This window comes from Phocoena phocoena, chromosome 15 (assembly GCF_963924675.1).
Source record: "Phocoena phocoena chromosome 15, mPhoPho1.1, whole genome shotgun sequence".
Classification (NCBI taxonomy): Eukaryota; Metazoa; Chordata; class Mammalia; order Artiodactyla; family Phocoenidae; genus Phocoena; species Phocoena phocoena.
The window spans coordinates 43,177,798-43,249,547 of NC_089233.1; the positions used below are offsets into that span (position 1 = coordinate 43,177,798).

The window sequence follows — 71,750 nt, forward strand, 5'->3', positions numbered from 1 at the left end:
GATCACCGAGTTGCATTTGGTAGGGGCTGGGCAGAGACAGGGCCTCCAGGCAGGGGAGCCACAGGGAGGAACTATTTTGCCACGTGAACAAATTAATAAGTGCAAAACAAACAAACAAACCCTAAAGTGCATCTGACCAGCTTTCACAAGGACTCCCTGCTGCCCCGTCAATTTCCCTGCTGAAGCCAACCCACAGACTTCCTGTGTCGGAAAGACCCAGTGTGAGCCATAGCCCCGCCCAGCCACCGTCCAGACGCTTCCTGGGCACCAATTACCATCAAGAGATAGACTGGGCCCAGTTTCTTCTTCTGGGCCCGTGGGCGGGTCCCGTCCTGCCCTGACCTGCTTTTGTCTCTTCTGTGAAATGGGAGTAAAGGAACTTACACCCTTGCCTGTTAAGAGGACCGAGTAGGGATGGTGACGGAAGTGCTTTGGACCACATGGCTCAGGTGGAAGGAATGACAAGTCTTCTCCATGAGGCCACAGAGCTCAGAGCTGAGTGGACGTCGGAAGTGCTGGGTATGGCCTTCCTCTGCCCAGACCCAAGGTCACATGGAGCTGTTCTGACGAGCCCATAACAACACTTGTGATGGAGTCATCTACCAAGCCGACCCCTCCACCCCTCCCACAGATCAAGTCCAGGTGGAACTTGTTCCTGGTGGAACTTCCAAGTTCAAGGCAGATTGACAGACATACAAATGCTCTGAAGATGGAGGGGACACTCCATCAAGAGCTGCATGAAACGGCAGCCATCACTTTGTGTGTGGATTTGGAGTCTGTGCTGCTCCCAGATGCTCTCTCCCCACACATGTTTTTTCAATAAACCATTCATAGGAAACCGGACCCTCTTTGAAATGAGAGACTGCATTTGGGTCACTGCTGACAAGCTGTAATTCTGAGAAACTGTACAGTTTCTGAATCCAGCTCTGCCCTCTGATATTTCCCAGCACCTCGGCATTTAGAGTTTCCAGGCGGATGGAACGTGTCCACCCGGGTTTGTTTCAAGCTGGCTCCAAGAGGGGTTAGAGGTGGGAGCTGATGCTGTCAGCCCCCGTCCATACCCTCGGCTTCACCATCGGGGTCACAGGGACAGCATCCTGCTGGAAGGACCCATGCCTCCCCCCGAGGGCCTCCTCTCTGCTGGGGGAGACAGTGCCCCTGAGAGCTGCCCCTGGGCAACGATGGATGGGACTTGGAAGCTGGTCTCGGACATCCCAGTCCTAGCGGACACCCTGGCCACTTCAGCCCCGGGAGGGGGACAGGCCACTCTGTGCATGGTCTCCATCGCCTCCTGGAGCTCCCTGCAGGTCTGGGCCCCGTTGCCCGTGTGGAGATCTGCTCCCAGCACCCTGTGTCAGCTCTTGCCTTCTCCAGCTTACTTCTCTACTCTTCTGAGGATGCACCTGGGTTCACCTTCCAGGCAATCATATAAATGACAGAAAGGAAGGAAATCCACACTTGACCTCCCTCAGAGTCCACGGCTGGGACAGGCCCTGCATCAGCTTCAGGAAGAGACAGGGTTTGGATGGTCCTCTGCCTTTGGTTCCTGTGAAAGGAATGTAAACAGTGGAGTAGAGCCTCGTATCAATTACAAATGAGGAGGAACTTACTCATGACTTCCTATTTTAATTTTTTAAATGTTTACTCTAGTGGATTGTTAGGAATTTTTTTACTTTTTTAAACTCAGCTGTTTCCTACTTCTGCTTTATAAAGTCAGAACTGAGAGGATCTCAGTGTCTCGCAGGGAACGGCACCTACAGGAGCCTCATGGGGGCCGGTAGCTCGGAGTCTCTGCTCTGCTCCTTGGAGAGCAGGCCTCCCAGCTGGGAGTCCTGAGGCTGGGAGCCAGATGGCCAGCTGAGAGCTGGCCTTGCCAAAGCCAAGCCGCAAAGTGATGCCCCAGACCTCATGCTCCATCTAGGCCAGAAGTGACAGAGAAGCACCACAGTCCTTAATTACAATTCAATTCCCAGGGACCCTGAGGAAGCCAAGTATGTGACAGCATTGTTGACTGGACTGTTGGCACTGTCACTAATACACAGGGTTCACAGGGGATAAGGAACCCTCACCCTCACGCCGTATCGCCAGAAGTGTTAACCGTTATGGGTATTCAGGGAACAGTTTGATAACATCTACTAAAATCTAAAATGCACAAACCCTTTGATCCAGATATTTCACTTTGAGACTTCTATAGAAATCTTTATATTTAATCTCTAAATCTCAGATATTTACTCTGGAACTACTTAAAAGATTTACAAGGGGGTGGTAACCGTGACTCTGTAAATAATACAAAAAATTGAAAGAAAAGTCAACAAGGGAATCATTAAATAGACTATAAAATATGGACTATTCTCTAGGATACTATGCAGCTATTTAAAAGAACGATATAAGCCCATATTCACCACACGGAAAGAACCAAGTTTCATTACATGGAAAAAAGAAGTGTCGAATGATACATTTGCCGGCCCTTCAAGCCAAATCAACCGACGGATCAGCACAGGAGGCCCTGCGGTGTTGGGTGGGATGCGACGTATGTGTGTGTAAGGACACTTCGCTTGGACAGCCGACCCATGCAGAGTCACATCCCTGGGTGACTGAGTGCTGGCCTGGGTGTCCTTGGGTGGTGGACACCACCAGTGCAAATCTGGCTGCAGGTGGGAGAGCTGTCTTCCTCCTGCCGTGTGATTAGCAGAGAAGTGTGTCTGTAGAGCATCAAAATGGAGACAGAGAGAAGGAGACCAAAGGTGCAGAGGCCCAGCTGTGTGGGCTCCCACGACTGTCTCGTTCAGTGTGCGGGGACACTCCCACCCTCAGGAGCCATGGCTGGATCTCCCCCGGAACCGCGGGACAAGCTCCTTTCTGTGTGGGGAGATGATTAATTCAACTCCAGTCGTTTCTCTTACCAGCCACCACGTGAGCGCTTTTGAATATGTGTCAACTTTGTGGACTGGGAGCTATTTCTGTTCATAAGCCGCCTGCAGATTTCTAGACTCGCTGGTTATTTGGCAGACTATGCCCTCCTCTTGACCCTGACCTTCGTCTCATGTTTTCTATCCGTAGTGTATAACGTAGTGCCAGCTGCTCAGCTGGAATTCAGTAAATGCTTTTGGTGCATAAACCATAGACTCACCTTCAAATGAAGCTGCGATAGACAAAAACAGCCAGTGGGTTTGCTATATTAAAACACCACCCTATTGAACAGAACCATCCTTCAACGATTTTTACCACCAAATAGGAATTTCATGTGCAGTTACACTGCACTGTTTATAAGGCCTTTTCACATCCTTTGATCACTTGTTTGGTAGGGACAGGCCCGAGAGGGAGGGGATTTTTCCAAACCCACTGAGTAGGGATGGATTCAGGATTCAAATCCAGTCCCCCTGGTCCCCATGGTTTCTGTGTCCGAAAAGAAATAAAAGGCAGCTTGTGCTCTGTTGCAGTTCAGCCCAATGTCCCCAACAGCCACACCTGCCACACCCCTTCTGACTCAGGATACCCCTGAGTGCTGAAGTTGGTTCAGTTCACCAAAGCCCAGAAAATTCAGTTGCCCAAATCCTTGGGGACTCATTCAAAACTGAAGAGGAAGAGGGAGGCTCCCTCCACTTAGAGCGAGAGACAACCTATTTCTCAGGGTCATAAGATTCTGTTTCAAGATCTTGCCAGAAACTTGGTTTACATAAACATAGACTCTTGTGCTTAAAGCCAAGCTTTCCTGTTAAACTTACTAAACATGTCACATCACAATAACAGACATATTTTAGCTCTGACCTGGGATGCATTGAGAAATTATTTCAATAGTTCCTCTTAACATTTGGATTCTCCCAGCTGACCAATAAGCCCAAGTACCCTCGTATCTTTCCTTTCTACCCACCCGTATTTATGACATTCCTTTTCTGGCCACTGATGGTACACGTGTAGCCAAACAAGTGCCATCCCCAGCTTAGACGCAGTCATGATATTCCTGGTATTTACGTCCTTTGACAAAAGATTGCAAGTGTCTTTAGCAAATGGTTGCCGTGACAATACTGAAATAGGAAAAATAATTTTTCTTGCACACCCAGGATGTTTACAGTACAGGTTTCACATGAGTCATAATTTCTAAAACTTTTATTAAGATTTAGAGTCAACTGTTAGCCATTTGGCCCTTGACTCCCATCCATTTCCCCGGTTTTCTTTGCTTGCTGTCTTCTGTTCTTTCCAGAAGAGCTGAGCTCCAGTTTTTTGAAATGCCTTCAACATTTGGTTCCTGTATACAAGACTCAGAGGGCATTCCACTTGGACTTTTCCCAGTTGGTAACAGAAATAAACCCTGTCATCTCGGGCAGTGCCATCTCATCCATGAGCCCATTCCTTCCCTTCTGGGTTGTCCCTGGTTCCACTGCCTTCAGCCCAGCTTCTGTTTGCATTTCTGTTGTTATTCAGCACTTGAACTTTCAAAATCCTTGGACATTTGCCTCTCTGTCTGGTCACATATGACTAAGAGGAGAAGTGAAAAAGCATAAGTGAACATAGATAAAGATCAATAAGAAGTAAGTGAGTAGAAGTAGGACACCTACCAGGTACCGGTGTGGGACCATGGACACCAAAGGAGACGGGAGAAACCCCCAGTGACCAGCTTGTGGGATCTTGGTTCCCAGGCCGGAGGTTGGGCCTGAGCTCCTGTGGTGGGAGCTCCAAGTCCAAACCACTGGACTAACAGAGAACTTCAGACCCCAGGGAATATCAATCGGAGTGAGGTACCAAGACCCAGCTCTATCTAACTGCCTGCAAACTCCAGTGCTGGACGTCTCAGGCCAAACAACCGGTAAGACAGGAATACAACACCACCCATCACACACACAAAACAAAGAAACGACAAAAAAATATGCTACAGACGAAGGAGCAAGGTAAAAACCTAAAAGAACAAATAAACGAAGAAGAAATAGGCAACCTACCTGAAAAAGAATTCAGAGTCATGATAGTAAAGATGATCCAAAATCTCAGAAACAGAATGGAGAAAATACAAGAATCATTTAACAAGGGTATAGAACTACTAAAGAGCAAATGAACAGTGATGAACCACAAAATTACTAAAATTAAAAATACTCTAGAAGGAGTCAATAACAGAATAACTGAGGCAGAAGAACAGATAAGTGACCTGGAAGATAAAATGGTGGAAATAACTGCCAGGGAGCAGAATAAAGAAAAAAGAATAAAAAGAATTGAGGACGGTCTTAGAGACCTCTGGGACAACATTAAATGCACCAACATTCAAATTATACAGGTCCCAGAAGAAGAAGAGAAAAAGAAAGGGTCTGAGAAATTATTTGAAGAGATTATAGTCGAAAACTTCCCTAACATAGGAAAGAAAATAGTCAATCAAGTCCAGGAAGCACAGAGAGTCCCATACAGGATAAACTCAAAGAGAAACATGCCAAGACACATATTAATCAAACTATCAAAAATTAAATACAAAGAAAAATATTAAAAGTAGCAAGGGAAAAACATCAAATAACATACAAGGGAATCCCCCTAAGGTTAACAGCTGATCTTTCAGCAGAAACTCTGCAAGCCAGAAGGGAGTGGCAGGACATATTTAAAGTGATGGAAGGGAAAAACCTACAACCAAGATTACTCTATCCAGCAAGGATCCCATTCAGATTCGATGGAGAAATTAAAACCTTTACAGATAAGCAAAAATTAAGAGAAATCAGCACCACCAAACCAGCTTAACAACAAATGCTAAAGGAACTTCTCTAGGCAGGAAACACAAGAGAAGGAAAAGGCCTAAAATAATAAACCCAAAACAATTAAGAAGAGGGTAATAGGAACATACGTATTGATAACTAACTTAAATGTAAATGGATTAAATGCTCCAGTCAAAAGACAGAGACTAGCTGAATGGATACAAAAACAAGACCCATATATATTCTGTCTACAAGACACCCACTTCAGACCTAGGGACACATAAGGACTTAAAGTGAAGGGATGGAAAAAGATATTCCATGCAAATGGAAATCAAAAGAAAGCTGGAGTAGCAATTCTCATATCAGACAAAATAGACTTTAAAATAAAGACTATTACAAGAGACAAAGAAGGACACTACATAATGATCAAGGGATAAATCCAGGAAGAAGATATAACAACTGAAAATATTTATGCACCCAACATAGGAGCACCTCAACAAATAAGGCAAATGCTAACAGCCACAAAAGTGGAAATTGACAGTAACACAATCATAGTAGGGGACTTAAACACCCCACTTTCACCAATGGACAGATCATCCAAAATGAAAATAAATAAGGAAACACAAGCTTTAAATGATACATTAAACAAGATGGACTTAATTGATATTTATAGGACATTCTATCCAAAAACAACAGAATACACTTTCTTCTCAAGTGTTCATGGAATATTCTCCAGGATAGACCATATCTTGGGCCACAAATCAAGCCGTGGTAAATTTAAGAAAATTGAAATCATATCAAGTATCTTTTCTGAGCACAGTGCTATGAGACTAGATATCAATTACAAGAAAAATTCTGTAAAAAATACAAACATATGGAGGCTACACAATACACTACTAAATAACCAAGAGATCATGAGGAAATCAAAAAATACCTAGAAACAAATGGCAATGAAAACATGATGACCCAAAATCTATGGGGTGTAGCAAAAGCAGTTCTAAGAGGGAAGTTATAGCAATACAACCCTACCTCGAGAAACAAGAAACATCTCAAATAAATAACCTAACCTTACACCTAAAGCAACTAGAGAAAGAAGAAAAAAAAACCCCAAAGTTAGCAGAAGGAAAGAAATCATAAAGATCAGATCAGAAATAAATGAAAAAGAAATGAAGGAAACGATAGCAAAGATCAATAAAACTAAAAGTTGGTTCTTTGAGAAGATAAACAAAATTGATAAACCATTAGCCAGACTCTTCAAGAAAAGAAGAGAGAAGACTCAAATGAACAGAATTAGAAATGAAAAAGGAGAAGTAATAACTGACAGTGTAGACATACAAAGGATCATGAGAGACTACCACAAGTAACTATATGCAAATAAAATGGACAACCGGGAAGAAATGGACAAATTCTTAGAAAAGCACAACCTTCCATGGCTGAACCAGGAAGAAATAGAAAATATGAACAGGCCAATCACAGGCACTGAAATTGAAACTGTGATTAAAAATCTTCCAATGAACAAAAGCCCAGGACCAGATGACTTCACAGGCGAATTCTATCAAACATTCAGAGAGGAGTTAACACTTATCCTTCTCAAACTCTTCCAAAATATAACAGAGAGAGGAACACTCCCAAACTCATTCTACGAGGCCACCATCACCCTGATACCAAAACCAGACAAAGGTGTTAAAAAGAAAGAAAACTACAGGCCATTATCACTGATGAACATAGATACAAATATCCTCAACAAAATACTAGCAAACAGAATCCAACAGCACATTAAAAGGATCATACACCATGATCAAGTGGTGTTTATCCCAGGAATGCAAGGATTCTTCAATATATGCAAACAATCAATGTGATAAACCATATTAACAAACTGAAGGAGGAAAACCATATGATCATCCCCGTAGATGCAGAAAGGCTTTTGACAAAATTCAACACCCATTTATTATAAAAACTCTCCAGCAAGTAGGCATAGAGGGAACTTACCTTAACATAATAAAGGCCATATATGACAAACCCACAGCCAACATGGTTCTCAATTTTGAAAAACTGAAACCATTTCCACTAAGATCATGACCAAGATAAGCTTGCCCACTCTCACCACTATTATTCAACATAGTTTTGGAATTTTCAGCCACAGCAATCAGAGAAGAAAAAGAATAAAAGGAATCCAAATCAGAAAAGAAGTAAAACTGTCACTGTTTGCAGATGACATGATACTATACATAGAGAATTCTGAAGATGCTACCAGAAAAATACTAGAGCTAATCAATGAACTTGGTAGAGTAGCAGGATACAAAATTAATGCACAGAAATCTCTTGCATTCCTATACACTAATGATGAAAAATCTGAAAGAGAAATTAAGGAAACACTCCCATTTACCTTTGCAACAAAAAGAATAAAATACTTATGAATAAACCTACTTAAGGAGACAAAAGACCTATATGCAGAAAACTGTAAGACACTGATGAAAGAAATTAAAGATGATACAAACAAATGGAGAGATATACTATGTTCTTGGATTGGAAGAATCAACATTTTGAAAATGACTATACTACCGAAAGCAATCTACAGATTCAATGCAATCCCTATCAAACTACCAATGGCATTTCTCACAGAACTAGAAAAAAAATTTTCACAATGTGTATGGAAACACAAACGAACCTGAATAGCCAAAGCAATCTTGAGAAAGAAATATGGAGTTGGAGGAATCAGGCTCCCAGTCTTCAGACTATACTACAAAGCTACAGTAATCAAGACAGTATGGTACTGGCACAAAAACAGAAATATAGATCAATGGAACAGGATAGAAAGCCCAGAGATAAACCCACACACATTCTTGCCTCCTTATTTTTGATAAAGGAGGCAAGAATATACAATGAAGAAAAGACAGTCTCTTCAATAAGTGATGCTAGGAAAACTGGACAGCTACATGTAAAACAATGAAATTAGAACACTCCCTAACACTGTACACAATAATAAATTCAAAATGGAGCAAAGACCTAAATGTAAGGCCAGACACTCTAAAACTCTTAGAGGAAAACATAGGCAGGACACTCCATTACATAAATCACAGCAAGATCCTTTTTGACCCACCTCCTAGAGTAACGGAAATGAAAACAAAAATAAACAAATGGGACCTAATGAAACTTAAAAGCTTTTGCACAGCAAAGGAAACCATCAAAAAGACAACCCTCAGATTGGGAGAAAATATTTGCAAACGAAGCAAGTGACAAAGGATTAATCTCCAAAATATACAAGCAGCTCATGCAACTCAATATCCCAAAAAACAAGCCACCCAATCAAAAAATGTGCAGCAGATGTGGTTTTTCATATACCGTGGGTGGGGAGACAACGTAAAGACGTAAGTATTTCTGTGCCACAGAGAAAAGCTTTCTACCTAATGCAGACAGAAGCATGAGTTTTTCTCTGGATTCATCTAACTTTTTCTGCCGCATTTTTCCCTGATGGTCACTGATCATTGTGTATCCAGAGTGAAGAAGATGATAAAGCCAATGTGACTCTCTTGATTCCTGTAAAATTGTCCGCAGCTTTACTCTCTGCTACTCTAAGTAACTATAAACTTACTTACTGTGACTCAACAGTTGGAAAAGAGAGACAGCTGTGGTATGCTGACACTGTAGAAGGATGAAAACTACCATTCTTTCCAAGTCAAAAATCTAACCTACTGTTTTTGAAATTCCTACTGAGTTTATTTTTTTTAAAATTTTAACCACGATTTTAAAATATAGATATTTCTTATGAAAACCAAATTTCTTACCTTTTTTGAAAAATTGATCTGACAATGTGTATCTCCATATGTCCACAGCTGGCTGGAGTTGACTAGAATGTGGTAAACTGGTAACTTGAAAATCTAGGTATATGAGCCTGGAACCTTTCTGTCTCTTGATGACTCCTTACTTAGCAACCACTGTCAGGGTGAAATTCTGGTTTTAAAAAATATCAATGCCTGGGCCTCACCCCAAGACTTTCTCACTTGGAATCAGGAATAGTTTAAAAACTCCCGCAGTGATTTTATTATGTAAGCAGGGTTGAGACCCACTATTCTAGACCAGTATTTCTCAGACTTAATGTGTATTTGAATCAACTACAGAACTTGCTAAAATAAAGATTCTGATTCATCTGAGATTCTACATTTATAAAAAGATCTTAGGTGATGCTGGGCCCCCAGCAGCATTTTGAGGAACAAGATTCTCAACCTTACTTACTACTCATAAAATAGAAACTTCAAAATTTCATGCTTAGTATTCAAATTCTGATAATTTCTCAGCATCAACAGAACTTTCCTTTGTTGACCTTAACACCTTTACACCTCTTTCCCTCCTCCAACTTAGATTCCACAGTCAGGCATCCCCATCAATGCTTTGAATTTTCCTTGTACTGTCCCTTCTTCCTGTTTACTCCAGGGAAAACTCCAGCCCTGATTACAGACAACACTTGTCCTGCAACTGAACGGCTGTACTCTCAATTGGAGGTAAACACTCAACCATGCAGATGATTGGCTTGAAAGTTGAGACTGCAAATCTCAAATGGACCCTCAGAACAGCAAATCAATCCTGCTACTGATAGAATCACGCTCCCACTGTCATCCAGTCTCTCAGCATGTTCCACACTGATGTCTACAGACAAGGGAGCTCTAAGTCTGGGATACCATGGAGGCTTCGACATCTAGAAACACACCTGGTGAAGCTGAGTCAATGGGTGAGAAGATGGACCTGGAGGGATGAGGAGCCAGCCTTGGCGGATGCTTTATCCTGACCTTCCTCCTCTACTCCCAGGTGCTGGAAAGTTACACCCACTTGGCTTCTCAGATGGCTGTATCTCCAGTTTCACACCTGGAGAAAGTTGTGTTCCAGCTTGTTATTTCCTGAAACCCAAACTTTATATTTTCTACTCAAAGCTGTGGAAACTTTAGAGGGGAAACTCACAGGGAAAATATTTCACAACACTCTAAACCATAAACATGAAAACTCTGGTGAAGGAAACGACCTTCCAAGTTGTTCAGGGTTCGCAAGACCTCTGGTTCTACGGCAAGTTTGACAGTTGTCATTCGGTCCTGGGATTTCGGAGGTGAGAAGTGTTTCAATGCTCATGCGGTCCCGGCTTGTCAGCCCTGGGTGCACACCAGAGGAAAATGCCCGGGACCAGGCATCCTGCTGTTTATGAAGTTCTCCAGGTGGTTCTAGTGCTGAGGCAGGATTGAGAACACAGAGGTAGGTTCTCCAAAATTTCCTGACTATGGGTAAAGCCAGGAGACTCAGAGACCCCAACAAAGCAGGACTAAATAGCCCACCATCATCAGGAAGAAACTGGTGATGAATTACTCGGGTCAGTGTCTTCACTACTGCACAGAATTTCATGGTTCTGCTACAAGTGAGTAACAAAGAGAGACAGTGGAATTCATCGTCTTGCTTTCCATCTTCTTAGGAGACTGGCTGACTATCACTTGGCCAGAAAGGTCCATACATTTTCAGGGTAAATTTATACCAGAAATTAAGTGTTTGGCAACAAAGTCACAGAAAGAAAAGTCATAGGAAAGAAATTTGACTCTACCCCGCTTCACTGAGGATAGTACAGGGAAGGAGAATATTTACTGGTTTCTTTTTTTCTAAATTATTGTTTCCAGGTTTATTGAGAAATAATTGGCATACATCACTGTATGGCTTTAAAGCATACAGCATGATGGTTTGAGTTACATGTACTGTGAAATGTTTACCACAATAGGTTCGGCTAACATCCATCTTCTCATATAGATATAATGAAAAGAAAATAAAGAAAGAAAAAAGGAAAAAAAGCTTTCTGCTTGTGATGAGAACTCTTAGGATTGACCCTCTTAACTTTCCTATATATCAGACAGCAGTGCTGACTATAGTCATCATATTGTACATTACATCCCTGGTACTTATTTACCTCATAACTGGAAGTTTGTACCTTTTGATCACCTACCTCCAATTTCCCTTCCCCCCACCCACTGCCTCTGGTCACCAGAAGTCTGATCTCTTTTTCTATGAGTTTGATTTGTTTGTTGGTTGGTTTGTTTTTCGATTACACATAGAAGTATTTGTCTTTCTCTGTCTGACTTATTTTGCTTGGCATAATGCCTCCAAAGTCCATCCATGTTGTCACAATGGTAGAATTTCTTCATTTTTTATGGCTGAATACTATTCCATTGTGTATATATACCACAACTTCTGTATTCACTCATCCATTGATGGACACTGATGTTGTTTCCATGTCTTAGCTATTGTAAATAACACTGCTATGAACATGGGGGTACAGATGTCTTTTCAAGTGAGTGTCTTTGTTCCCTTTGGAGATATTTCTAGAAATGGAATTGCTAGATGATATGGTAGTTCTATTTTTAATTTTTGAGGATCATCCATACTGTTTTCTATAGTGGCTGCACCAATTTACATTCCCACCAATAGTGCACAAGGGTTCCATTTTCTCCACATCCATGCCAGCATTTGTTATCTCTTATCTTTTTTGTGAGTGGCATAAGCTATGGATCTGGTTTCATTCTTTTACATGTGAATATCCAGTTATCCCAGCACCATCTATTGAAAAGAATGTCTTTTCTCCATTGAATATTCTCGGCTCTCTTGTCAGATTTCAGTTGACTGTATATGATTGGGTTTATTTCTGGACTCTTGATTCTGTATCTTTGATCTATTTGTCTGTTTTTATGCCAGTACCTAGAATTTTGATGACTATAGTTTTATCGCATTGTTTGAAGTCAGTATGATGACTCCTGCTTTGTTTTTCTTTATCAGGATTTCTTTGGTTATTGGGGGTCTTTTGTGGTTCCATATAAAATTTAGGAGTGTCTTTCTACTCCTGTAGAAAATGACATTGAAATCTTGATAGGGATTGCACTGAATCTATAGATGGTTTTTGGTAGTAAGGACGTTTTAACAATAGTAGTTCTTCCAATCCATGAACATGAGATACCTTTGCATTTATTTGTGTCTTCTTCAATTTCTTTCATGGTTGTCTTGTAATTTTCAGAGTGGAGATCTTTCAATTCTTTGGATACATTTATTTTAACCAAATAACTATGCATTGTTTTTGATGCAGTTGTAAATGGGTTCAATTTCTTTATTTCTTTTTCAGAAAATTTGTCACAGGGATCTAGAAACAGTACTGATTTTTGTATGTTAACTTTGTATCTTGTAACCTTACCTAATTCATGGATTAGATCTAACAGGGTTTCTTGTTGAGTCTTCAGGATTTTCTATATATAAAATCATTTCATCTGCAAACAGAGACATTTTTACTTCTTCCTTTCCAATTCTGATACATTTCATTTCTTTTTCTTGCCTGATTGCTGTAGCTAGGACTTCTTGTACTATGTTCAATAGGATTGGTAAGAATAGGCACCCTTGTCTTGTTCTTGATCTTAGAGGAAAAGCTTTCACCTTTAGCCATTGAGTATGATGCTGATGTGGGCTTGTCATATATGGCCTTTATTATGTTGAGATGTGTTCCTTCTGTGTCTAATTTGTTAAAAGTTTTTATCATGACTTTTATTAGTTTTTTGCCTCTCCTCAGTCTACAAAAATTAAGATGGCTTACAACTAAGACACACATATATATTTACACACAATATTTTTAGAAAAGACAATGTGATGAAATGGAAATATAGATAAAGAATCAGGAACAGGAAAAACATTTTTAAGTATAAAAACAAAAATGTATATACAGAGATATTGAATTAATAATGAAAATAAGGAAGCATTATTTGTGAATTTCTAAGACTGAAGAAAATAATACCTAAATATTTTTAAAAGGAGTTTAATTATGAATTGTGAAATGTCAATACACTGTAATCCTATGTAGTCATTAAAAAATGAGATGACTCTTATGTGATGATATGGAGTAATCTTCAAGACAAGCTGAAACATACGGAGATTCAGACCAGAGTGCAGGACCTGCTACCACCCCCAGGAGCAGTGGCTGCCTCTGGGGAGGGTCCTAGGATGGGGAAGAATAGGATGGAGTTGACATTCGTGATAGACCTTGTGTTCCACTGGAATCTTTTTGCAGTCATGTATTCCATTTCCCAAATAAACAATAAAGGAACACTAAGACTATCATTCAAAAGAGGTATATATAATTTTTAGAATAGATTTGGGAAAGGCTAAGAAAAGGAAAAGCCCAGGTAACTTAGAACCATGAAGTCCTGAATGCAATGCTTCAGAACTGTCTCCTGACCTATGAAGACAAGGATGGGAAGGGAAAAGCCACCTGAACATTCAGGAGCAACATTTCCAGCCTGGGTCATGCTGCTCAGGCAATGCTGGAAATGATCAAATCGCGTGGACAGCAACAGCCCCTCAGACACCAGGCAGTCCCAAAGTGACCCCCTACTTAGGACACCCTTTCTCCATCAAATCAGGAGCCTCGATCCTCATGGTGCCCAGCTGAACACAGCCGGACACCCAGACACCCTCCCTTAGGGCAAGGCTGCCGCCCCATAGCCCCATCCCAGTCCCACCTCCTCCCAAACTTTGCCACGTGAGGAACAGACTAGCTCACCTTCCATGATGTTGAGCATGTCATGCTGGTGATGGCAGATAATGATGACGTAAAAGCCCTTTCCTGGAGACAAAATACTGTGCATTTTCATACTGGAAATTTTAGGCAGAATAGCACTTTGAAAGTTTCTAAACTGGAGAATCTTCCTGCAGTGAGTGACCCTTGAATCATACTGTACAAGCAAACTCCTGCATCTTTCCCTTTGGTCTGGCTGAGACCTTGGGGGATACAGATTTCTACTTCCCTTCTGAAATCTCTCCATTTCACTCTCCCCACTTAGGCTGATAGACAAAGATCGCACCCAGTGTCTGGGAGACCAAGTCCCAGGGCAGCCAGGATGGCAGTGGGAAGTGGAAGCTCCAATGGAAGGGAGGTGGCAGTGCTCAGCTGTGGGCCACCCAGGAGGGACACAGGACAGGAGGGTGTGGATGAGGAGTCCAGAGAGCCCAAGGCTGAAGTCAGGAGTCAGAGATCAGACTCCCTGCCCTCCTCTAGCGACACCCCCCACCCCGGGAGCTCTTGGTGGGTCCTGAGGGAGGGGCCTCAGTAACACTAGGAGGGCGTTCATGGCATTTCATTGGGGTCAAGAGTTCTGGGTCAGAATGACGTTGATTTGAGGAAATAGAGATAAATTTATTGCTTGCATACCTGAGGACGTGGGCTGCAAATCCTGCCAGCTCCTCATAACTTCCCAAGAACTGTTCCAGAACAAGCATGATAACCTCTTGTACACTTACTCTAAGTGAAATGAAGAGAGACCAAAAAAGAGAGAGATTGTGGAAGTGAGTCCTCTCCTGCCTCTCGGTGCTTGTCCACGATGGGAAGGTGTGAATGGGCCCGTCTGTGTCCTTCCTGAGCCACCCCTTCCTCCTGGTGTGCAGGGACCCCCACTCGAGCCTTCTGTTTTGGAGTGTTGTGGCTGTTGCTGAAAATAGGAGAGGCTCTAAGGCAGGATGGGGAAAGGGTCTGAGCCCTGAGGACGGGATCTCCACTCGGGGTGAGGCTCAGGTTGGGGCAGGGCCTGCAGACGTGGTTGGGGGGACAATGCAGAGCGTGTGCTTCCAGGCTCCCCGCCAAAGTGTTTTATCTGCTGGGACCACACCAATCTCACGGAAGAAACCGTGGGCTTCCTGATACACCCACACCCCGAGCCTGCTGGGGATACCTCTGGCGGCTCAGGCGGTGCACACACAGGAAGAGAAGACCCGAAGTCTCAACAGTGATGAACAACCCGCGGGAAACAGACATCTCACTCTCCGCGACAGAGGATAGGGTCACAGAGTGACGCTCGGCACGAGAGGTCCCACCCACAACTCTGGACTGTTCTCAACAGAAACCATCTAGATACTGAACGAGCCGCTCCAAGGTGACATTTGCAGATAAGGAGAAGGCTTCTCATTGTCCCCTGTCGTCCCAGAAATGACACGACAGAAAGTAGAGGAAAGCAGAGATTAGACAGTAAACTGCATCCTTCAGTCAAGAAAACACAAAATTTGCCATAAACTCCAAAATGTCCTTACAGAAGTGAAGGCAGTAGTTCAGGCTCCTGGTGAAGCCAGGTTGGGGGAAGGCAGAGGTTTGGGGAACCAGCAGCTCTGTACTTCTGCCTTCCTGCCTAACGCATTAACGGTCACAATTTTTTTACTGCCCCTTCCAGGACCCGTGGCTGGGAAGCCGCTCCCCACCTCCAGCCTCCGCGGAGCTGCCACGTCAAAGGAGAAGGTCCAGGATGCTGCTGAGGACACAGAGCAGGGGCCATGCCACCTGCCACTCCCACCCCATCTAGCCTCCTTCTGCCAAGGTATGGCACGGACACAGAACCACATCCTGGGGGCTGAACACCACCTGAAAACATGTTCTGTTTAATCTTCACATGGTTGCCGTTGCTTAATTGCCAAATGATTTCTTTCAGAACATGAATTTTGGTAAATTTAGAAAATCTAGCAAAACAGGGCCCATATCATCACAGGCTCACAGTTGGATGGGGATGAAGAGTGGCTCCCTTATGAGATGGGAATAGCTCCTCCATCGGCCATGGTCCCCACCACTCCCTAGCACCCCACTAGCAGGGGCCACTTCACTCATTTGTGTCATTGCTGACTCCTGTAGGTTTTAAAGGCTGTGACCTAGGGGAGGATGAATCAGAAGACCTTCCCAGACTCATCTGGTCGCCTCTGCTCACACACACTTAACCACTCTGAACTGCAGGCTCCGTATCTCCCAAAGGAGTCACGATGTCTTCCACTGGGACCTCACAGGGCAGCTGTGAGACTAACTGGGATGGTGCTTGGGATGGTTTTTGAAGATTCTGAATAGAAGGTAGGTCTGGGGGAGAGCCAGCGCCCTCCATCACTTCCTGTAGTGAGCTGTCCTGGGTCTCTACTTCCATGATTGCAGCCTGATTTCTCCACGTCTACACACTAAGGGGCCTGGAACACACCTGGGTGAGCAAGCCGAAGCTGAAGTCTTCCAGGAGATCCTGGGACAGAAAGAAAGAACAAGGAACACCTGGTTTGGAGCCTTGATGGATTGGAAGCCTGCTGAGTGTCAAATCTATAATTTCCTCTGCCATTTGGGTTCATATGACCCTCTTGCGTCAAACTCTTTGAAGCCTGGCCCAGCACACTCTGGGATTCTGAAGAATCTTTCCAAGTTTGTTTCCTCAAAGGAAAATGTTGAAACTTCCCTTGAAAGGATTCTGAAATTTCTCAAGCCAGGGCAGTGATGCGTGGACAGTGACTGGGGTCCCAAGCATCTCCACCCACACCAGCCTCTGCTTCTTATACTCACGTCACATATAGTGCTATCTAACCCACCATTTGACCACCACAGGATAAACACTTCAAGAAAAAAATGTGTGACATCTCCTCCCCCATCCCCCACCCTGGTCCAGAGAAGAGGTCAAAAGAAGGAGGGGAAGGAGATGAGAGTGGATTATGTAGGTTTAGCTGATGCGGTCAGAGAAGGTGCTGGATCCAGCCCTCGGGGCGAGTGGCTCAGTCTCCGTGGAGACAGGCAGGTGTGCCGTTATCCTATGCTCTTTGTGCTCCTGGGATGGGACAAAACCTACACCCTGAGGTCTTTCCGGTAAAGACCCTACTCAACACACACTCAAGTGTCAAGTCTGGCACCCTGATAATAGCCCTAGGCCAGAAGTCAGCTCTGCTGCCCCTTGACACTCAACCTTCCCTTTTCTGATTTGTGGGAAATCCACGTCCCCCTCAAGACTTTTGCGGATTTCTATGAATGAGTGTTCTCCCCGTCACTTTGACTTTGGGGAGATTATTCCCAATCCTCACTCTTTTCGTTTGGACTCCATTTCATCGATGCTCAGAGAGAACTCAAACCTGAACTCTAATTTCATCAACAGACACATGTGCACACATTTATGTCAGGGGGGCACTTTGGTCAATGTTTGGGAGGGGATGGGTTAGAAAGGATTTTCATGAAAGGCCAATGACATAAAATTCAACATTAGATGGTTCTGACTTCCAAGCCCTTCACCCCACAGGACCTGCTGGGCCACTCAGGTGCCCCCCACCCTCTCCCTTCACCTCTCGGGGTCTCCAGGTCCCTTTGTACTTTGAATGCAGAGCAGGTGAAGCCAGTCTCAGGCTCTGTGGCCCTGTCCCCCTCCCTTCCCCCACAACCTCCCCCCGGCACCGACTCCCGCCCTTCAGCCCACCAGGAACCCTCTTCTCAACAAGAGTAATTCCCTCCCAAGAGGAAGTATGGTTCGAGCCCTTAGAATAACCCCCACCCCAGAACCCACTGCCCCGTGAGAGCGCTGCTCTCTACACCCACTTCTTTTTTTTTCTAATTTATTCATTTTTGGCCGCGTTGGGTCTTTGTTGCTGCGTGCGACTTTCTCTCTAGTTGCGGCGAGCAGGGGCTACTCTTCATTGCCGTGCGTGGGCTTCCCATTGTGGTGGCTTCTCTTGTTGCGGAGCACGGCGTCTAGGCACATGGGCTTCAGTAGTTGTGGCACGCAGGCTCAGTAATTGTGGCGCCTGGGCTTAGTTGCTCCGCGACGTGTGGGATCTTTCCGGACCAGTTCTCGAACCCGTGTCCCCTGCATTGGCAGACGGATTCTTAACCACTGAGCCACCAGGGAAGCCCCCACACCCACTTCTTAATCCTCCTTCCACTCTCCACGCCCAGACGAAGATGAGGACTGGGCTGGGACTGACTGGGAGGTGCTGCTGCTTATATTACGTTTTGGCTTTCAGATCGGCAGTGGGAGGCAGGGGTGGGTGGGTGGTGCTGGGCTGACTGCCTCACCCTGGAAAGGAAAATGGACTGTTGCTCTGCTACCTGTGGGGACCACCGGGCTTCTGCCTGAAACAGGAAACCAAGAAGTGGACTGTATATATCCTTTACAAACATGGGGCGACTGGTTGTATTAGAATGTGGCAAGTATTTAAATTCTAATGGTCTCCATCTCAGTTGTGGTCCCCCCAAAAGCAGCCCCTAAGACGAGGATTTAGGACCAAGCAGTTTACACAGGAAGTGATCCCAAGAAGCACATTGAGGGCTTGGAGACATGAGGTGGGAACTTGGGCCCAGAGGGTCAGCCTGGGAACCCTGGCGACCTGGGTGACGGTGCGGGCGGACAGCCTCAGAGCTGCCCTCGGAGGGCGAGAGCAGAGGGTGGCCCACCTGCCCCCATCTTCATAATCCCTTGGGCATTTCTCAGGCCGGTCAGAACCGGAAGGTGAGCTCTGCAGTTGACCGAGGGAATACGGGCTAGACCCCCGCCTCCACTTGCTGCTAAGGACCAAGTGATTTTTTTCTCACTGTAACGAGACGACGGCCTCCTATGTGTACACTGTGTGTATTAGTTGTTTCCTCCAGCAAACCTACACAGTTAGTAGTCTCCCTATTTGAGAAGTAAGACTGCCTCTCAGAGAGGGTAGGCACATGGCCCCGTGTGTACCGCCGACCACTGCAGGGTCGAGGTAACTCTTACACCTGATGCTGTGGGACACGGTCTTCAGTGACCGCCACCAACCTCCGGGTAAGCGCAAGCTCGTCACCCCTCTGGATAAGATGTGCAGTCTGTGGCCACCCCCCGAATCTGGGCTGGCCTGAGACTGCTCTGACTGACACATGAGCTAGGGTACACCGAGCCTGTCCTGGGACCAGGCCATATGGGGCTGGCAGCTCCTAATTTCCTTTTTTGAAGTCAGCCCCCTGAGGTCCCCCGAGACCACCTGGCTGTGAGGAAGCTCGCTTTAGACGCCTGGAGAAGCCTTGGGGGCAGCACCCAGAGCCAGTCATACGGTGAGGGCTTCCTGGCCGTCAGCCCAGCCCAGCAGCCCGAGGAGCAAAGCAAAGCCAGGCCTCAACCGACACGTGAGGCAACTGAGGAAGTGCTCGGCTCAGCCCCGTCAGCCAACAGCTCCATGAACAGAAACAGATGTTACCGTCTTGCTCCACCGGCTCTGGCATCATTTACTATGTGCGACAGTTAACCGAGAGGAATCCCAGAGATCTGTTTTTCACAGCCACTATCTACATGTATGTAACCTGAATGAGTAGAATCATTGTTTCAGATCTAAAAAAGAGGAGTTAAGGAAAGATTCGATAGGGAAACCTTTCATTTCTCTTAGCCACCATGCCATTGTGAAGCATTCCCAGGAAAGTTTGCTTTAGCTGCCGAGAGGCAGCGATCGTGGGCAATGATGCAGCCAATGAGGGCACAGCAGAGCCTGCAGCCCTCGCTCTGAGCCTGGGCTGCCTCGCCAACATGCATTTAGGGGTGGGTTTGTCCGTCTCCGTCTCCATTTGGAGATGCTTAACCAGGGCCGGGAGTAGATACTACAGCTGACACGCTGGTGATGTAAGAAGGCTGAAGAGGCTGAGGAACCTAAAACTCACGTGAGACAAAATTAGGGAGCTCCAGGAGAGCAGAGTCAGAGGACCGGCACTGCCCAACTTCAAGACTTACTACAAAGGTGCAGTAATCAGGACAGGGTGGTGCTGATGATTCAGTGGAATGTAAAATGGCACAGCCATGTTGGAAGACAGTTTAACAGTTTCTTACAAAGTAAACATACTTTCACCATCTGATCCAGCAATCAGTCTTCTTGGTATTTATCCAAAGGAGTTGAAAATTTTGTCCAGATTAAAAACCTGCACATGAATGTTTATGGCAGCTTTATTCATAATTGCTAAAACTTGGAAGCAACCAAGATACATCTTGTAATTTGAAGGAATAACAAACTATGGTACATTCAGATAATGTAATATTATTTGGTGATAAAAATAAATGAGCTATCGAGCCATAAAAAGAGACGGGGAACCTTCACTGCATGCTGCTAAGGGAAAGAAGCCAATCTGAACACGCTACACACTCTACAATTCCAACTCGATGACATTCTGGAAAAGGCAAAACTAAGGAGAAAGTAAAATGATCAGTGGTTGCCAAGGATTTATGAAGGTAGGGAGTGGGGGGAAGAGACGGAAGGAGGAATGAATGCATGGAGCACAGGGGATTTTAGGGGCAGTGAAACGATTCTGTGTGATCTTGTAATGGTGGATACATGTCATTAGGTATTTGTCAAAACCCATAGCATGTACAACAACAAGAGTGAACCCTACAGTACACTATGAACGTTGGCTAATAACAATATATCAATATTGGCTCATCAATTGTAACAAACGTACCAGACTAACTCAAGGTGTTATCAAGACAGGAAAGTGGGAAGGGGATGGAGGGACAGCTCTCTGCACTTTCTGCTCCTTCTTCTGTAAATCTAAAGTTGTTCCAAAAACGGCGTCGTCATTTTAAACAAACAAATAAATCGATGTAGCTACGTATGCAGAGGTAAAAGATGTACACTAAATTCCCCCCCTGGGTGGCGGACTTACGGTGTCTATTTTCTTCTCTTTCCCTATCTGTATTTTCCATTTTCCTGCAATAAACATACCAAAAAAATGGAGAGCAGATGTGAAAGTGTCCTTCCCTGATTTATGGAAAGGGGAGAAGGAGCTGAGGCTGAATGCACTGAGATGGTTTCCATGGAAAAACTGGGAATTTTGACGAAAGAAAGTAAATAAAGTTCATGTCTGGGGAAGAAAAATTGGGGTGACATAAAAAGAGCAAGGGGGCCTATGCTGTCTGTAGGAATGTAAATTGCTGCAGCCATTGTGGAGAACAGGATGGAGCTTCCTTAAAAAATGGAGCTACCATATGATCCAGCAATCTCACTCCTGGGCATATGTCTGGAAAAGGCTAAAACTCTAATTCAAAAAGATACACGCACCCCAATGTTCACTGCAGCACTATTCACAATAGCCAAGACATGGAAGCACCCTAAATGTCCATCGACAGATGAATGGGTAAAGAAGATGTGGTACGTATATACAATGGAATATTACTCAGCCATAAAAAAGAATGAAATTTTGCCATTTGCAGCAACATGGATGGACCTAGAGATTACCATATTAAGTGAAGTAAGTCAGACAGAGACAAATACATATGACATCACTTATATGTGGAATCTAAAAAAATTGATACAAATGAACTTACTTACAAAACAGAAATAGATTCACAGACATAGAAAACAAACTTATGGTTACTAAAGGGGAAAGGGGGTGGAGGAGGGATAAGTTAAGAGCTTGGGATTAGCAGATACAAACCATTGTATATAAAATAGATAAAGAACAAGGTCCTATTGTAGAGCACAGGGAACTATATTCAATATCCTGTAAAAAGCCATAATGGAAAAGAATATGAAAAAAGAATGTATATATATATATATGTACGTATAACGGAATCATTTTGCTGTACAGCAGAAATTAACACAGCATTGTACATTAACTATATTTCAATTTCAAAAAAAGGAGCCAAGGGCATCTGAAGGACACATCCATAACTAGATTTGAACGTATAGAGTGAGGATAAACACCGGGTTCATAGAAAAACATGTTCTAAAAATTATTAAAAACTTCAGGATCTGTTCGTCTTGCACTTCTATGTTCACTCTGTTTCTTCCACGAACCCATTTGAGTGTCACGGGGGAAGTACTGTGGGCCCGCTTCTTCCAAAAGCTGAGCCAAGGCCACACAACAGGCAGACCCCTCGTCCCGCCCGCCTTGCACCTAACAATGCTGCTCTTGAAGTGTAACTAATCGAGAGTTCCAGATCAGATCGTGGGACACAAATGGCCTCCATATAATAAAACCACGTATAAACGAAATCTGAATTTAGCTAACGCGTACAATTTTGTTCAAATTGAAAAATGACTTAGTTGAACAAGTTTCACGTGATCTTCGATTAATATAACAAGGTTCATCAACTTCTTCCGAGAAGCAATTTTGGAGGAGGGAGAAATGAAGACAATGCCCAGACCATCAAAGGGCTGGTAGTTGCTCCCTGGCCTGGCACACATCTGACTGTCCCCAGGGGCAGAGCAGTGGACAAGGAGGCGAAGATTCTGCTGTCACAGAGCCAGGACAGGGCCAGTAAGCACATAATTGCAAGCTGATTACCTAGTGCCGAGTCATCCTAATAAAATAGGATGAAGGGGGGTTCCAGCCTAGCCTGGGAGGTGGGGAAAAGCTTCTTAGACTAAGAAATACTTACAGAGATTCTTGCCAAATTAGGCAGGAACTGGAAGGTGAAAGGTGGGTGTTGGGAGGAACATGTGGATGTGAGGTCAAGGAAGTATCAGGTGGAGGAAGAAGCATGTCCAAAGGCCCTGTGGCAGGAAGGGCTGGCTTGGTCAGAAGCTACTGAAGCTCATCCGTGAGCCTGAGACAGTGCTAGCAAGGGATCAGAGGTGAAAGGCGAGGCTTGCAGGTAGGCGGGGTCCTGCAGGTTGGAATGAGGAGGTAGGATGACATTCTGAGGCCCACGGGGAACCCCAAGTGTTCTGAGCCCAGGAGTGGCATTTTCCAATCTGTTTTAAAAAAGGATGGAGCTGATGTATAAATATTGCTAGCTGAATATTTTGCTTTCAATCTTCAGCTATGAGTCTTCTGAAGTTACAGTAAAAACTATTTTTAAATTGATGCTCGGTTTGCATCCCTCATGAACCCCAGTTTCCGGAGTTCTTGCCCAGGCCCAGAGGAGAGAGGAGAGGTGGGATGGAGAATGTTCACTGTGCTGGTCCTGCCCCACCAGCCACGCGGGGGCAGCACTTCCCTGTGGCCGTCACTGCAGGGAGTCCTGGGCACCACAGATGCTGCTCCAGCTGCAGAGCCTGGAGGTGCCAGGGAGACATTCCAGGAGGCCTTCTGGGCTGCTCTCAAAATACAGAGGGAGGCATGGCCATCCTGAGGCACTGCATTACCCAGGCCTGCAGGCTGTGCTGCTGTCCCCATTCTTGCGTCTGACAGAGTCCATCTCCTCCATAATCTTCCCTTTGGCTCTCTTTCCCCAGGCTTCAGGTTTGTGGCCATCAAAGTGGGACTGCCCATGAGGTCCTCTGCTCCAGCGCCTGGGCTAATCCTGGCGCCCAAGCAAACCAGGTTTTGCAAATAGAGACCTGAAGGTCACCCACCCCGTCTGTCCCACAGTGGTACCTCTGAGTCCCTGCAGGACCCAGCTTAGGCCCCAGGGCCCAGGGCACCACTCCAGAGGAACTGAGATGTCCAGGTACGTCTCTTGTTTTCAATTCTACAGACAGAGGGATGTCACATGCCAGGCTCATACCTGCCATGGGAGTTCATATTAAATTCTGTAACAAGTCTATAAACACAACTTTTTTTTTGGGGTGGGGGGGGCTGCACTGCACAGCATTTAGGATATTAATTCCCTGACCAGGGATCAAACCCATGCCCTCTGCAATGGAAGTGTGGATTTTTAACCACTGGACCGCCAGGGAAGTCCCCAAACACAACTTTTAAAATGTCTACTTTATAGATGAAAACAAAGAACAACCACAAAAATAGTTACAAAAATACAGCAACATCCTGGCCAGAGTCACAGAGCAAGCAGAAGACAGGCCTGGGACTTGAATGAGCATCTCCCTCTGATGTCTGCATTCTTTCCCTCCATTTTGCTGCAGAAATGCAGGGAATTTTAGCTAAACCACAGCCCCCAGCTGCCAGTCCACACCAAGATCCACTCTTCTTTTTTCTGTGGTACACAGGCCTGTCACTGTTGCGGCCTCTCCCGTTGCGGAGCACAGGCTCCGGACGCGCAGGCTCAGCGGCCATGGCTCACGGGCGCAGACGCTCCGCGGCATGTGGACTCCTCCCGGACCGGGGCACGAACCCGTGTCCCCTGCATCGGCAGGCCGACTCTCAACCACTGCACCACCAGGGAAGCCCCCCACTCTTTATTGAAGCAGCAGGCTTCAGGAGCATCTTGATGTGGTTCAATTGCTAAAATATGGTTCTTTAAAAAAGAATTCAGAAAGAATTCAGTTTCACATAAAAAGACAGTCTCCATGATAGATGTCTGAATAACTTTGAGTTTTGTCTGCAAATACATGACATTCTGCTATACTTCAGTTCTGATAAAACTGAAGATCTTTCATTCTACACTTTAATATCTACCTATTTATTGAGTGCCTGCCGTTATGACAAGCAGTCTATTTCAGATATTGTATTTTTTAGTTCTTCATTTTCCATTTTATATAGCTTCCATTTCTCTACCAAAATTTTCTTTTTATTTATTATGAGCGTGTTTTCCTTTACCTCATAGAGTATAGCTACAACACTTGCTTTAAAATCCTCGTCTGCTGGTTCCAATATCTGGCCATCTCCAGATTGGCTTCTGTTGTTGTCATTTTCTTGGTTCTTTTTTTTTTTAAGTAAATTTCTTTATTTTATTATTTGATTTTATTTATTGTTTCTGGCTGCATTGGGTCTTCGTTGCTGCGCGTGGGCTTTTCTCTGGTTGTGGTGAGTGGGGGCTACCCTTCTTTGCGGTTCGCAGGCTTCTCATTGCGGTGGCTTCTCTTGTTGCGGAGCACAGGCTCTAGGCACACAGGCTTCAGTAGTTGTGGCTCATGGGCTCTAGAGTGCAGGCTCAGTAGTTGTGGCTCACGGGCTTAGCTGCTCCATGGCATGCGGGATCTTCCCGGACCAGGGATCGAACCTGTGTCCCCTGCGCTGGCAGGCAGATTCTCAACCACTGCGCCACCAGGTTTTATTGGTTCTTAATGAGTGATTGTGGATTATATTCTGACATTGTGACCCCAGTGCTCTAGAGTTGATTATTTTCCAAGAAAAGTGCAAATGCTTGTTTGTGTGTACATGTTTGGTTTAGCAGGAGGATAACTCATTCGGGCTCTGACTGAAACCTTTCCCCAACAAGAGCAAATCCCAGCTCAGCTCCTCGATCCTTGCAGGCTGCTTGGAGCCTGTGGTCCCAGGCTCAGCAGAGAAGCAGGAGGAGCTACACCCCCAATGTGGACCCCCCGACCCCGGACTCTCCTTCTTGGGACCCTCACCTTCCAACAACTCAGTTACCCTGCACTTCAACCTCAAGCTCTTCAAGCTGTTGAAGAAGTAAATCAGCCATTGGAGTTTCACCTCCCGGAATGGCACAGACCAGGCTTGCCCTCGGCTGGAAGCCGGACCAGCAGCGGGCAGCTTACACTGGGCCATGCCCTTCTTCCAAGTGTTGACTCCCTTCCAGAACCTTCTGTGGGACCCTGCTGAGCACTCTGAATACATCTTTTCAGTCTTACAGCCACCCCGTGAGGGGGGCAGTGGCTTAGTAACCACTCCCTTTTACTGAGCAGGAAACACAAGCTCAAAGAGGGTAAATGATGGCTTCAAGGTCAGGGTCACACAATACTGCAGGCAGGAATGCAACCCAGATCAGCTGGGCTCGGAGCCCCGGTTCTTCCTCTTGGGGCGGTGGCATCACCTCTGGCTGGCATATGCCTCTGCTCAGTAGTGGTTGCAGCCCTCAGATAAGCCAAGTTCTACAACGCCGAGGACCACAGAGTGAAGAGAGGTGCTGAGGATGGGAACCGGGGAGGGAGCTCCGGAAGTTTCCCGGGAAGCAGAGGTCGGGGACCTGGAACTGTGGTTCCTCCCGTTTAGTTCCAGCTGGAAGCAAAACGGAGTCATCACGGGGCTGATACAAGCTGAGCTGGCAGGGAAAGGCAGCCTATGACGTCCTCAGGATTTGTGGAGAACATTGTTCCAAGTACTTGGAGGAAGAATGTAAAACCTCCTTCGCTGGGGAGCTGCGGATAGAATCTGGCGCCACAGGCTCTGCAGGTCCCCGGGGCGGAGCCAGGCTCTCCGTACAGCACCAGAGCGGAAACTCATCTGAGCTGCAAGACCATGCCGGAGGGCCTCGCTTACCAACCAGCTGCTCCCCTGTTGCCTAACTCCTCCAGGATGTGTCATCCGAGAAGCAGGGCCAATGCTGCGTCCTCAGGGTGGTGCCGAGGAGAAAAGGGACAGTGTATGTGAGGCGTCTTGCCTGGAGCTCGGCACATACCAGGTCTGAAAACGTGGGTAGCCTCCCACCACCTGAGCCAGTAGCATCCTGGGAGACAGGACAGTGATGGAACGCAGGGCTTGTCCAATCTTCGCTTTCACTTTTTACCCTAAATTACGGTAACCCTTTATAAGTGCCCATTAAGCATGCAGTCGTTGATGTAAATCCACAAATCTGTGCGCCCGTGACAGGAGATGTTATGAAGGTAAATTGGGCAGTGACTGATCCTCTTAGGAACCTGGTACAGGGGACAAGGCCATCCCAGAAAGCCTTGCTAACCCAAATACAGCCCAAGGACCAGCAGCATCACCTCCCCCAGGGCTTGTGAGAAATGCAGTCTCACCCCAGAGTTGCTGAACCTGAAACGGCAGCTAAGGTCCTGTCCCCCGGCGCTTCCCGAGGAGGCTGGCCTCCTCCCCTGCCTCCTGCCCGTGGAAGTGCGGTCACGGCTTGAGGGGTGAGGCTCTCAGATGCCCCGATGGCAGGCACTGTCCCTGCCCTGCAGGGCGGCTGCCCGCGATGCCTCCACACTCCAAGCCCCCTGTACTGACATCATTCTTCTGACTTGCATCTCTTGTTCTTCGTGGGAAAAATGAAAAGCAGACAGAAAAATCTAGACTTTAGAAAGACCCCACGGGTGGGCAGATCCCAACTGTAGTATCCTTCTCCTCGAAGCCAGAAACCTCATTCCTTTCCTACTTTCTTCATCTCCCCTCAACAGATACAAACGTGATTTTCAATTGTCAACTAGCTGTATTTTAAAAAGTAAAAAGAAACAGGTGGACTTGGATTTTAAAATATATTTTACCCAATGTATCCAAAATATCATCGTTTCCTTGTGTGGTCAACATGAAAATTATTAATGACACATTTATTATTTTTGTACTAAGTCTTTGAAATCCAGGTTGTATTTTACTGAAGGATGTTAACAGCGCACCTCCACTACAACAGGCCATGGGTCCAGGGCTCAGGGCTACAGGCGGTGCCTCCTGTGTTGGACAGCGCAGCCCTGGGCAGTTATAGTTCAACCAGGGCCTCCTTTCTACCCTCTCTTGGTTAACTGTGTAGCTAAGCTTGTTACGAACACAATATATCCCAGTCTAGCCAGTCTCCTCACCAGCTGCCCATCCTGCAGCTGGACCAGGAGGGGACACTGTTCCCTTCCTGTCTGTCCCCACTAGTTCCACAAAGCGTCTTAGAACTTGGTCAGGAAATGATTCTACTTTTCTGGAAAACTCAAGCTATCCAGTAGTTTTCTAAAAGTCTCCTAATTAGTCTAACTGGTGCAGTGGTTAGAAGCGTGGACCCTGGACGGTCTGCGTTTGGAGCCCACCCCACTGCTTACCAGCCTTGGATAAGTCACTTCTCTGAGTGCCTCAGTTTTCTCTTCTGTGAGATGTGGACCAAGATAGGATCTCACAGAGAGAAGAGGGGCAGGGATTTAATGAGTTAATATGTGTAACACACTCAGAATGAAACGCTGCCTGGAATGCAATATGCCATAGATATGTCGTAGCTTCTACCACTCTTACCATTACTACTACTACTTCTGCTGCTGCTGGTATTATTCCTGCTACACTGCTACTACCATCACAGTTATTATCCAGGGGGAGAAGCTGGGTTGCAGCAAAAGTGTTCTCAAGCGCCCCGTCAACTCAAAACAGACCCAAACTGGCTTCCCTGGTGGCGCAGTGGTTGAGAGTCCGCCTGCCGACGCAGGGGACGCGGGTTCGTGCCCCGGTCCGGGAAGATCCCACGTGCCGCGGAGCGGCTGGGCCCGTGAGCCATGGCCGCTGAGCCTGCGCGTCTGGAGCCTTGTGCTCCGCGACGGGAGAGGCCACAGCAGTGAGAGGCCCGCGTACCGCAAAAAAAAAAAAAAAAAAAAAATAGACCCAAAAGGGACTCAGGGCTACAGTTATCCGATTTAGCAAATCAAAATATGGGATGCCTGGTTATATTAGAATTTTAGATAAATAAAAAATCATTTTTTAGTGTAAGTATGTCCCACCCAATATTTGGCACTTACTTGTTCAAAAACATTATTCGTTGTTTATCTGAAATTCGTATGTAATGGGGCGTCTGTATTTTGTCTGGGAGGTGGGTGGTGCTCTGGGCTCGCACACACCTGGAGTGAGCACTGCTCTTGTCCTCAGTCCTTGCAAGTAGCAGCACGGGAGCTGGATTTCTAGAAGCAGAGCCTGGGATGGGGATTCCTGCCTGTCTAGGACGAGAAGGGCACTGAGGGAAGGGGGAGGGGAAGAAAGCTAAGTGAGGGTGTGGCTTCAGCAGGAGAGCAGCCGCCTGAGCTCCCGGGGAGCATGGCACCCAGAGCAATCTTCCCCGGAGCTGGAGGAGGCTGGCCTTCTGTACGTCTGCATCAGTCACTGGCCGCGGGCTGTGGAAGGGGGCTGTAGTCTGCCATGTCCTAGCCCCCGTGACTCGCTGCCACCACCAACCACGTCACATCCAGACACAGAACTGCAGCTGGAGCATCGGGGCGCCCAGGCTTGAGTGCCGAGTGCCGCGAGGCAGTCAGTGCAGACACTCAAACAGGCTGCCCGGGATTCCTCCTGCACTCAGCGGCTGCTTCCTCACAGGGACAGAAGAGCAGCCTGGCTGGAGGAAGCTGTCCAGCCAACCCCAGCCGGCCCACTGAGCTGGCTGCGAACCTTCCTTCCAAGCAGGGATTTGGTGGATATAATACAGACTTGGGGTCAAAGGCTTGGATTTTGTTCAATAGCTCTTAAAAACCCACCTGCATCTTTGTTTTAATCCAGCTATTCATCAGGCTGGGCTGTTTATTTCCACAAAATTGTCTGGGTATCTTGGTTGTCGGATTCAAAAGAAAAAACACAAGATGAGCGTTTATTTAAATATGCAAAAGGCCACACCACTCTAGACCCCAAGACAGCAACAACTAGAAACTTCTTTGAGGCAGATGAAAAGGCATCTGGTGCTCCAGGGTCGTTTTCTGAAAGGGGAGTATTTCAACTGGATACATCTTTTTTAAAAAGAAGATTGTTGTATTTAAAGTTTTGAGTAAGGAAACACTAGACTTCAAAGCTTCTCTCCACACCCCGCATCCCAGCAATCAGATGATCTGGTGCCTGGAGACTGGCTCCGTGGACCAACAGTCACGACTGTCTGGTTCCAATGCTCAGCCATCCTGGGCAAGAACACCCAGCACGTCTCTGGTACCCAGGAGTGGTCCGGGGGAAGTTCCTGGGCCCTGCCATGGGCCACTGCCCCACCATCATTTGTGGCCTGGCTCCCGTGCGGTCCTTTCGGCACATCTTCAGGGTCTCCTTCTCCCCAACTGTAGCATCCTCACATCAGCATCGTCACCACCATCCACGGTAACAGCAACCACTCGTGGGCATTTGCTGTGCGGGCACGGCGTCAGAAGCAGTGTTGTATCGCTTGCTCGGATGTTTACGCATTTGGCCTTGATTCTCTTGGACCGTAGTGATAGGAGCTATTGTTGGTCTTTGCTCACTTTACAAATGAGGAAACTGAGGCAGAGAGGGAGAATGGCCAGCTTACAGAGGGGGGGAAGACAGGGGAGAAAGGACCACTGACCAGGCCCTGCCACACCTCAGCCTGGCCTCACTGGGATAGGAACCCCTACCAGGAACCCACAGTGCAGTGGGCATGGTTATATTCTTCCAGTAAATGTGAGATTGACCTGGCCAGGTAATTTCACAGCTGTAGTAACTGGAAATCCCCACCTCCCACTAACCCCGCCCCCCCGCCCCAACACATAATCCAATGATCAGAACAGACCAGGAAGTACTTGACATCAGAAGAGGACTGTTCATTTTATGCAGAAAGGAGGGAGTGAGGCAGAGCCAACAGCACACAGGCTGGACAGCAGCCAGGAGGCCCTGCTGGTTCTGCTTCTCGTTCCTTACGTGCAATCACTGACTCTCCACGGCCCCGTGTCACCTTCTTAACCTGTAAGGAGGGACTTTGTAGCCAAGGGCCTGGGTGATGAGAAGAAAGGAGATACACACTCATACACACGTATATACGTGCCTAAGTAAATGCACAGCTCTGTGTGTACACACACACGTACACACGTGTGTGTGTACACGTGTATTAAGCCTACAACAGTGTTTAGCACAGATTCAGGTTGAAATAAGTGTTACTTCCCTCCTCCTTCCTCCAGAAAAGAACATTCACCACAAGCCTCCTTCAGACAACATCTGTCTGAAACCTATTAAAATGGACATCATTTTTAAGTGTCTTTTAGAGGAAAATGCGTCTCTCCTGTGAGCAGCCTGTTTTTCAGCCAGCTTTCCGGTGACCTCCGCCTCCCCACCTACCCCCGGAGGACAACATTTGCCGGCCCCGCTGCCCCCAGGCTGCATCCTCTGATGAACGGAGTCCAACTCCCCAGGATCTTATCACAATACAGATTCTGATTCAGAAGTTCCAGGTAGGGCCTGAGGGTTTGCATCTCTGCCAAGCTCCCAGCTGAGGGCTGGGCTGCTGCTCTGGGGACCAGGTCTGTCTGCCTGAGAAAGCTGCCAACCTGTGTCATCCACGAACCCCAGCTCTGCAGAAGGACATGAGCTCCTTGCACTTGGTTAGACACTCAGTTCTTTATGTCTTCAGCAGGTATATCTTGAACAGGTACGCAGTGGGTCAAACATATCTACAACCAGCCCTTTAATGATAAGATGATCTCGTTTTATGATCAACCTATTAAGTAAGATATGTTTTGCAGCAATCACCATACAAAGCCTTCGTTTGAACATGGCCACAGAGCTCTGGAAAGTTACCACAAATAAGTGTTTCTAAGAAATTGTGTTATTTCTAACCACTGACCACGTAGCAATAAACCTAACTCAAGAAACAAAGAGGTATCCATAAAAGAAGTCCAACGTGGCTGAGATGGCCTCACTGTTGCCCTTTAAGACAGGCCGGGTCGTTCAAGTTCAGGGCTTTGCTGGAGGGACTTCCTTCCGGCTCACCACCCATTGTCTGGAAGGAAAACCCGAGAACATCCACCACGCCTGGCAGATCTTAGGTTCTGATTTCACCCCACAGACTTCAAGAGAATCCAGAGGCTCACATATCGTACTGTTTACATGTTCAGAATCCAAGCTCATTGTAGAGAGGAGGTCTGTGATCTGTACGTGTTATCTTAGTAACCTCGTTTGAACAGGAGGAAGATCTTCAAATAACAGCCGTTATCTCGAGTACCCGGCATCTGCCAAGTATTGTCTAAATCTTCGTGGTAACAAGGAGAAAATTATTGGAAAAGATAATTATCTCCATAATACAGCTGCGATGCTTAGTAGGGCAGGAAAAGCAAAAAGATGGTAATCTGGTGCCTCCCCAGAGACCTGGCTACCTCACCCACGGCCGGAAAGAGGCGCATACGGAGCAGAAGAAACCTCGTCCTTTGAGCGTGAAACCCTACTAGGAATGAGCTAATTAGGCGTGTGGAATAGATACCACCAGCAGACCGGAAAGATTTGGGCTTCCAAGAATAAGGGGAACAAAAGCGTTTTATCAAGAGTCCCATGAGTCAAATTCTCTTCCCCACCCACTTGTGTATATGGTTTGGGTGCCATTTGGTTGAGTTTTGCATGTGCCTCTGGCTCTGAGAGATCTCAGATCCTTTCGAGAAGTAGATGTGGATTCCTTTAGCCAGCAGAAAGGAAAGACAACACTAGTTGGAATATGTATGAAAAGAAAAAAATCATTTTTATCGTGTCATTCGTTCTGTTCTGATTTCAAGTAGAGTTCATGCTTACTACAGAATGTTAGGGGCGAAACAGATTTTAAGAAAGAAAAGAAAAAATTACCCCCTCCACCCCAGTAATCCCAGTATGCAAAATCACCCTGACAGTCGCTTGAATACTCTCTCTAAATTTATACACTGTTTAAAAAATTAAGTTTCCGCAGAAAAGTTGTAAGAAGAGTTCAAAGGACTCCCATTCATGCAGAGTCATCAAGTGTTTACATTTTGCCCTATTATCCTTCTCTCAGACTCTCGTTTCCTCTCTGTCTAAACCATTTGAGAATAACTTATAGAATACTGCATATAGGATCCTCCCTACATATTCCTCTGGGCTTTCTTGAGGACGACATTCTCTTTTGCATCCACAGTACAACCATCAAAATCAGAAAGTTTAACACTGAGCAGTGCTTCTGTCAAATCCACAGGCCACACTTACCTGTTGACACTTGTCCCCGTGATGCCCCGGATGTCCCTCCGCTTCCAATCCAAGGCAGTGAGGACTTTCAGTTCTCAGCTCTCTTGAGCCTCCTGGATGTGGAACGACGTGTTCTTGACCTTGATGCTTTAGAAAGTGTAGGTCAGTGTAGGACGCCCTCCAGTGGGTTTGCCCAATGTTTCCCACTGAACTGACTCAGGTTGTGTGTTCCGGGCAGCGACGGCGTGGACGTGCCTGGGGCTCCTGTCAGGACACCGGATCAGGTGTTAGGAAGCTGGCTGGTCCCAACATTGCTGGTTTGACCTCTGTCCCAGGTGTCCCCGCTGTGAGGTAAATATTTTCCCCTTTCATACACCAAATTTTAAAAGCAAAAATTGTAGTCCTTTCATGTAACATCAACCAACAATGTTAGTAAGACTTTAGATGGCGTCTTTATTTCATGAAAGACAAAGAACTTTGCTTGAATCCCCCCAACTGTGAAAGATAAGGGTCCAGAAAGTGTGGGCATTGGGACTGAGAGGTTTGCGCCGTGTCTCCGCGGCACAGGGCTGTGGATAGGGAGAAGGAGTTCTGGGTTTTCCATCCTGCACTCCATCGGACAGCAGAGAGAGGAGGGACATGCTTGAGAACAGCGGGGACCCTCACCAAGCAGTCAAAAACTGTCCACCGAAGTCCAGAGCACTGGTTCTCAAACTTGAACACGATCAGGGTCCTCTGCAGGGCTCATGAACAGGAATTTCTGGGCCCCTGAGTTTAGAATTCAGAGCGGGGGGTGGGGGGGATGGGGTGATGGTGCCCAGAATTAGCAAAGCCCAGGGGATGCTGACACTGCTGTTCTATGGATCCTACCTGGAGAACCACTCGTCTAGAATCCTGACAGTCCTGTCCAAATAGGGGACCTCTTCTCCGGGAGCTGTCCTGTCCCCCAGGCTCATCTGAGAGGTCCTTCGTTGCTCACATCACTTCTGTTTGTTATTGGCTAGAATAATTACCTCATTAGCGGCCTGAGAATCGATACTGTAACCAGAACATCTCAGAGGCACGTTACACAAGCCCTACCCAGGGCTTCCACGTGGATTAGTTGCCACAATTTCTATCTCCTTTATAAGATCTTTTTACCTGTTTTCCAGAGAAAGGCTCTCAAATGTTGGTGTTCATTCCGATCACCTGGGGAGTGTGTTAAAAATGCAGATGCCAGACCACAAGTCCCCGTCTCTCCCCAGAGTTCTCAAGTCAGCAGTGGGCCCCAGGGCCTGTGCTGGAACGCGCACCCCGGGTGATTCTGAGAAGCATTTTCTAGAGGGAAGGACAGCTCCAGGCTCCAGGCTCTGCAAGACGATGGTCGAGCCACCACTCAGAAAATATTGCTCTTCAGCCTGAGTCATGTTGGTATAACAGAAGAGTCCGGACTTGCTAGTGTAAAGCCTCCCAGCACTAAGAAAACACATCTCCCAGGGCTGGTCCAGATGTTGCCTTTGAAGGTGACCCCGCCCAGCTTCTAGGGCCATCAGAGAAGCATAGAGAGGAACACACACGTGAACCTTAAATATACCTCCTTTCGCTCTGACCCTGGCCCCATGCAATTTTTTCTAACCACATTAAACTGTTCTGATAGTGTAAACATTCAAAGGCCCTCCAGTACAGGCACCACCCAGAATCTAAGCAGAGCTGCCCAAGTAATGACAGAAGCGCTCTCCTATACGGTAAACCCGCCAGGGGACCGTGGGGACCAGAACAGACGGGCGAGGGGGCCCTCTGCTCTAGCCTCGAGGTCCTCGGACTGGGTCCCTCACGCCCTCCTCTCTGATGTCGGGGACAAGTTCTCCCCGTTGTGCAGTCTGCCTGGCGCCCCCAAGCTGTAGGAGGCCCCCTCGGTGCCCCGTGAAGCCCAGCCCAGCCTCTAACCTGGCTCTCTTGCACGGGAAGAGTCTGTTTACCGGCCTGTCTCCCTCCCACCGTGGATGGTATCTCTCAAAATGCTGAGTCCAGTGTCTGGAGCTTGCACACACCTCGATGAAGGAACGGACAAATTCCCAAGGATCCCAGGCTTGGAAAGAGCAGCCAGGTGCAGGGCCCAGGGCAGCAAGGCAGGAAGGAGAGAAGCCAGGGGCTGGGGTGGGGTGGGAGGGAGGTCCAGGGCAGGAGGCCGGAGGTCAGCTCCCGTGTGCTGGGAGGAACGCAGGTTGGACGCTCAGCGTCTGACACAGGACCCTTGAGAATAACTAGTTCCAAAACCTGGGCAGAGATTAACTTGTAGGCAGGGGTGAGGCCTCTCCAGTTACGAGCTGCAGGGTAGGGAGCCAAAGGGTCAAAGCACTTCCAGGACAGAGAAAACTAGTCCCACCACTCACCCCAAGGTGCCCTTTCCTACTGGTTTTTGACATTTTCTAAACCGGGGGCTAGCTCCGACCAAGCATGCACGGTTGGCCAAACATTATCGGGCTGCTCTCTTTTGACGGCTATTTCATTTCATTGAGAGAGAATAATTACAACACGGATAAATCCATGAAGAGCTATTCATCACTCAAGTACACATGCACAAGCTCAGAGTCTCTTGTTTTCTGAGAGGCTGTTGTTGGAAAACGAGAAGAGTTCCGTCCACAAAGATGGGAAGTTAAGGGTGCTAGGACCCAGCCTGTTCCGACCCCTCCCTCTACATTCAGCGGCAAAGGACAGCTCCCCCGTCGGTGGGTCCTGCTGAGACTGACTTTGTTTTCTAGAACTCCACTGCTTTCTCCCATTCATCCCTTTTCACTGGGCTGCCTTTTCTCTGGCTGCTGGATTGGCTTTGCAAATGCTTTTCTGTTTTTCTGAGTAGGATTTACATAAACAGCTCATTTCAGTGGTAATACAAATGATTCTGGCACCTTCCAAAAAGCAGCAAGCCATTAGCGATGAAAGGAGTTGTCAAGCTTCCCTCCGAATCTGCTCGGCAGGGAGGCACAACACTTTTCGAATATTGAGAAAATGCAGACCGTATAATTAAACGGCTTTATTGTGGTGACTGTTTCCTCCTGAACTTGAGTCAATTTGATGACTCTTTTTAATATGAGTGATTTATACCCTGACTGAAGGACTACTGCTGCTAAGAATGGTGACACCAGTTGTGCAATAAGTGTTTCTGGATGAGTCTTCAGTGAAGCTGTTTTCACCCCGAGAGACTCTGCCCCACCCCATCCATCCACAAAGGCAGGCAGAGTGTCTGTGTCAGCTGACCTGCACCGACCGTGGCCAGTCCACCCAGGACTGGATACTGGACCCGAGCTGGACCAATCAGACGCACTTCCCTGGTCCTCTGAACGTGCACCACTGAGAAAGTGATGGGCCCCCAAAAGGGAAAGGGACAGCGTGGAGTCAAATCCAATAGCAAGCAGCTCTGAGATACGAACAGGGTATTTGTGAAGAGAGCTGTAGACGGGAGAGATGGAGGGATTTCCTCTGCCTTGTGTGGTGAGCACGAGCCTGGGAGACAACGCCACAGCCTCTCCCTTCTCTGCGTGTTTTGTGAGCCGAGGCGCTGACCTCCTTGCCCTGAACAGTCTTCTCAAGGCTGTTTGTCCAGCAGTGGCCTTAGAGACAGAGACAGCGCATCCTGGGGGCAGTTGGGAGTTGGATTCCTGGTCAGAGTAATAAAGATACCACCTCTCTCTGCGGCAAAGTTGGGCTGGTTTGCTATTGACTCTTATAAGACTAAGATTTCTTAGATTCGGGGTTCCTTTTTAAAAATCATTTTATTTTATTTTATTTTATTTTATTTTATTTTATTTATGGCTGTGCCATGCAGCATGCGGAATCTTAGTTCCCTGACCAGGGATCAAACCCATGCCCCCTGCACTGGAAGAATGAAGTCTTAACCGCTGGACCACCAGGGAAGTTCCTGAGGCTCCTTAACTCTGATGTGAACCCACCTCGTGTGCAGCATCCACCCAGGCCTTCCCCCGTCACCCTCATGAGCTTGGGGGGAGGGGTTTTGCTGGTGGGGGAACCAGGGAGATTGGTGCAAACAGGAAGCTCAGCTCTGCTGGGCCCTGAGCGATCAAGTCCCTGCCTCAGACCCAGGAATCCCTGTCTCCTGCCAGCTGCTGTGAGACCATGGCAGGCTGGCTGGGTCGCTTTCAGGTAGCGTAAATTTTCAGCCCATCACCGTACCCAGCTGAACGTTAAGAAATGGACCAGTCACCAAGCTGCTCACCGAGCAGGACGCCGACAGGCAGGGCACGGTGTGCCAGCAGAGCAAACCCACTCCTGAGATCCAGGAGTTTGGTCTGCATCCAGAATCACTCTCAGACTGTGTTCTTTGGCCTCCAAATGGTTTTGCAAGAACTTGAATCGAGTCTATTTCTCAATGTATGCACTGCAACCAGAACACCAGGAAGACAGTTTTCTATGTACTGCTTCCTTGTTGTTCGACTGGGAGAGGATCTGAATCTCTAAAACTGACATGGGGCAAAAACATCCTTCAGAACCTCCTATTACCTTCCCCCTGGGGTGGGGGGTAGGAGGACGGGAAGGCTACTCCTTCCGGCTGAAAGTAAATGTCCAGGAACAGATTGTCTGGACTAATAGCCCGGTTCCTCTAACCGCAACGATTGTAAGGATGAGTGTTGAGAGCATACAAGATTCAGGATCCCATGCTGAGTGTTTTAGGTATGTTACATGAATCGACTGTTTTGAACAGAGTCTGGCACACAACAAGTGTGATATGAAGGTTTGCTGGCATTAGCATCCCAGTAGCTCATTCAATGAGGTAAGAACTTGTGTTCACACCTTAGAGATGAGAAAAGCAAGGCTTAAAAAGGCCAGGGACTTGCCCAAAGATAATGGGCTAGAGCATTTGTGGCTGCAATACAGAAAACACCTCTGAATGCACCGCAGGAAAGTGGATCATCTCACATGAAAAGCAGTTCAGTGGCAGCAGCACCAGGGTTGGCTGGTTGCTCCATCAACTCTCACGTTTACCAAGCCCCCTAGTTCTTTCCTGCTTCCTGTCCTACCATCTTCAACATACTGGATAAGCTTTTACCTCATAGTCACAAGGTAGCTGCAGCTCCTCCAAGCCTTATATCCCCACAGGACAATAGCCAAATCTTCCCCAGAAGTTAACCCTTGCAGGGGAGTTCCCTGGAGGTCCAGTGGTTAGGACATGGTGCTTTCACTGCCATGGTCCAGGTTCAATCTCTGGTTGGGAATTAGATCCCGCAAGCCGAGTGGTTCTGCCAAAAAAAAAAAAAAGAAGTAGTTGCCCCTGCAGCTTTAGTGATGCCCCTTCATGTCTCATCGGGCAGATTCAGGCCGCATGCCCACCTCTAATGCCAGCACAGACTCTGGGAAGGGAACCGACTCGAGCCCCTGAGTACATTGAAAAAGAATTCCAAAACAAAACCAGAGATCTGCTCCCCAGGGAAGAGGAGCGTGGACGTCGGGAGGCGTGCAACAATAGCTGGGACTTTGTCAAAGCCAGACTGGACCCAGGGACAAAAGGCCCTACCCTTTACCTCGTGCCACACTTTCCACTACAATGGAAGGTTCTAGATTTCCACCGTGCAGGATGGTAGCCACAGCCATGTGTGACTCTTAAGCACTTGAAATATATGTCACGTGACTGAGGATTGAATTTATTTTTTAAGGTTAATGAAATTCAAAGAGCCACCAGGGGACTTCCCTGGTGGCACAGTGGTTGAGAGTCCGCCTGCCAATGCACGGGACACTGGTTCGTGCCCCGGTCTGGGAAGATCCCACATGCCGCTGAGCAGCTGGGCCCGTGAGCCATGGCCACTGAGCCTGCGCGTCCCAAGCCTGTGCTCCGCAACAGGAGAGGCCACAACAGTGAGATGCCCATGTACCGCAAAAAAAAAAAAAAAAAAAAAAAAAGCCACCAGGTCCAGTGGTTATGGCACGGAAGTTGCCGTAGGATCGGCACATCTGCAGCCTTGCTGGAGGCATCGTGGAGGTCTGCAGGCTCTGGTGCTCTAGAAATACAACGTGATGCCCCAGGGAAATCGAAGTGTTCCAACAGCTACAGAGATAAAGGAAAATGAAAGAACTAAAATTCATTTCATAATACACTGTCTTTTACCTCTTTATCCAAAATATTATCACTCCCACACATAACCGATATAAAACATACAGTGAGATATTTCACCCTCTTCCGTTCATCTTAAGTCTTTGAGATCGGGGTGTGTTTCACAGCCACAGCTCATCTTCACATTTCAAGCGCTCAGCTGCCCGTGTGACCTGCGCTGGTGCAGAGATTTCAGAGCCTCCACGTCCAATTATCTTTCCCGACACTGGTTCACAGCCCTGGGAGGTGGGCCGGACGAGATGGAGGCTCAGAGGGCCACACCCTTGTGTCCCCAGAGCCCCTGGAGGGCTGGTCCCCACTCTCCGTGCTCCGATTCAGCAGGACGAGGATGCGGGGCCGCACTTGGAGAAGCGCTGCTCGGGGTGCTACCCAAGCCCACACCCTCGTAAGCAGAGGGTCTGAAATTAAATCCATGTTTTCTGTGCCCCAGCCCGTTCTCTTCTGCACGCAGAGCCGTGAGGCCAAGACGCTGAGACAGTCTGAAAACAACCCCCAAAGAAGAGAACAGCCCTCAACTTCCTCGCCCCAGAGGCTGACAGCAGCGTCTGACACCTGGACACTGCAGACAGGTCCCCAACCCAGACCTGTGCCTTTGTCGTGCTGACCTTTTGTTCATAAATTCTTAGAGGGACCCCTGTATTTAATGCGACAGCTGGGTCTTTGGGGCAGAGTGGGCTGTTGTCAGCACACTGTCTGGATGTCACCGGAGCTCAGAGGGGCATCTGAAGAAGGGCGATTATGTAAATCACTCCTGACAAAGCCGTGAGCTCAGCCTGGTCATGCCTTTAACACGTTCGGCGCAGAAGTAGTCAAAGCCACATTGAGGGCACTTCAGATGATTTTCTAGTAGCCGTGACAGAAGCTCTCAGGACCACTGTCCTCACGCTGCCGAGCGCCAAGCCCCTCCTTGTTGAGGCCTCTGAGTAGAAGCTTCTCCCGAGACCTGCGGGCCAGGTGCAGCCGTCCAGGTGCCTGAAGAGCACTTCCGGCTTGTGAAAACAGAAGAGATAGTCCCATGTGCAACAAAGGAGGCGTTCCTGTCCCTTCCGACTTGAGGAGGGGCTGAGAGGCCCCAGCTCCACCCCCTCCCTCATCACTCAGCCCGGAACTCCCACCAGGGCTCCGGCAGCTGGGACTGGCTGGACCCAGGGCAGCCCTTCCACCACCTGGAGGAGAAGGTCCCTGAGACCCAGCCAGGGTCCAGCTCTGCGTGGCTTGTGACAATGTACAGCAGAGCACTGGGCCTGATGCTGGACATTTAATCAACAGACCCAAAATAGGTCCCACATTTATATCCTACAAGGAAGGGACAGGTGAGCTGGAAACATCATATGAATGGCCTTCACTCCCACCCCTTTTACTCAGTGAGACCGTGGCCCTGGGTGTTCTCTCCCGGTGGAGAAATGTAGAGGCTGGTCCCCTTTAGGCATACCTTTAGTGCCATGGGGAGAAGACAGGTCTGGAGGCACAGCGGGCACAGCCACTTCCCGCCCCGGGGGCCACCAGGCTGCCCCCCTGAGCAGAGAGGCCTCCGATTGGTTTTCCGGATGTTCCTCCCAGACTCTCCCTGTAGCCCTCCTGAGGGCACAGTGAATTCCACACACCGTGGCCCCTGGCTGCCTGCCTCTCTGTAATGTCATTCAATTAAAAGTTCCATCAGTGCATTTTAGAATTATCTGGAGAACCTTCAAAACATTCAGATACCAGGGCCACCTCTAGACCAAGTAACTCAGAGTGTGCGGGACAGGCCCGGGCTCCCACGGGGTGCCAGTGGACAGCCAGGGGTCAAGTTTCCACACTGCAGTGGGTGCCTGGCTCTCTGGGAACGAGTTCCTCCAAGCCAAGGCTATGTCAGACACGCCCCCCACCATGTCCCAGGCTGCAGTGGGGGTGGGACCTCCGCTTCCACGGTCAGCCTCAGAGGGGTCTGCACCCAGCCTCTCAGCTCCTGTGTCCCAGGAGCGACGCCTGCCCCTCCCAGCTCACCTGCACTGATGAAGGGGATCCACTGCCTAAGTCAGCGTGCTCGGGGCAAACACACACGCACCCAGGAGCTCTGAACTACCAAGCTCCCTGGTTGGGGGTGTTAATAATACTGATCACATATAGTGCTTATGGGTGCCAAACACTGTTGTAACTGCTTCCCATGTGTCGTCTTATTTAGCCCACATGACAGCCCACGTGTCATAGCGCCAAGACTGATGCTGCTTTACAGAGAGGTTGAGTAACTTGCCCAGGGTCACACAGCAGGGAGGCAGTGGAGCGGGGATTCCGACCAAGGCAGTCACCTTAATCTACCCTGCCTTCAAAACCACCTCTGTTCCAAACTTGCCTCCCCCTCACACACCACCAGCTGAACCAAACCCCTGGCAAGTCAGCCGTGTGGCGTTTTCCTAACTTTGAGGACAAACCTCCGCATTGACCCTGGATTTCCCCACCTCTCGTTCTTCAAGTCTGTGAGGCTTTGTCATTATGATGACGCTGTGTCAAGGACAGTGGCACTTGGTATCAACTCAACTTTTTTTCCTCATTTTAGTAATTTTTCAAAGCTAAGGCACCCTGCTCCCAGCCTGGGCCTGGGGTTCAACATGCGACGGGACCAGAGACTGAGGTAGGGAAATGGGACGGCACAGGAGGGTGTCAATCTCAGGACAAGCCCATCTTGCCTGGGGGCCCGTGTCCCTGCCCCCCAAGTCCACTGCAGGAGAAAGGCTCACACCCGTGTGCCCACCCACTGGGGAAGTCACTGCTGTGGGGTGGCCCGCGTCTCAGCTGCCTCTCTGATTCCTCTCTAAACACGGAATCTGGGGACACTATTTGTGCAAATAGAGGCCTCCTGCTCGAGGCCTCCAATACGCCGGATTTCAGTTTCATCTGGGAGCCCCTTCCTGATGTACCAGAGGCTTTCAGGACTGATCTGGGGCTCAAGGAGGCCACCGCCCACAGAGGCGGGGCTCCCAAGGGCCAGCACCCCACAATTTTCCAGGGCAAACCCCCACTTCAGGAACTCTGCTCTACCCTGTGCCGACTAGCAGAGACGGCTGGGACTGGGGGCTGCTTGGTGGGTGTCCAGCACGGGATGGTCCAGCCTGGGGGTGTGAACTCGCATTCTCCAGAGTTTAGGAGGAGAAGGAGACCCAGGGAGGAACCGCGACCCTTCATGACCACCCCTCCCAGGCACATTTCAGATATCCCGGTGCAGACCCCGCCTCCGGGGAAGCCGAGTCGCGGGGCGGAGGTTTCCTGGGGTCTGGGTCTGGCGCTCTCCGCCTCCGTTCGTGCCGGCCCGCGCACGGAGCACCTGGGTCAGAGGCTGGCCTTCTCCTGTGGCATCTCTGCTTCCGCGTGTCCATTTCCCACCTCAACCCCCAGCCCCACCTAAATCCAATGGAAAAGGTCGCGGGATCCGCGGCTGCGCGGGTTGCGGGGAGGGAGCGATGGGGGCCCGGGCAGACGTGGAACTCCCCACGACGCCAGCAGGAGCCTCGGGCTCTGCCCATAAAAAGAGTTTCAGGCGGGACAGACCCTGCGAGTCTTCAGAGGATGAACGGGACAGGGGCGGGGTTGGAGATGGGAGGATGTCAGCGCAATTGGCTCTGTGCGCACAGGTGAGTCCCCGCCATCCCGGGGGCCTCAGGATCCAAACGGAGGACTCCAGGCCACCCTGCCCCCGCGGCTGCGGGTGCCGGAGAGCAGAGCAGGGGAGAAGGTGGCAAAGAGCCGGAGAAGCCGGGGTCTGCGTGGGGCAGGGCTGGGCGCGGGTGGGCGGGAGCGCCCAGCTTTGGGCGGAGCAGGGAAAGGCGCCCGTCTGCCCCGAATCCCCGCCGGTCTCCGGGGCGCAGCGCCGTCGATGCCCGCTCCGCCGCGCCGCCGCCACCGCCTTCCCAGCCTCCCCCATCCCGGGATGAGCGCTCCCCCGACGCCACCTCCCGGGGGCGAGGAAAGACTCGAGACGGCCTGGCCCCCCGGCGACCAACGCCAGCGGCACCCCCGGGACGGAGGGGGCGGCGGGCACGGTAGCCATCCAGTGCGTCTCCGCGTTGGTGTGCGTGGTGGGCAACGCCCTGGTCATCTTCGTGATCCTCTGCCACGCCAAGATGAAGACGGCCACCAACATCTACCTACTGAACCTGGCTGTGGCCGATGAGCTCTTCATGCTGAGCGTGCCCTTCGTGGCCTCGTCGGCCGCCCTGCACCACTGGCCCTTTGGCCCGGCGCTGTGCCGCACGGTGCTTAGCGTGGACGGCCTCAACTCATTCCCCAGCGTCTTCTGCCTGGCCGTGCTCAGCGTGGACCGCTACCTGGCTGGGGTGCGCCCGCTGCGCGCTGCCACCTGCCGCCGGCCCGGCGTGGCCAGACTGGTCAGCGGGTGTGTGGCTGTCGTCCTCGCTGGTCACCCAGACCATTGCCGCCTTCGCCAGCACCAGGCCGGCTCGCGGCGGCAGGGCCGTGGCCTGCGACCTGCACTGGCCGCACCCAGCGTGGTCTGCACTTTCCTGCTGGGCTTCCTGCTGCCCGTCCTGGCCGTCGGCCTGTGCTACGTGCTCATCGTGGGCAAGATGTGGGCACTGGCGCTGCCGGCCGGCCGGCAGCAGCGGAAGCACTCCGAGAAGAAGATCACGTGGCTGGTGCTGACGGTGGCGGCCGTCTTCGTGCTCTGCTGGCTGCCTTTCCACGCGGTGCAGCTGCTGAACCTCTCTGTGACAGGCCTGGACGCCCCCGTCCACCACGTGTCCCTCATCCTCAGCCACGCCAACAGCTGCGCCAACCCCATCCTCTACGGCTTCCTCTGTGACAACTTCCGCAGGTCCTTCCAGCGGGTTCTCTGCCTGCGCTGCTGTCTCCTGGATGCCTCTGGCGGTGCAGACCAAGAGCCACTGGACTACTGTACCACCGCCCTCAAGAGCGGAGGGGACGCAGGAGTCTCATGCCCCCCACTCCCCTGCCAGCAGGAGCCCAGGCAACCAGAACCCAGCTGCAAGCCGGTCCCCCTCACCAGGACCACCACCTTCTGAGATGCACCATCTACAGCCCAGCAGACCGCCCGTGCTGCATGCTCCCCTGAGAACCACGACCTTCCTCCACAGGCACCTGCTTCCCGCAGTCTTCGTGCACCCCCAAGAGCATCAGAGCCCCTCAGGCTTCCCCTCTCCCCAGGATACTGGCTTTCAGAAGGATGCTTCCATGGGGGTAGGACCCTCTGAGACCTAATCTAGGATGTGAATCATTCCTGAAACTCTGGCTGTGTTTTGAGGGGGGGGAGAAGGGAGGATGCCAGGGAGCAGTGGCCCCCTGCATGTGACTTGTTCCAGTAGCTCTGCCTGGGAGAGGACTGTCCAGAGGGTGGAGGGACCCAGCACCCCTGCTCTGCGCAGACTCTCTCTCTGCCTGTGGTGGGGACACAGCGTGTTTGGAAAGAGGGGGAGGAAGGGAGATGCCTCCCAGTGCTTTCCCTTTGCTGCTGTTCCGGGGCCCTTGTGCAGAGAGATTTGTGTGTGACAGCCTCGGGCCCAGACTCTGTCACCCCCTGACCACCCCCCGGCCCAGTGCCTGCTTGCAATCACAAGTGTCACCCTGGTTGTCCTGGGACGGTAGCAGGCTTTTTGTGAGTAGAAAAGGTTTAGAGAGACCTGGAGTGGGGTTTATTACGAGGTGTGAAACCGGGTCCATAATAAAAAAGCAGAGAGGATAAATCTCATCTAGCTCCAATGATGGGATTGCTTGCCCCCTCCCTCCGGGTGGGAGGGGAGCTAGGGAAGGCGAAAGAAGCCTAGAGAAGGCAGAGGAAATCAGCCCGGAGTTTGAATGGAGGAAGCAGCTCTATCACCGCTATTAAAAAAAGGTCTGTATTTGGGATAACATCAGCCAGATGTAGATAATAAACAAACATAGGCTGAACACAGTAAAAGGCCATAAGTTTCTGCCCGATGTTCACGCAAGGATAAATTATCTTTCCCCAAAGGACAAAACTGGCCTAAGAGGAGCTTTGATCCTGCTTCCTGCCAAAAGTGGAGGCGGGGGCTGCGGAGATGCGGGTAGGGCTTCTGTGGGAGGCTGGACGGCAAGCGGGCTGTTCTGTGTACAGGGAGCGCCATGGGGGCCCCGGCTCAGCTCAGCCAAGGACACTCCTGGCTTTGGCTCGGGGGTCCTGACGGTGAGAGGAAGATACTGGGGCGGGCGGGAAACAGGGCCTCTGAGGAGAGGCCCCTCCGCTCACCCGAGGGTCAGGCTTGTGGAGCTCACGGCTTCCTGGCAAGGAGGCTTCAAGAGAAAAAACATCCTGGGCCTGACCTGGTCCGGGACCTGCCAGACTCATGTCTCCTCCGGCAGCCTGCAGGCTCCAAGGTGGGCACAGGGGGCTGCTAGGGAGCTAAAGAAGGCTGAGGCAGGGCCCAGAGGGGATGCCCCGCTTCCACCATGGGCCAGGGCTCCTCCCTGAGAGCCGGGGCAAAGGGAACAAGGCCCTTCCCTGAAGCGATCGGGCCAAAGCCAGGCTTCAGGGATGTGAGCAGACCCCTGATGTTCCAGGAATGGGCAGGAGAGCCAAGTTCGGGTCCTGCATCCGGTGTCATGTGACCCGGCAAGGGACTGAACCCAGGCCCTCAGAGTTCTGCCTCTAAAATCGAGAGGCCCTTCCCTAGCCAGCACACGGTGACTCTTAGAGGATGAACCTGATGGTTCTGTCCACGAGGCTGTGGATGCCAGCTTCTCCCTTCATGAATGAAAAAAGAAACAGCCTTACCATCGGGCACTTACTCCTGCACGTGACCTGGAAGCGGTGATCAGTGGCGATCAGTGTGGTGTGTAGGCTGGGGGCGAGGTGGATATGCAGATGTTCCGGGTCTGCACTGGGTGGTCCCCATCTGTCTCAGAGAGAAAATGTGTAGCCAAGTCTGCACTACAGACTGGAGACATGGCTGTGGACTGGAAACTCCTAAGACACGGAGCCCCTTGAACCCACATGCACACGTACACATGCGCACACAAACACACTCACGCAGGCACCACCAGACCCCCCGCCGCCCTGGCAGTACACACTAGAGTTACCCTGGGCATCTGGAGGCAGTCGGTGCTGGGCCTCCTGTAACCGTAACCTCTTGACAGCCTTTGAAAGTGAACTGTTTCCTTGTTCCCCAGTGCCTGGCGGTGCCTTGCAGGGCGGCCACTTGATAGATGCGGTTGAACTGACCTGTGTGAACCACGCAGGCCGATGGCAGCGAGGTGAGGGGTTCACAGCACAGGCAGTGGTCTGAATGCGCTGCCGGGCCTCTGCCACGGCCTGGGTAGGGCGTGGGGTCCTCTCTCGGATCGCCCACAGTGACTCACACTGGGCACACTCTCTGACGGGCAAGACGGGGCACCGACCCAGAGTCCTGACAGCACTCCTGCTCTGCTGAGTACTTAAAAATGCAACGTTTTCAACTTAGTTGGTGATGGTTGAAGGCAAGGCAGCATCAGGTGATGGAAAGAAAAGTCCGTGGAGGCAGGGGAGCTCCGCACCAGCCAGCCCCGTGGGGAGTGCTGTAACCTCGCTGAGCCTCAGTTTCCCACCTGAAACACGCACAAAGGGAGACTGTGAGTTTCGAGTTCTTTCCAGCTGTGGCTCTCTTTTCTCAGGAACGCTGGAGCAAGGTGCTGCGGTGGTGGGAGGGGACGGCAGCATTCTTCTGTGCAGACTGCTCTCTCCATAACTTGTTAAAAGCGAGCACTGACACTGCCTTTGACCTTGGAGTCATAAATCATTGCGGTGGAGCAGGGAGAGTCTTGCTGGCCGTCCTCCTTTTCAGCTGCAGGACCTTCTCGACTCCTGGGGCTTAACAACTCTATAGCCCGCAAAACATGCCGATCATTGGTCGGGGATGCGCTAGAGGCGAGGTACTGCCAGCTGTAGCAACGGGGGGCCTTTGTAACGGCTGCATAAAACCCTCCCTCGAGGTCTGAAGACACTAGCACATTTTGCTGGCCTGGGGCATCAGCTGTGCAGACAGCCTTTGACCTCGGTTCTGCTCCGTTTACCGAGACTAGGGGAGCACAGCCTTTGGCTGCATCAGGAATGAAAACTTTTGTTTTTTGAGTTGAAATCCACTGTATTTCAAGCACACAGTGGTTGTTTCTCTGTTTGTGGCTATAAAAACAAACAGATCAACACACTAACGGAAAAGGAAATAAGACTTCTGCGTTTCTGACCAATGCAAGAATACCAGTTTCCACCGTATCCTTCCTCGATCATCAGGGAGGAATGAAAACATCTTTATCCAGGTAGAAACAGCCTCCAGGTACCCTCCAGCAGTGAGCTGGCTTTACCTTTTAAAATCGCCTTTAATGTACTGTTCAGTGACCAGCCAGGTGTTTCATTTTTCCAGACAATCAGGAAGATGGTATTTGCACGTGACAGGTGATCACTCATCGGAGTTCTTGCCGAGTTTGTCAGCACTGTGTTTTCTGCAAACATGAATGCAATTTGCACATTTATCTTTAAATTCTTGGCTTCACTTCACCATAAAAACATCCTACCTAGCACGCCTTAGGTGCCAACGCTGATATCAAAGGGAAAAACAACAAGAGAGGTCTGTGTTGGCTGTGCTACCTCAGAAATCGAACTTGGCAGCCTGAGCAGTGGCTGGGAAAATTCCTGCAAATCTGCACATCGAAGCTGTTCTCCCCGTCAGGCGGTCTGCCAAGAAGCGTCCCCATTCCGCGTCTTCCCTCTTCTTAAGGAGATAATGGGATAACCTCAGATTCCTTCAGCACAAATGTCAGAATGCGGAGGCCTGTCCTGTTGCACCCGGTCAGTGGGCACCACACCCCGATGCCCTGCTCTGGGGAGGCGAGTACAGGGGGCAGGGGAAGGGGGCAGAGGCATACAGACTGCACACCCCCTGCCGCTTCTGTAAAGGCAGGGCGGGGCTGGGGCCTCCGTGGACAGCGCTCTGCCCTCGAGGAGACTGGAGGTTGGTTAGTGGCAACCACGGGCATTAATCAGATCAGCACAGGAATGAGAGTGCGCTTCTAAGCCAAAATAAGAACCATTGGGGAAGTGATCTGGTCTCTGTGAGGCGACCTTGTGCAGGGCATCCACCCCAGGAAGGCTGAGGGGGGCGACGTCCTCCATGAGTTGTGTGGGAGAAACCAGGATGAGAAGGGTGGGCAGAAGGGCCGAAGCAGAGGGGATGGTGTGTGCCAGCAGCCAGGAAGGGAGGCACTGAGAGTGCCCAGGGTAACTGGAACAGAGGCCAGCGGTGCCCGGTCAGTGGGAGGCATCAGCAGATGAGGACCTCATAGGCCCCATTGAGGACTTAGGACCCGGCCGTGGGACGGTGGTAACGATGAGAGGTGCAGGTCCACCTGGTCAAGAAACCCATGGATGACTCCAAGTCCCGTGAAGCCGGGGCGCATGTGCCCTCCACTTTTCAGGGGGAGATTGGCAGGAGGATCGTGTTCTCATCCTTCTAATGTTTTCAGCAAGAAGGCAGGGTTCCTGGTCCTATGGCTGGATTGGTATAGTGTCTAACAGGGAGGGGCTCTTTTGAAAATGAGGGAACCAATATTGAGGAAGTCCCAGATCATCAACCATGTTGCCTAGAAAAGGAGCGCTGACCACCAAAGTAAGACCCGAGGCTTCCCGTTATGAGGACACCGTGAGCCCCACCCGGCACCTGGCGAGGTGTGGACAGTGCGCCGGGTGAGGAAACAGATTTGGGGACATACAGACCAGGGGCAGGTCACTGCTCACCAGCCCAGCGCAGCCGCAGGGATGCTGTGTGGCCCCAGGAGAAAGGACAAAGCAAGAGCATCCAGCCCAGGTGTGCAGGGCAGGTGCAGGAGGCTCACCGCTCAGACAGCGGCACAGCGGCACAGGAGGACAGGGTGGTGCGTGCAAGGTGCTAGGGGTGTTTTTGGGGGAGGGGGGTTGTGCTTGGTTGGTTTCTGTATGTTTTTGCATCCAGCTTTCTTTAGCCATTCCGAGGAGGCTGTGATTTCTCTCTAATCTATTTTTATGGGAGTATAATTTATACGTGGTAAAAGTCACTCTTTTTCGGTGTACAGTTCTGTGCATTTTGACGTGTATGAGGTTACCCTCGTTTAACTGCCACCTCAGTCAAGCTGGGGACTGGCTCCAGGACCGTGTCCTTCCCTCTCGGTGGCCGTGACCCGTGCGCTGAGGGGGCAGCACGGGGAGGACCCGAAGGGGAGAGAACTGGGGACGCTGCTCCCCAGATGCAGGCAGGCCACCCCAGCACACCGTCTCCCCACATCCCCACGCAGGGAGCTCTGCCCTCCTGATCGCCTGGATTTGAAGCAGCAGCCTGGCTCCAGAAACCACCCCCCACAAACCACAACCCAGGGCTTGAGCAAGTGCCGGGCAGGTTGCTGCCTCCTCAGCGTGGCTGCCCCTCCCCGCCGGGGCTCAGAGCTCCCCCGCAGCCCCGCAGAGCCAGCTCTTCCTCAGGACCCAGACCCATCTGTCCGTCGCGGCCTGGACGGCCGGCTGCTGGGCTCCTGCTGCATCGTCTCAGCCCCGTTGATCGAGGCTGATTCCCTCGCTCTGAAGATGCAGACAAACCACAGAGAGGGGGCCTTGCCCTGTGCCCTCCGGCTTCCCTTTCTCCTCCTGTTCCCGTGGGATTCCCCAAGTCCTACCTCTTAGGACAAGGGCGAAGAAGCTTGAAGAAAGGGGGGAGTCGGTGCTGGCAGAGAAGGGCCAAAAGTGGTGCTTCCGGTTTCGATCACCATTTCAAGACGAATTGAACAACGAACCATCTGTCCAATACGAGAGTGCAGGGTCGGGGGTTGCGGATCTCCGGCACGGCTGCGGGAGTAGGGGTCCATGGGCTCAAGGAAATCGAAAGGAATTAAGGGGGGAGGCAGAAGGAAGGGGGGAGGGTACAGGAGACTGAGGCAAGCCCCGTCTTCCTCTTCCTCTTCCTCACTGGGTGGCCGAGGGAAGGTTTGCTTGAGTCCAATAGCCCAGAGCGATCAGCTGGGGCCGGCCTCCAGGTGAGGACAGGAGAAGATTCCAGGAGGACAGGGAAACCCTGCCCTAAGTCGAGTATGCAGGAGAGGGGCTTCCCAGGATGGTACAGCTCGTGGATGTCTTGCTCAGGAGAACGTTATTTCAGGTGCAGTCGGGGGACATGTCTGGCCTGGGGTGGGGGGCGTCATCACCACGGACCCCAGTTTGGAATCTTGGGGTTTTTTTCCACTGGATCCCCGAAACCCTGCTGCTTCTGCTGCCCCATTTTGTTTCCACCATTTCCAGCGGTCGTGACTGAACTAACCATCCCCAGGGTCCTTCTGTCTTTCGCAATCACACTTTCAAAACAGGCTGAAGAGGATTTTGATTCTGTTAGAATCTGATGTTAAAACAATATTTCGTTTCTCTTGTGAGAGGAAATCTGTTGTTTGCCTACCTCTGAGCCTGCTGACCAAAAAAAGGAAGAAGGGCTCTCTCAAAACAAAAAAGAGATAGCGCTGAACCCGGGCACACATTCTGAACAAGACAGACAGACAGAGTCGGGCGTAGCCTGTATTATTTTCCAAAGAAATGCCGAGAAGGTCAGGGATGTTTTCAGATGTGCTCGGGTGCCCCCCACCGAGTCACGACAACCACGGAAACATGTTTTCCTATCTTCTTCGTAACCTCGGTTTTCCTCGAAGAGATGACATAATGATTAACCCCCATTCGACACACGACCACTGTGAGCTTGGGGGTCTTCTGCCGCCTGCCCAGTCCACATGAGAAGGTCACGCCCAGGAGCCTCAGGAGGGACTGTGGCCGTGCAGGGGGGGCCCTTGGGATCCCGTGGGCAGCGGCATTTCCTGACTTCCTACTGCGTGCCTCAAGGTGCCCCTCCTCCCTGAAATGCGTGATGTGCAGGCTTCCCATCTTGCTTTGTGTGTCTTTACACACTCGGGTGGGCTGCCAGGATTTCGGTCAACCCGGGCCCGAACGCGGGGTGAATGAGCAGGGTCTTGGGAGACATGTGAGCTGCGTTTTGTTAAAACCTGTTTGCTGAAACGGAAGAGAAGCTGTCTGTCTGGTCATTCCTTGGAAAATCTTGTCTTTGTGACTCAAACATGAAAACACAGGGTCCTTGGTTCAGGGAGATCCTAAGGGCAAAGCGAGCATCAGGGCGGAAAAAGGCTTTATCTGGCCCGCTGTGTAGACAACTCCAGCATCAGTAGAGGGGGAAGGACAGGAAGGAACTTTCTGGTGTCATGAACATATTCTATATACTGATGATGGCAGTAGTTCCACGAATGTGTGCTCTTCAGGACTCAGAGAACTCTTTGCTAAAAAGGGCGGGTTTTACAGTCCAGGGGCCTGTGACTCCCCGGGGGGCTGGGTGCCCAGGCCCACGGCCCCCTGCAGTGCCCTCTGTGGTGGACAGACGGCGGGCGAGGCCAGGCACTGGCCCAGAGTCCCACCGGGACAGTTGTGGACACAGGGCCAGTCCCTTGTTTTGAACTGAAGTTTCTTTCCTCTTTGGCATGTTCCTCTTTGGTGTGACTAGACTTGGGGCCCCAAGTGGCAGCTGGAGCTGGAGGGCGCTTCGGGCTGTGGTCACTCCTCCTCTGTGGCCTACCTAGGAGCACAGTAGAGGGGACTCTGCTCTGCCAGACTTTGATGGGCCTGTAAGCAGGGAGAATGGGTCTTTGAAATGGATTTTACAGCTGAGGAGGGGCTGCATCTCCGCTGTGCGAGCCTCCCCTCCTGCGGCTCTGCCTGATGCCTGAGACCCCACCAGGACACGTGCCCAGGTGGGACAGCAGCCCTTCCACCTGACCACACCATGCCTGGAAAGAACGCTTTCCACTTTCTGGAAACCTTGAACTTGCCCTCAAGACACTCCAGATCCCAACATGTCCTTTTGCTTTATCCACTTACACACCCACCAGTTCATTGTCGCGCATGCCCCGTTTATAGAGCACCTGCTGTGTGCCAGACCTGGGCCAGTTCCCTTCACCTAATCCTCATGGAAACCCCAGAGGGGGCCGGGCCGGCATCCTGTTTACAGCCTTAGGGTTTGTTTCTTTTTTCTTTTTTTTTTTTGGCTGCAATGTACAGCTTGTGGGATTTCAGTTCCCCAACCAGGAATTGAACCCGGTCCATGCCAGTGAAAGCACCGAATCCTAACCACTAGGCCACCGGGGTACTCCCAGTCTTAGGGGTTGTGTGGTGCCCATGGCCACGTGACCACCCACGTCAGGCTGGGATTCAGATCTGGGGTGCATGGCACCCACACTCTTTGTTGGCCCTGCTGGATTCTTACAATGCAAACTGTGCAAGTGTTGCCGTGGGGACACGTGAATAAGTCTAGAAGTAGGTGTTACCTTCTCAAATGATTTCCGTGAGTAAATGGAGCACAAGCGCATTCTTATGAAACTCCTCCACTTGCACCGAGGATAGAATTCGACATCTCTAAGCTGACCTATGGTCCCCCCCTCCACTCTTCTCTCTGCATCCCACATCTGCAGCCTCATCCTGGACCCCCTCCTCCTTGCTCACCTCATTCCACACCCTCTGCCAAGGCTCTTCCCAGCACAGGGCCTTTGCACGTGCTGTGCCTTCCACCCGGACTGCTCTGCCCTCAGCTCTGTGTTTGACCGACCCCTGCTTCTCCTTCACATCCAGAATTGTCAGCTGGCCCAGCAGGCTCTCCAGCCCTGTCGTGCTGTGCTCTCCTCCCCCCGGCTCCTACCACTGTTTCAGAGGCGATTCCAGTTTGTGGGGGTGGGGGGCAGGAATTGTTTGTTGTATGTCTGTCTCCCCCACCAGAGCTCGAGCTTCTCAAGGCAGGGGTTTGTCACCATGCCTGTCACCCACCAGTGACAGAGCACATGCTCAACAAATATTTGCTGAACTGATCCAAGCGGTTCGGTCTGAGGGCAAAAAAGTCATTTGAGTCATAAAATCAAATTCTGACTCATCCACCCTGGCCTTCTTCCCCAGGCCCCATGAACCCTGGAACGCCATCAGCGAGCACACACCGCACACCACTGCTGAGACTGGGAAACCTGGATGACAACGATGTGAATAGAAGGCAGGGCCCGCGGCCCATTTCACAAGGGCCACCCAGGTTTGCCCCAGTAAGGGTTCTTGCCTCTGAGTCTTGAAAGCGTGTTTTGGTTTTCTTGTGTTCTTGAGAAAGGATCTCTTCTTTGGAAGAAGACATCCTAAAGCAATGAGACCCTGACAGTCATTTTGACTGCTCCTGGGAGCAGACCCTTTTGAAAAGTGGAAGGGTAGGTGGTGAGGATGATTGGTAAGGTATCACTCTCCCCTCTCAACCCCCAGCATGATTTATCCGCACCTGCTTTTCTCCCACTCATCGAGTTCTTCCTTCACACATACCTCTTATTGAATCTGGTTTTCTGCTAGCCTTCCGAGTCCTGAGGGCAACACTGCTGCACTGGCCGTCTCGGGAAGGCACCCCTCGCCTATCACCCACTCCACACACACCCCAAAGCCGTCTCCTTCATCCAGGATGGACGTTGACATCTCCAACTGCATCTTCACGACAGCAACTACTCAGATTAAAACTGAGAAATTCGGCATGATCCAAATGTATAAAAATATTTGGATATTTGACTGAATTCAATTTTCTTCCAACTTTTGCTTTCTGAAAACTTTCAGAACACTGCATATAAAATTCAGCCAGTTTCACCATCCCAGGAAAGGGGGCCCAGGAAATGTGTGTATTTAAAAAGACAGTGTTTCCTATCTCCAAGAGAAATGAGGATGATTTAATACTGCATGAGACCTTGGTCTCTGAGCCACAGACTGACTTTTGTTTGCATATCTCTGAGAGCAGATAATGCCAAACCATTCACAGAGGGACACACAGCCAAGATTCTAAGAGATGCCCCAAGAAGGACTGTTTAACTCGTCCCAACAAATAATCCTATAATATATTTTAAAACACTTAGGCGTAAGTCCTGTGTATGAAGTTGTTATGGTTACAGAAGGAAAAAATAAATATTTGTGCATACAGACATAACATGAAGTCCTTCTACAGTGAAAACAATCTCCACTGGAAAGGTCTTTGAAAGTCAGAGATGGAGCCTGGAGCAGACGGAGCTAGTGATGGGGTGGGGGCGCAGCCTTTAAAGCCTCCTCTCGGCATCCACATTGTCCATGAGCCTCGTTTAATAACATAAAATGAGGGGGCTGGGGGAGAGAGGTGAACAGACACAAAACCCAGGAGCACTGTTATTTGTTTATTTTCCACTTGTGATGTCATAAGCAGGAGTTTTGCCTGTGTTCTAGTTTATCTCCAATAAATAAATAACTATGTACAAATGTGCTGAGTTTACAAAATGGTAGAGGAAAACCTTTGCATTACACAAGATACATTTACATGATATGCTTTTTTCCATACACAGAAGCATGAAGCATTTCATTCCTAGCTTACTTGAACCAAACACCCTGTGTGGCAATGTCTAAAGGTGTGTACCTAGGCTCTTCTACCAGAAAGCAAAGCTATAAAAGGAAAATTCCTCAGTTTCTTGAGAATATAGGGCCTGACTTGGCCTGCTACTTATTACTCATCCATAGTTAATCTATTCCAGAATGTTGGAAGCTGTCTGCAACAGCTCTCCTCAAATATACCCCCTGCTGGTCTCATTAAAATACAGATTCTCGTGCAGTAGGTGGGATGGAGCCTGAGTGTCTGCATTTCTAACCAGCTGGCAGGGGCAGCTCCAGCCTCTTGTCCCTGGACCACGTTCCAAATGGCTGGGCTTAGAAGGCCCCTCCGAACTGGGAGAACTTCTCGAGGGCCTGATCAAGGTGAGGCCCTAACTGGCCACGCTCCAGGCTGCATCCCCAAGCTCCCAAATTCAAGAAACCAGTAGAGCTGGTTTTATTGGGGCCTACAAATGACAAGAACGGTGAGAGTCCAAATGGTCATTGGCATGAATCCTGCAGCTCAAAACTTTCTTACACTGTCTCCCGGGAGGTGCTTCCATCTTCTCTCAGTTTAGAGCAACCATGTGAACATTTTCAACATTGTCAAAAAGAACTCATAATAATAATAATAGGAATAATAATAACGGGAAAAGACACTGCATAAGAAGCTTAACAACAGTGACTACTTTTCAGTCCAAATCCAAACAACAACAACAATAAAATGGAGGTTCATTGTTTAAAAATAAAAATGAAAATCTCCTTGCGTTGAATTCCTGTGATAGTCCAGCAACATTAGTCTAACAAATGCCCTTCGCATCTTAACCTCGATATTGCTGTGGAAGCCTGAAATTTCAGGACAAATTAGCAAATCTGCTGAAAGAACAAATTCCCAAGCATTCTTTTTTTTTTTTTTTTTTTTTTTTTTGGTGGTACGCGGGCCTCTCACTGTTGTGGCCTCTCCTGTTGCGGACCACAGGCTCCGGACGCGACGGCTCAGTGGCCATGGCTCACGGGCCCAGCCGCTCCACGGCATGTGGGATCTTCCCGGACCGGGGCACGAACCCGTGTCCCCTGCATCGGCAGGCGGACTCTCAACCACTGCGCCACCAGGGAAGCCCCCCAAGCATTCTTATTTCTAGTGTTTTTGTTTCTGTTTCACATAACAGTTCTGCCCAGGCAGACAGCTAAGGGCAGAAGTAGGGTCCAATACAGGTAGGGTGGCTCAGGTGGGTTGGCCGAGTTCCTGGGAGGGGTAAATTGGGAGAAATGAAAGGGCTGAAATGCCGCTTGGCTTCATAAATGCGAGAGGGCTGGAAAAGATAGTATAAGGGCCCCGTGACAAGTGGGAGCACATAAATATATAGACAGGGAAGGGGAGAGAGGGGAAGGGAGAAAGGAGGGAGAGATACAGAGTGGGTGCCGGAAACACAAGGGTAAGGGAAAGAAGCCAAAGAATAAAAAATACTTAAAAAATAAATATCTTGGTCATTGTCTATGACTCAATTACACTCCACTTAGTCCACTGGGATGAAGTCTGCCCCAAGGCCGCCAACCAAGAACACTCACCCCTCCTGTGCCCCTCGGTGAGGGCATCGGACACTTCGCAATCTTGTCACTGTAAAACTGCCAACTCTGCCCACTTGTCCGATGACATCATAGAAATGGCTGGGGCCATACTTCTTCCAACGCGCCCCCGTCCCCCGCCCCCATAGCCAAGTGTAGAAGCAGCGAAAGAAGGGGAGCGAGCGTCTTCTCCAGTTCTGACGCCAGCCAAGGTGCTTTGGGGTAGTGGGAGAGAAAGGCTGGAGAGGGGAGGAGCAATGAGGCCCAGGAGGGAGGAAAAGGCCACCCAACACCTGGGCCAGGGAGGGAGGTCCCTCAGAGTTTCTGAGGCGTCCGCTCGGTCTTCACGTGCTGCAGTACCACCTCCTTGGAGGGGACCCCGCACTTGTACTCCAGCTCCGCCCGCGAGGTGCCTTGCTTCTTGCGCAGGTGGCAGAGGAGCGCCAAAAGCGCCACGACCAGAGACAGGCTCGCGATGGAGATGCCGACGAGCACGCCTGAATGCAGAGGCCCCGCGGGCGGGGGCGAGGGTGGAGGGGTGGCGCCGGGAGTCGGGCTGCCCGGGAGCGCCCCAGAGCCGCCGTCCTCCTTGGTGGGGTCACAGTCGGTGCCAGCCTGGCCGAAGGGGGCCGTGTCGGGCCCGCAGATGCACTCGTAGGTGCCGGGGAGGTTGTGGCACTCGCCAGAGCAGTAGCCGTTGTCGCACTCGTTGATGTCCGTGCACACGGAGCCCTCGTCCAGGATGTAGCCCTCGGGGCACCGGCAGATCGCCAGGTTGTTGGGGTCGCAGTCGGCCGGGCACGAGGTCTGGTTGCAGAACATCTGGCACCTGTGCGGGGCGTGGGGGATGGGCGCGAAGCCCTCGGCGCAGATGCAGAGGTAGTCAGTTCTGCCCGTGGGCTGGCACTGGTACTCGCAGTTGGTGCCGAAGCACGGGTCCACAGACTCCACGCACTCGCCGTCCACCAGGTCGAAGCCGGGGAAGCAGTGGCACTGGAAGCCGCCCTTCGTGTTGACACAGCTCTGCGGGCAAGGACTGGGCACCTGCGTGCAGTCATCCACGTCCTCACACCGGTGCTGGTCCGCAGCCAGCCGGTAGCCCGTCGCGCACATGCACGTGTAGTTGGTGGGCGCGTCGGGGAAGCCGGGGACGCAGAAGTGCTCGCAGAGTTGGTGGCACGGGTGCTCGGCCGGCACCGCACAGGAGCGCCCGTCCGCCTGCAGGGCGGCGTCGGCGGGGCAGAGGCAGCTCGACGCCCCGGCGCTCTCGTTGCACGCGTGCTCGCAGCCGCCGCCCTCCACGCTGCAGGCCCAGGCGCCCGGCGCCTCCCGGCCCCAGCGCGCCTCGGCCTCAGCGGGCGGCACCGCGCACTCCAGCTTCACCCCGAGGGGCATCACGGCGGCCGAGCTGCCCAGCGGCAGCGCTTGGAAGTCCGCGCCGCGGGCCCCGAACGGGGTGCTGTAGGTGACGGAGACGCCGGCGGCCGCCGCGGCGCCGGGCTCCACAACCAGCGGCCGGCAGGAGGCGGCGAAGTTGAACTCGCAGAGGAAGCCGTCGGCCTCCGCGCCGCACTGCAGCTCCTCCCAGGCCGGCTCTCCCGGTGCCAGAGCCCCGGCCGCCGAGACGGCGACGCACAGCGGACCGCAGAGGGGCGTCCCGTCGTCGTGATGCCGCGCCCACCTGCTGTAGCTGGTGCGGTTGTCGCCCGTAACCCACTGGAAGCCGCGCAAGGGCTCGTGGTGCCCCGGGTCGCCGCAGCCGGGCGGGAGCTGCAGGCCGATCCAGAGCCGCGGGCCATCGCCGCCGTCGCCACTCAGTAGCAGGGAGATGACATCCGCTGCAACCGAGGAGCGCACGGTCATCAGGTGGCCCCGCAGCTGCTCGCAGACCCGGCTGGCGGCCAGGAAAGTCGCGGGACCCCGGAAGAGCGCGAAGCAGTCGTGCTCGACGCACTGGCTGCCGAGGGGCTGCGGCTCCGGGGGCGCCGGGAGCCCCAGGCCGGCGGGGGCCAACACGCCGAGGAGCAGGACGCGGAGCATAGTGTCCGCACGCCGCGCGCAGGGGCCCGGCCGGGGCTGAGAGGCGCAGGGCGCCGCCGGCGACAGCCGTTCGCGTCGGTCCCGGACTAGGCGCGTCCGGCTGCGTCGCGCAGCCCCGGCGAGGCAGCCTCTGACAGGCTGGCGGGCCAGGGCCCGAGTTTATAAGTGCGCGGCCCCCCTCCCTGGACGTTCGGGAAAAGGAAGGAAGTGCCTGGTGGGAAGGGCTGATGCTGCATTCTCGGATTACTGGGTTCTCCGGACGCCCTGCGCCCGCCCTCGCGCCCGGGATCACCTCGCGGGGATGAGTAAACTCGGCCCCGGCTGGGAGGTCCTCGGGCGGGGCCAGCAGCGCAGGCTCCCGGGAGGACAGCATCTCTGTCAGCACGGCGACAGGACCCGCCGCACGCGTGCAGCCCTACAAGGGGCTTAACCCGCAGCCCTCCTTAATCTCCGGTCCTCTTTCTTTTCCTTCATCAATGTGTTGTTACCACCTATTTCAAGGAAAAGGCTGGATTGCGGAGCTCTGGGAAGAGGAGACTGGGCGAGGAAGGCTTGCAATGAGAGGTGGGGATGTAGCGCCCAGGACCTGCAGGGCTGCGGGAGGAGGTGCCCGCCACCCAGAGGGTTTTGGGAGGGGCTGCCTAGGGCGTGGCCTTCCCCAAAAAACACGAGCGCAAGGAGAGCGAGCCACACCCTCCCCGGCCAGGGCGCCTAGCTCCGGAGAAGGAGGTGCTTGGAGACAGCGGGCGTGGCTAAGGCGACCACGCTCACAGGAGGAGGACTGGCCTAACGCCCGGTCCCCAACTGGGGACCCACGAGTCCCTGAGCGCCAGCTGCCACGGCCAGACCTCATCTCATCGCGTGAGAAAGTCGTGGGGACACTGTCAGGGCGGCAAGGTCTTGCCACCCTTCGGAAGTGGTGGCAGGCGAATTCCCGCCGAGCCCTGTAGGGGCGAGCGAGTTTAGCCTGTTCGGTCTGAGTTCTTCCAGCATCGCAGAGGGACAGTGCAACTAGCACCCCCAAAGGGACGGACCCGTGGTGTGCCCTTGCAGGGAGGGTCTGTCTTTTGAGGGTTTTTCCCTTTGGCTGAGCAATCAGATTGACACAGAGGAGCACATAAATGCCAATTGGACGGCAAAGGACATAGACGAGGGGCTGTCCTGGGCACGCGCGGGGTGGGGAGCGCTGGGAGGAGACTGGAATCTGTCACTTTCGCGATCCTATCCGCTCACTCTCGGATCAGGAATGCGGAGGGGTGGGTCCAAAGCAGAACGGTGAGGGGCAAACTTTTTTTTTTTTTTTTAACACCCTGCGCTATCCTCCGCCGCGGTCACTTACTGCGACGCGCCAGGCGGCGGCGCTGTTGAACTCTAAACGAAACCAAAGACGTTGGTGAACTCGAACTTGGGCTAAAAGGGTTAGAGTGCGGGGACCCAGAGGCCTCTCCCAGGGCAGGACACGCGGACCCCTCGTCTTACCCGCGGATCGGGCCCCCACGCCCAGCAGAGCCCAGGACTTGCGAAAGAACAGGAGAGTGTGGTGTCATCACCTGCGGAAGACAGGCACCTGCCGGCGGACACACTGACCGCAGTGACCAAGGGGGCGGGGCGGGGACACTCCGAAAGCGAAAGGGGGGAGGCACTGTGGTCCCCTGCACCCCCTGACGCCTGCCCGCGGGCGCAGAGCCTCCTGAATATCCCGCTGCCCCCCGGTACCCCACGAAAAGGGACACCGAGGTCTGAGGGTCCCCGGAGTGGGAGCGACTGCCCCTCCAAGAGGAGGAAGGAAAGACCCCCAGATCGGAGAGCCGCGCAGCCCAGGGTGGGGACGGGCCAGGCGCTGGCCTGACATCCCACTGGCTGCAGAGCTGAGTCAGGGGTCACGACTCTGGCCGCCCTGGAGAGGCTGTCTCGGTGCAACGGGCCCGGGGCGGGGCGGGGCCTCCAGACACCGGCTGGAACTCGCCCCTGCAGAGACCTCAGAGGTGGGCGCATGAGACGGGAAAGGGGACCGGACCAGCCACACCCTTTGTTCAGCATTTACAAAAGATTTCAGGACTATGGCCACGAGACAAAGCCATAAACGAAGGGCGGGGCCCTCTGAGCCCGTGCCAGCCCTTAAAGGAGTTGAGGAACGTTCAAGCGTTAGGTCTGGCCACCACCAGGCTGGGTCACTTCACGGATGAGTTCTAGCTGATTCACCCTTAGCCAAAGAGCTTCATCAAGTGTGGCAAGCAGCTTTTTTCTTAAGAGACGTAGAAAAGAACTTTCTAGTTCTTACATGAACACCTGCTCGTAGACTTGTTTACCCCTAGGTCCCCTGATGAAGACCCTGTTTGGCAGTGTTTCTCTCCAGAGCACGTGGGCAGCTGTCCCTGCTCTGACTTAGAACTTAAGCGTCTCCCGTGGGCAAGGAGAAAACCGATGTGTGGAAATGCACAATTCCAGGTGCTCAGGGCTTCGGGACTGTGAGAAGTGGGGACTGACTCCCAATTGTTGCTGGTGATAAGAGCCCCAGGCCCCCCGGGGTGGAAAAGCCTGTCACTAGCACCTGAGGACACAGGACAGGGTGGAGAGGGGTGCATACCCTGTCCAATGCAATAGCCATAATCACCTGTGGTTATTTAAACTAAAACTCATTACATTAAAGTTAGAAATTCAGTTTCTCAGTCTCACTAGTCACATGTCAAGTACCCCACAGGCTCGTGACTACAAATTGAACATTACCGAGAAAACACTTGATCATCGCAGGAATTGCTATTGGACGGCGCTTGTCTACACATAGAGCCAAGTAATGACCTCAGGGAAGCCATTGGTGGGGGCATATGAGTGTCTCTTCTAGGATTCCAAGAACACCGTCTTGCAACCATTGTTGTTTTCAAGGTAATTGTTGTGAAAACTGCCATCAGAATCTAGAAGGGAAACTTTAAGAAGAGTAAAAACTGGGGCTTCCCTGGTGGTGCAGTTGGTGAGAGTCCACCTGCCGATGCAGGGGACATGGGTTCGTGCCCCGGTCCGGGAAGATCCCACATGCCGCGGAGTGGCTGGGCCTGTGAGCCATGGCCGCTGAGCCTGCGCATCCAGAGCCTGTGCTCCGCAACGGGAGAGGCCACAACAGTGAGAGGCCCGCGTACAAAGAAGAGTAAAAACTGTATAATCACTATTAGTACTTGACTAATAAATACATCAGTATTACTTTTAACCTGGATGTTAAGTATAATAATTTAGATATTAAGAAGAAAGACATTTAAAAGATAAAAACATTATGCTTATAAGCCATAACAATGTTAAAATACAGACACAGAAATTAAGTCTCTGTGGTGATGCAGCAACATACGAATCTAATAGTGGAAATTAAATGCCTGGTGAGCAAATGTTACTCAATAAACAACAGTCTGCCACTGTAGCAGAACGCAGGCTTAACTAAATATTCACTCTCAGCCAGACTTGAAGAAAGAAGTGAGGTGAAAATTAACAGTACTTTATTGGCCCATTCTTTGTAAAAAGAAAATATGTTGCATCTACCCAAACCCCACATTTGATACCATATTTGATGATGAAAGACCAGAAGCTTTGCCCCTAAGATCAGAAACCAGCCTGCTCCCACCACATCACTCTGTAGTGTGCTGGAGATTAGAGCTAGATTCTAGCCAGGGCAGTTCCACATGGAAGTCAAATAAAAGGCATCCAGAATGGAAAGGAAGAAATAAAATTATCTCTTTATTCATGATATTGTCTTGTTTGTATATGGAAAAGCCTAAGAAAACTATTCAAAAACTATAAGAACTAATAAACAAGTTCAGCGTTACAGGTTAAAAAATCAATACATAAAAATCGCTTGCATTTTAACAATGCACAAATTGAAAATGAAATTAGAAAACAATTCCGTTTACAATAGCATTAAAAAAAGAAAGAAATACTTAGGAATAAATTTAACAGAAGTGCAAAATGTATGCTCTGAAAACTGCAAACAATGTTGAAAGAAATTTTAAAAGACCTAAATAAATGAAAAGACATCCTATGTTTATGGATTGGAAGATTTAATATGGTTAAGGTGGAAAAATTCCCAAAATTCATCTACAGATTCAATGTAATCTCTATTAAAATATCTGCTGATTTCTCTACAGAAATTTTCATGCTGATCCTAAAATTCACATGGAAATTCAAGGGACTCTGAATAACCAAAATAATCTTGGAAAAGAGAAACAAGACAGAAGGATTCACACTTCTTGATTTCAAAATTTACTACAAAGCTGCAGTAATCAAAACAGTGTGGTTCTGGCATAAGGAAAGACATAAATCAAGGGCACAGAATTGAGAGTCCAAAAGTAAACCCTTTGAAGATATACAAATGGCCAATAAGCACATGAAAAGATGCTCAAAAATAAAACTTTTTGCATTTATTTTTAGTCAATTAATTTTCACAAGGGTGCCAAGACAATTAAATGGAGGAAAGAATAGTCTTTTTTATTCTAGCCATCCTAGTGAGAGTGAACTGGTTTCTCAGTGTGGGTTGATTTACATTTGCCTGGTGGCTAATGATGTTGAACATCTTTTCATGTGCTTGTTGGTCATTTGTGTGTCTTCTTTAGCTGAATGTCTACTCAGATCCTTTACCTGTGTCTTAATTGGGTTAGTTGTCTTTTTATTATTGACATTTTCCAGCGACTCACAGATGCTGATGCAGGTACCCGGCCTATTTTCATCAACCAGGGTTGCAGACCAGCTACTGCAGACCTCGGGGGTCTGAGAACGGGCCTGCAGGATGGTTTGGCAGCTCCCGGGTGAACAGACTGAGAACATCTGGAACTTGGGCAGATGGGCCCCCCGGGGGAGTGAAGGAGTCACAGAGAGGAGCTGTGGGGAGGGAGCTCTGCTCTGGGGGTAAGGGGCTGCCAACATTTGAGTTCATCACTCAGAAATCCCACTTCCACCCATGGGCCTAGGGGTGCCTGGGGTTCCGTCTAGCTCTGTGGGAAGAGCGGAAGGGAGTGGCTTCCCGCTTGGAGTACCTGACCCCACTCACCTGCACCCAGAGCCAGCCCACCCACCAAAGGAGGGGGAAGCATTCACCCATACCCAAACCACTGGGAATGCTTTTCAGACTGGGAATAATTCTGAAGCCAGATCCCAGAGAAGCACTGGCAAAGGCTTCTCTTTAGAGGTTTTTTTCTCCTTTGGATGGGACTTTTGGGGCATTTAGCAAGACCCAACCTTCCGAAGTCCCTTAAAGGACCCCCCCAGGAAAGGGGACAGACTTATCTCATGTTCCACAGGCAACGAGGAAGGATGCTTCCTCCTTGGAACTGAATGTCACTTTTATGCTCCTGATGGCCAGCTGGCCACTGAAGAATTCGGAGTCAACAGATACAGGGGAGAATCCTGGCAGCATCGTCCATGGTGCATATTTAAAACTCCAGCTGGTCCTACCACAACCAGGATAAATACACACTGCTGATAACATGTAAATCCAGCACTTGAAATATGCTACAGAGAAACTTATGACTCTGTTTTCTCACAGTGTTTGCCCTTCTGCTGTTTTCCTATGGTCTTGAGCTTGGACATCATTTCTGTATTTTATCCTGTAATCTCAAAGTCGTATTTCATGGGGAGTTAAGCAATCTCTAAATCAGGGGAAAATAATGGTTGAAAAAATATATATTTGGCTTCCTGTTTCCCAGAAAATATTTGCCGCCATCTCCATTTCTGGCCCTGCATCTTTCCAGAGAGTTGAGAATGTCATTTCAATGAGTCAGTCCCCAGAGCTCAGGAGAAGTGACAAAAATATCGACACCCTGCCCCAGACTGTTCATGCATCGCCACCTCTGGCCGAGTGAGAGGCAGCTGGGATCGGAAACAGGCAGAGAGAGAGGAAGGGATCTGCTAGCCAAGCAGCTGCCTTGTCCCTCCAACATGAGGTCCCAGACCAGCATCCCCACCTGGGGGCTGGTTAGAATGCAGCACCTCTGCTCCCACCCTGTGCCTCCCGAATCAGAATCTGCCTTTGACCAGATCCCAGAGACAAGGGGCGCACACACTCCCCCAGCACGGACCCAGCCGGGCAGCAGAATGGCCTCATTGAGACCTCACACAGAACCAGCTCCTTCCCCGGCCCCCCATAGAGGTTCACTGACCCGCTCAAGTTTGTGGAAAGGAGCCCTCAAGACCAGCAGCATCCGTGTCACGTCTTCTCTCTGTAAACACCATTTGTCACCTTGGACTTGTCAGAAAGGCAGACTCCCGGGCCCAGCCCAGACCTCCTGAAACAGAAACTCCAGGGCTTAGGCCCAGCCACCTGGGTTTGGGCAAGCCCTCCTGAGGATTCTGATGCACAAGCATGAGAACCACTGGCTCACCATGTAGATGTTGTGGCCCCAAGGCTCTGATCACATCCGCATCCTCATCCTTCTCCTGGGCCGTCCACTTTGGGTCCTGGCCCCGCCGACACATCCATGGACCTGCAACCACAGTTCCTGCTTGCAGGGGCACAGCTAACCCAAATCTTATTCTGATGAGGTCACGGAAATATATTTTTAAGCCAAGCTAAGTGGAATTTGTGGAATTTTGCCACAAAGAAGATGCAGCAGGCACCATGAACGGGAGGCTGAAAGTCACACGTTGGGATAAAAGCAGGAAGGTTGGAGGGATCCAGGATGCTAAGGGTATCAAGACTTCAGAGCCCCAGCCTTGGGCTGTCAACTTCTGGACTTCCTGTCATGGAAGACAAATAAATCTCTATTCGGTTCCTCCACTGTAATCAGATTTCTGTCTCATGCAGCCAACCACCTGCCCAGTTGGTGCAAACTTGAATAAGTTGAAGTGTAGCTTCCTGGATTGCCATTTATCTGATCTAATTTATTTAAATTTCAAAGCCTGATTCTTATTTTTAGTCAAATGTCATCATTAAATAGTACCTTCTGTGTGTTCCTGAGGTCACATCCCTCAAACCAGGGGTCAACAAAAGGGACAGATAGGATTTTAGCACAATGTCGGGTACATAAGATGAACTTGAACAAGTATGACCACTCTTAGCTCTGTTTCTATGATAGAAAAGCTCTCTGAAACTCAACTTCTCTTCTCAAAATGAGGATAAAAGCTACATCCTAGGGTTAGATGACAAAATCTGGGCCCCAGGGCTACTCTGAACCTCTGGATCTGCTTCATGGACACCAGGATGGGCAGGGGAAGCAGGCAGGTCCATGGGGCAAGTACCGAGTTATTTGTTCCAGAAAACAGCTGCTGCTGTATATGCTGCTGTCAGCAATTACACTTCTGTTTATACTGATATCCAAGCCTCAACGTCCAGAAAATTGTTATGAGGATCCAGGGCCCTCAAAACTTCAAGCTTATGAAGACATATGATCATCTTCAAGAATCTACACACCAAGGTCACACAAAACTAATGGGTTCATCTTCAATTTTAATCTAAAATTACTGTGTCAGACCCCAGTTATTTAGATGAAATCCAGGAGCATGTGTTTGTCTTGCTGGGTGAGGAAGGAAAGTGGGTCTGGAAAATATGAGAAGTCTGAATTAGAGAATGTTTTAAATGGCAACGAGGCAGACACTCTTGGTTGACTGACCCCTCCCCCGTCCACACCCCCTCACAGGCCTGTTCTCTAAGGACCCTCCCAGTGGTCAGTCTAGAGACGGTCATGTTGTCCGATTTTAGCCAATGAGATATTTTTTAAAACTGCTTGGTGGGCTATCTGGAGGATCCTTCAAAAAGGACAAATATAAGATCTGTTTCTGGTAAAAAAGAAATTTTTAATTCTGGACAAAACATAAAAAACAACTATTTGAAGACACTGGGTAGTGACCAGAATCAGACAGAAACTGGGGGGATTTAACCCTTCAAAGAAGGAAGCCACTTTGGGTGAGATCCATGTTTATTCATACTTTCTCCTCAGCACACTCGCAATTTGCAAGGTGTGAGGCAACTAAAACCCATTAAGAGAATGAGAAGATAAGCCACAGACTGGGAGAAAATCTTTGCAAAAAAATTTTTGATAAAGGACTGGTACCCAAAATATACAAAGGAACTCTTAAAACTCAACAATAAGAAAACAACCCAATTTTAAAATGGGCAAAAGACCTTAACAGACACCTTACCAAAGAAGATACACAGATGACAAATAAGCATATAAAAAGATGCTCCACATCATGCCATCAGGGAAGGCAAATTAAAACAAAAATGAGATGCCACTACGTACCTATTAGAATGGCCCAAATCCAGAACACTGACAATACCAAATGTTGAGGAGGATGTGGAGCAGCAGGAACTCTCATTCATTGCTGACGGGAATGCAAAACGGTTCGGCCACCTCGGAGGACAGTTTGGTAATTTCTTACAACACTAAACATATTCTTATAATATACAGTAATCACCCTATTAGGTATTCACACGAATGAATTAAAAACTTACGTCCACACAAACACATGGATGTTTAGAGTAATTTTATTGATAATTGCCAAAACTTGGAAGCACCCAAAATATCCTCCTGTAGGTAAGTGGATAAATAAATGGTGGTGCATCCAGACAGTGGAATGTTATTCAAACCAAAAAAGAAATGAGCTATTGAGCCATGAAAAGACATGGAGGAACCTTAAATGCATACTGCTAAGCCAGTCTGCATATGCTACATGCTGTATGATTCCAAATGTATGACATGCTAGAAAAGGTAAAACTAGGGAGACAGTGAGAGATCAGTGGTTGCCAGGGTTTTGGAGAAAGGGGGAAGAGGTGAACAGGTGGAGCCCTGGGGGTTTCAGGGCAGGGAAACTATTCTGTGTGATACTGCACTGGTGGATACATGTCACGATACATTTTTCAAAACCCATAGAATGTACAATACAAAGAGCGAACCCTAATGTAAGCTATGGACTTTAGTTAATAATAATGCGTCAATGTTGGCTCATCATTTTACCCTATGTACCTCACCAAAGCCAAATCGTAATAACAGGAAACTGTGAAGTGTTGAGAGGTTATATGGGAGCTCTCTGTACTTTCAACTCAATTCTTTTGTAAACCTAAAACTACTCAAAAAATGAAGTCTAGTAGTGAAAAAAAGAATACTTGGTGAACCCAAAATAAAAGAAGAAAAAAGAATCAGAAGAAAAACAAAAAAGTAGAAAAGGCAGAAAACAAGTAACAAAACAACAGGCTTAACTTTATTTATTTATTCACTCATTCTGGTTTGTTTTCTTGTTTGTTAAGCTAATGCATGAGTTGATTCCAGACCACGTGACTCCAAATTTTGAAATAAAAAGGTCCAAATGAATCACCTTTTCCTATGCTCAAAAAAGGATAAGTACCTCATGTTGAAGAACGTTCAGCATGTGACTAAAGTTAACAAACAGCATTTCATTTCAGCCTCAAACCATTAAACACCCAATCCAGTCTCTGAACATCAAAGCCATTCTGGGCATCTGGTCCCATCTGAAAAAGCCTCTTAAAGAAAGGCCATGACATTACTGCAGACACTGGTCTCACTTCAAACCTGGCATCTGCAGCACCCAGGAGCTTTTCCAAAGTTGTTCTTACCTATGAATTTTAATAACATGAATGGTTGTTCCCATAGTAAAAGATGCTTCCCTGAAAGTGCGGGGCCTGAAGACCAGGGGTAGGGTTTGGCCATTGCTCAGAGGGAAATGCAGTTAGATGACTTGAAGGAGGGAGATAAGAGAAGGAACAGGACACTGTGAATCTGAAAAGATAATACGCAGCATGGTGTTGGGGGCGGGGTGGGCGTGGAGCAGATGAGGGGGGGCGGGGAGACCTCTTCTTCATGAGGTATGTGCATCTTTGGATGGAGGCCAGGAAAATGAAGGGGATTCATGATTCCCGAGCTGCCCTGGAGGGAGGTAGAGAGAAGACTGGGCACAGAAGGTGTGTCCAGGCCCATGCTCTGTAAATAAACCTCCTGTGAATACCTGTGGCCAAGAACGTGAGGCTCCTGGTTTCATCGCCCTTGAGTAGACGTCTAAGAGCAGAACCGGTAGGTCATATGTGAATGCTTAACTTTTTAAGAAACTAGCCAGCTGTTTCTGATGAAGTGCACCTCTGACATTCCCATCACTGTGCACAAGAGGTCCAGTGGAGAAGTCACCTCTGACGGCAGGATACAGCCATGCCTCCTCCTCCGCGACACACGAACGTGCCATTGTGACCAAGACAGAACCGGGAAGGCCCCTGCGGGATCAATGAGGGCACAGACACAAGATGCGCCCTCAGATCATGGCGGGTCTCAGGTGCACAAGCTCTCTGGGGATGGCAGAGAGCTTTGGAGCAGTACTATTGTGTGTGTGTGTGTGTGTGTGTGTGTGGTTGGGGGAATACACAAGCGCAGCAATACGGGGATGCTCATTTGGACATAAGCTATTATTAGAAATACCCATCATTGCTCAGTGTTCCACCTTCCTGTCTCAAATAGGTTGAGAGCCAGCCTGTCTCCTCACTGGCTGCTGGGTGACACTTTTGCGTTTAGTCAGAGGCAGTGAGACCTAGTGATGTGGTGAGGCTGCAGGATTCCACAGCCCTACTTCACCACTTGTCAGCTGTGACCACGGACAAGTTTAGTAACTATTCTGTGCTTCCGGTTCTTTACCTATAAGGTGGGGAGAGTGATACTGGCTGTTTCCCAATAAATAAATACCGCTTTCTATCTTGTAGTAATAAAAGTTTGGTGAATTTTCCTGCCACATTGCTTTAATAACGTGTCCTGTGAACTATCTATCCAGGTGGCCTTACGTTGACAACATTTGAAACCTGGTTGCGTGTAAAGCTCTGTGTGAGGCTCACTCTTCCCTCAGGTGCCTCCCAGCCTCGCAAGAAGACAGACACGGGAACACTGAGCAGTCACGCCAAGAACAAAGGGACGGGGCCACCAGAGAAATCTGGAAAGAGAACTCTCTCTTCAGGGACTCAGATGCCTCCTGAAGAAATCTGCTGTGACCTGTGGAGGAAGGAAGGTCTGTCTCAGCCAGGTGTAGGGGACAGGTGAGGACAGGTGAGGATGCAACTGGGGGCCCAGCCACAGCCCTGAGACTGTCACTGCGGTCAGGTCAAATTCCATCCTCCCGTGTCTGCATCTCTGTACCTGAAGTCTTCTCCCATCCCAAGAGTGGAGGCCCCTCTGGAAGTGCCAGGAATTACCCATCACCCTGCAGCAGCCCCATCCATTATTGGCAGCAGTTGGTGTATCAATACCCCGGCTCCCTTGGCCCTCGGGTAGAATACATTCCCAGAGTTTCCACGGTTGTATCACCTCCCCATGACTCTACCGCTAACGCTGTCCTCCCCAATAAACTACTTGCACTGGAATCCCTGTCTCCAGGTCTGCTTCTGGAACAAAGGGAGCATGGAGACCAGATGGATATGAGAGCAACTATCCAAGAGCAGTAAGGACGTCCTGAGTGTGCCCATTGCCCTCTGCAGGAGACGGGGCGGGGTGAGCAGACAGCGGCGGGGCAGCTAGTGGACTCTGGTCGGAGAGGAGGCCACGGACAACATCAGGGTTTAAAATAGGGCCCTCTGGGTGCGGCGTTGGCTCCCACTGCCTGCTGTCCTGCTCCAGGGCCCCCAGGGCAGCCGTGCGTCTGACAAACAGTTATTGAGCACCACTGTGTGCCCGGCCTGGGGCGTATCAGGGACCAAACAACAACAGAAATCTGCCCTGGAGGAGCTTACATATATATAAATATAGACGATAAATAATAAATCATAATTACTGGAGGAGATGATACACCATGTTAGAAGGTGACCAGCGCTTTGGGAGGGGCAAGGGCCACTGGGAGGGCTGGAGATAAGGTGCGATTTCACAGCCACCTCAAGATGGAAGAAAGAAAAGGAGCAGAGGAAAGTCAAGCGACACAGGGAGGAAGACCATCAAAAACCACTTCCAGAGTAAGAGAGTCAAGAGGATGGTCAGGAGGCAATGCTCCCAAAAATGAGAGAAGAAAACTGCCCCCAAATGGATAAAGGACAGGCCCTCCTGGTGACCCCCAGACCAGCAATAGCAGCTTCCCCTGGAAACCTGCTAGAAATGCAGATTCTCGGGCTGCAGCCCAGACCAACTCACACAGACCCTCTGGGCTGAGGCCCTGCAGGGGCTCCAGGCTCCTACGATGGAGAAAGAGGACCAGGGCAGGCAGGATGGGAACACATAGAGACAAACATAAAGACAGCGGAAAACAAAGAAATTTTCACTGAAAAAGTTTGTATTCATAAAATGCCACAGATTAGGTTTATCAGTCTCAAGGGTTAGACAAAATATAATTTGACCTGAAAACGTGCAAAAAGTTATATTTCATATTGGTAAAGAAAGCAATATGCCAAATGCACTTCAATCTCCCAAAGGCACAGCTTTAAGGAGACAAAGCTGACCCCCGTGAGAGACGATGACTTGGACAAAGGTGATGGGCAAACTGGTGTGGCAGGTGTGCAAGACTGCACCCCACACACACTGCGACCTTGACCTTGACCATGAGGGTGAGGGCTGGGACACACAGGGGCACTACTCTTCGTTGCGGAGATGACGGGTTTGACAAGGAAGGGAAACACTTAGGTTTGGGACATAATCTTTTTGGGAAAGGAAGACCCTGGAGAAAGAAGGTAAGAGGCGCAATTATTTTCCTCCACCTCACAAGTCTCCTTATTTTCATGGGATATTTGAACTCAGAAGGAGCTCAACAGAGCAGACATCACGGACCCAGCTTAAGACTCTATGATATCAATGATGCGGACAAGTGTGAAACGTGAAGGGGACGAGATAAGCAGTGCTTTTCAGGGAAAGGTGACAAGAGCACAATGCGAAGGGTTTTCGTCCTCCAGCAGGGTCAGCAGAATGCAGCTCAGCTGCTCCACCATGTGACCCGGGAGGTTAGAGATGGCACAGAGGGAAAACGGCCCTGCACTGTCTCGAACTGAAAGCCAAGATGTGCAGTTGGGGCCCGATGACCTTCACCTTGACCTTCATTTGAGCATCCCCTGCCCCCTATCCCTCCCTCCCTCTCCTTCCTTTCTTCCCTCTCTGTTTATCCTCCATTCTTCCCCTCCTTCCCTCCATGCAGTTGAATTCTGTGGACCAATTTCTACCACAAGGGAGGACTAACATCCAAGTCAATGGTGACAAACCTCAAGTAAAAAGCCCAACAAACAGAACCCGAGCGGCAGCACATGGGGACTCTGGCTGTGGGCTCCTGGAGGCTTGGGAGGGTTTGCTCAGCCCTGCGAAGAGAAGAGCGACCCCTCGGGTCAAGTTCCCTGGAGTGGCTGCTGGCCTTGGGGCTTCTCCCCGACCTTTCACTCTGGGCCTCTTTATTCACTTTTCACCGCTTACCTGGCCTTCATTTCTTCCGAAAAGGATGAGCCAGGGTATAAAGGGGATGAGACATGGTTCTCTTTTTAAGCAACTGTAATGTCACAATATAATTCAAGGAGACACTGAGCTGAGGCTTTTTGGCTTGGGGTTTATTGTCTCTGTCTCCTCTTACTGAATGGACTTAGGAGTCAGCTGAAAACGGGGCATACTCATTCAGTCCACGTTAAAGCCGTGGAAGGTACGTGATGTGTATGTTGGTCTTTCATTTTAATCTACGTGTTGTCTGTCACAGATATACTTGCATCGTGCAGTAGGTATAACTCTGTATAAATCGATTTTTTTGTGAACGAATCATATTTGAAAGATTTACTAGCATTTACGTCGTTTTAAGTCACTAAGAGGACTTGCCGCTAAAATGTGGCATCTTTATTCATGGGCTTTTCCCATAAATCAGGAAACCCTGGCCTCAGGTATCTCAGTATGAAACAGAGGATGTTAG

The 71,750-nt window shown here is 49.9% G+C and overlaps 2 protein-coding genes across 2 annotated transcripts; one reads left to right on the forward strand and one right to left on the reverse strand.

Moving 5' to 3' along the window:
• Positions 1–42,818: 42,818 nt before the first annotated feature.
• SSTR4 (somatostatin receptor 4) lies at positions 42,819–43,929 on the forward strand. Its single transcript, XM_065893153.1, is given in 4 exon segments — positions 42,819–42,875; positions 42,877–43,280; positions 43,282–43,400; positions 43,403–43,929. Coding segments are annotated over 4 exon segments (1,107 nt in total).
• Positions 43,930–56,204: 12,275 nt separating this feature from the next.
• On the reverse strand, positions 56,205–57,929 carry THBD (thrombomodulin). The gene has a single exon (XM_065893401.1). It carries the CDS (start codon positions 57,927–57,929, stop codon positions 56,205–56,207), a length of 1,725 nt encoding a protein of 574 aa, XP_065749473.1.
• Positions 57,930–71,750: the final 13,821 nt, after the last annotated feature.

What these genes read in the sequence shown, in the direction of transcription:
- THBD (XM_065893401.1), bottom strand. Translation starts at nt 57,929, where the DNA reads ATGCTCCGCGTCCTGCTCCTCGGCGTGTTGGCCCCCGCCGGCCTGGGG.